The 70,345-nt window shown below is 47.8% G+C and overlaps 2 protein-coding genes and 1 pseudogene across 9 annotated transcripts; 1 reads left to right on the forward strand and 2 right to left on the reverse strand.

The window, feature by feature from the left end:
- Window positions 1-7,112: 7,112 nt before the first annotated feature.
- VRTN (vertebrae development associated) lies at window positions 7,113-17,471 on the reverse strand. The gene is made up of 2 exons (XM_025920016.2): window positions 16,801-17,471; window positions 7,113-10,127 (listed from the first exon to the last, which is right to left on the reverse strand). Exon 2 carries the CDS (start codon window positions 10,124-10,126, stop codon window positions 8,015-8,017), a length of 2,112 nt encoding a protein of 703 aa, XP_025775801.2. The 5' UTR covers window position 10,127; window positions 16,801-17,471; the 3' UTR covers window positions 7,113-8,014.
- Window positions 17,472-38,632: 21,161 nt separating this feature from the next.
- Window positions 38,633-38,881, reverse strand: LOC112856480 (NADH dehydrogenase [ubiquinone] 1 alpha subcomplex subunit 3 pseudogene; annotated as a pseudogene).
- Window positions 38,882-43,827: 4,946 nt separating this feature from the next.
- ABCD4 (ATP binding cassette subfamily D member 4) lies at window positions 43,828-60,242 on the forward strand. Of its 8 annotated transcripts, XM_086709277.1 has the most exons (19): window positions 43,829-44,027; window positions 47,900-48,018; window positions 48,160-48,287; window positions 49,438-49,577; window positions 51,010-51,126; window positions 51,529-51,654; window positions 52,275-52,325; window positions 53,734-53,828; window positions 54,087-54,208; window positions 54,312-54,403; window positions 54,577-54,666; window positions 56,369-56,577; window positions 56,749-56,840; window positions 57,233-57,269; window positions 57,656-57,705; window positions 58,138-58,190; window positions 58,468-58,544; window positions 59,437-59,552; window positions 59,724-60,242. In XM_086709277.1, exons 1-19 carry the CDS (start codon window positions 43,990-43,992, stop codon window positions 59,790-59,792), a joined length of 1,821 nt encoding a protein of 606 aa, XP_086565403.1. In that variant the 5' UTR covers window positions 43,829-43,989; the 3' UTR covers window positions 59,793-60,242. The 8 variants fall into 8 exon arrangements, 7 of the variants coding, with proteins under 7 accessions (XP_086565403.1, XP_086565405.1, XP_086565410.1 ...); XR_015252196.1 differs by lacking the exon at window positions 58,138-58,190 and having other exon boundaries at window positions 43,828-44,027; window positions 59,724-59,745; XM_086709284.1 differs by lacking the exons at window positions 47,900-48,018; window positions 48,160-48,287 and having other exon boundaries at window positions 43,897-44,027.
- The last annotated feature ends 10,103 nt before the right edge of the window (window positions 60,243-70,345 follow it).

Consider the following 70,345-nt stretch of genomic DNA (forward strand, 5'->3'; position numbering starts at 1 on the left):
GGGCACTAGTTGGGACGAGCACTGGGTGTTATATGGAAACCAATTTGACAATAAATTATGTTTACTATAAAAAGAAAGGAAGGAAGGAAGGAAGGAAGGAAGGAAGGAAGGAAGGAAGGAAGGAAAGAAAGAGAAAGAAAGAAAGAAAGAAAGAAAGAAAGAAAGAAAGAAAGAAAGAAAGAAAGAAAGAAAGAAAGAAAGAAAGAAAGAAAGAAAAGAAAAATAAACTGTTATTTGTTTAAACCCCAGAAAAAAAAAAAAAAAGAATTGGACGCTTAACCGATTGAGCCACCCAGGTGCCCATCAAGTGCTCATTTTTAAAAATTAAGTTCTCAGGGCACCTGGGTGGCTCAGTTGGTTAAGTGACTGACTTCAACTCAGATCATGATCTCCTGGTTTATGAGTTCGAGCCCTGCAGTGAGCTCCGTGCTGACAGCTCAGAGCCTGGAGCCTGCTTCGGATTCTGTGTGTGTCTCTCTCTCTGCCCCTCCCCCATTCATGTTCTGTCTCTCTCTCAAAAATAAATAAACATTAAAAAAAAATTTAATTAAGTTGTGTCTTTGTTGTTGAAAGTTTTTTAACATATATCTTGGATATTAAACTCTTATGAGATATATGATTTGAAAAGATGTTTCTCAGGAGTACCTGGGTGGCTCAGTCAGTTAAACATCCAACTCTTGATCTCAGGGTCCTGAGTTCAAGCCCTGAATTGGGGTCCCCACTAGCTTGAAGCCTACTTTAAAAAATAATAAATAAAATAATAAATTATATATACATATACACACACACATATACATATGTGTGTGTGTGTATTCCCATTCTGTACTTTTCTTTTCACTTTCTTGATAATGTCCTTTGATGCACAAGTTTTAAATTTTTACAAAGTCCAATGTTTCTTTTGTTGCTTGTTTCCAATGTTAAATTTAAGAATCCACTGCCGGGGTGCCTGGGTGGCTCAGTCGGTTAAGCGGCCGACTTCGGCTCAGGTCACAATCTCACACTCCGTGAGTTCGAGCCCCGCGTCAGGCTCTGTGCTGACTGCTCAGAGCCTGCAGCCTGTTTCAGATTCTGTGTCTCCCTCTCTCTCTGACCCTCCCCCGTTCATGCTCTGTCTCTCTCTGTCTCAAAAATAAATAAACGTTAAAAAAAAAATTAAAAAAAAAAAAAGAATCCACTGCCAAATCTGAAGTCATAAAGATTTGCCCATATGTTTTCTTCTAACAGTTTTATGGTTCTAGGTCATATATTTAGGTTATTGATCAATTATACGTTAATTTCTTACATGGAATAAAGACATCATTTGTTGAAGAGACCACTCTTTCCCCAATGAATGGTCTTAGCAGCCCTGTTGAAAGTCAACTGGCTATGGATATTTCAGATTTATTTCTGGAATATTAATTCTATTCCATTGGTCTATAGGTCTATCCTTATCCCAGTACCATATAAATCCAAAAATATAAGTCTTCCAACTTTGTTTTTCTTTCTCAATTATTTTTTTGGCTGTTCAGCTTCCCTTGAAATTCCATATGAGTGTAAGAATCAGCTTTTCCATTTCTGCATGGGAAAAAAAAAGCTTTTGGGGGTTTGATAGGCACTGAATTTGTAGATCACTTTGGGGAGTATTGCCATTTTAACAGTCCTAAGTTTTTTAATCCATGAATACAGGATATCTTTCCATTTATTTTGGTCTTCTTTAATTTCTTCCAGCAATATTTTATAGTTTCCAGTGTGCTAGCCTTTCACTCCGTGGTATTTTATTCTTTAAGATGCTACTGTAAATGGAATTGTTTTCTTAATTTCCTTTTCAGATTGTTTGTTGCTGGTACATAGAAACACGACTGATTTTTGTGCCCTGCAACTTCGCTGAGTTTGTCATGAGCTGGAGTCTGTTGGATTCTTTACCATTTTCTATATATAAAATGTCATCTGCAAATATAGTTTTATTTCTTCCTTTCTAATTTGGGTGGCTTTTATTTCACCCAACTTTCCCAAAGATTAACAACTCACACGAGTATGTACAATTATCCCAGCCAGGAAAATAACATGGGTACCATGCTACTTACTATAGTGCGTATTCGAATTCCACTCAGTTTCCCCTAAAATCCTTTTTCTGTTCCAGGCTCCAGCCCAGGGTCCACACTGCATGTTTACTGTGTCTCCTTAGTCTCCTCCAGCTTCTAACAGTCCCTTAGTTTTATTCTTCGTGACCTTCAGACTTTTGAAGAGCACTGCTCATTTATTACACAGAATGTACATAGCATGCCTCTCGATTTTAGCTTGTCAGATGTTTTCTCGGGATTGGATTGAGGTTATAAATTGCTGGCAAGAATTCCACAGAAGTTATACGCCTTGTTACTGGTATTGTTAAGCTCTATCTCTTGATTTCATTGTCAGGTTTCTCCACTGTAAAAAGTTACTATTTTGATCTTTTTCCTAAGAAGGGATGGCATTGAAGGATTTTAAGCAAGTGGCTCATTTGAATTTGTGTTTCAAAAAAATGCCCCTGTTGGTTGCAGCATGAATGTGGGGAAGATTGGTTCAGTGTATATTGCAGCCCAGTATGTGATGATGGAAGTGAGAAGTGGAGAGATTTGAGAGATTTAGAAGGTAAAATCATAGGGCAGGTGAATGAGATCATGCAGCGTTTCTGATTTAATTGGTCTGCAGTTGGGCTTGGGACAACCTAGTTTTAAAAGCACTCAGATGCTGGGGCGCCTGGGTGGCTCAGTTAAGCATTGGACTCTTGGTTTCAGCTCAAGTCATGATCTCACAGTTTGTGGGTTTGAATCCCACATTGGGCTCTGCACTGGCAGTAAGTGCTTCCTGCTTGGGATTCTCTCCCTCTCTCTCTGCCTGCTCTGTCTCTTTCAAATTAAATAAAAACTTAAAAAAAAAAAAAAAAAAGCATCCAGGTGATTGTAATGTTTAGCCACACTGAGGTGACCACACTGAGGTGACAACAGATAACTGCCTAAAGTCAGGGAGCCTAGAAGCTGAGCGTGGCTGGCAACATGCAAAAGTCACCAAACTGCACTGGCACCCCTTCTGAGCAAAGCTTCTCAGGTGCTCTCCCTCCAAATACCTCCCAACAGCCTGTACTTCTCGCCTCCCACCAGCCTGCACCGTGGGGGCCGAAGTCTGGAATAGGTGAGGCCCCGAGGAGGATCCGCCGCAGCCCATCTGCCCTCCACTGTCCCCTGGTCTCCTCAGGCAGGTGATATGTGAGCAGCTGCCTGCCCTCCTGTCAGGTCCGCCTGCCCCCTTCCAGCTCTTTCTGCTTGGCAGAGAAGAGCCGCTAGAGGTAAGCGGATTTCATGCTATTTTCAAAGTCATTTTCCATGGAAATTTTTTCATACTATTAAACCTACTTTCTGCTGCTCTTCTCATCTCCCTGAAAGCTTCCTCCTCCTCTTCCATGAGATAAACCAGTAATAGGAACGTTTCGGAACCTGCTAGTGATACTCCACAGGTGTCCTCGTGTATCACTAGCCAAGGTTGGGAAGGTGAAATCACACTGAAACCTCCCTGTTGGAAGTCAGGCCAGTGAGAAGGGCAGACAGCACCGAAGGCTGGAGCAGGTCCCCGCTGCACGCACTCCTGAGCTTGGCCTCTCAGCCTGCTATCTCCATCCTATTAACTTCCTTGTCAGGACACCTGTCCCTCATCCTCCCGTGACAGCCATCACACTGGGACAAGTGCTTTACAACCAAAGACTAAGGTCATCTGAGGAGCAATCCAGGCATTTCCCAGAGACCCCCCAGGCAGCTAGTATTTCTGAGAAAAGCTGGCTCTGGGAAGCTACAAGTTGGCGGCGGGGTGGGGGGGGGGGGGGATCAGGAGAAGCTACGAGATGCCAAAGCCAGGCATGTGCCTCCTTGTGAACCCACCGCACTTTGTTGTGCATTCCATATGGAAGCTTCTATCATATTGCTGCCAGTAAACGGAGGCCTTTGTGAGGACAAGAGTTGAGGCCAAATGGCTCTGTACCCTCAGCTCACAGCACAGGGCTCAGCCTGTCATGGGTTGCTGGACAGGAGCCTATCATATCTGCCAGACCCTGTGTGAGCAAGTCTATTCTAGCACCTCAGCCAGACAACTGGACCAGACTTGGGTGGTGAGTGGCCTCAGACGTGACCTGGCACGAGAGCTCTGCTCATTCCTACTAGGAACGGAGGAGGGCAGCCTGGACCAGTCCAATTCTCTTCCCTGGATAATCTAGCAGTGTGGAACCACGTGAAGCCTGCAATGTTCCGAGGGCCCTGCCAAGATGGATGTGGGAGAGAAAACTATAGGATTATGCCCAGCTTTCTGGCCAGTTCAACTGCTAACCCGATGCTGGCAGCAACCAGCATCTAAAAACTACTCAGAGAAGAGCAGGTTGGTGGGGAATGAGCCCAGACTGGCAGTTGGCGAGACCAAGGTGCTGGTGGAACATTCAGGAGGGGCAAGTGAGGTATGAGTTGGTTGCTCGGGGCCCAAGAGCCTCCCAAAGGTCTGGGTGCTGGCCTCCAGAAAAATACTTGAGGAGCAACCTCATGCATCAAGGTAGACAAGATAATCTCCACCAAAATATAGGACGCCTGCCCCCAGGGGATAAATACATAAATTTATTTTTACTTATTCACAGCTGATTGATTTTCAGGGTGAAGCTTTTATGTTCAAATTTTGCAGAACCAACCATTAGTCTACAATGGCACAGAATGTTGTAAGCTATAGAGCCAGCCTCACGTATTCTGTTTTCTTCCTTTATTCACATTGTTCATTTCACTGGAATTTCTTTCTACATCTGCATTTGAGGAAGCGGTGCAGAAACATACAAATAATTTCAACAAACGTCAACTTTGCAATCAGCATAAAGTATTCTTAGCAAACACAGTCACTGTTTAGGTATAATCTGCCTTTCTAAGCAATTACAAAGGAAATGGTTTTTCTACACCAGAATAATTTAACCATACTAATATTTTCCAAATCAATAAATACTGACATATCATTTTTTTTTTAATCTTATTTTTGTTCCCAACAGAAGCTAAAGTATCTCCCTGTGGGTTTGGGACTCAGAAGAGCTGGCCTTGAACAAAAGGACCTTTCGGTTTGGGGGATGGAGGATCTTTAATTTACAGGGCAATCCTGAGCAAGAATCTCCCTGGACATTAGCTTCCCAGGGGCTCTCAAACTGGGTATCATTGTTACTAACAGCAAATGCTCATCTGGTGCTTACTATGCAAACCCCATTTCACAGATGGAGAAAGTGAAGTACAAGGTTTAACTCACCCATGTGCATATGCTGCCTCTTCAATGTCTAAGACCATCATTGGATCTGGGTGGGGCCCTGGAATCCACATTCCTAATAAGCTCCCCCAGGTACTGAGATCCAGGTGGTTTTTAGACCCCTTTGAGATACTGCTGGGGACATCAGATCTGCTCTGGTTCTGAGAGCTCATGGAAAGGACAAACAGAATCTAGAGCCCCAACCAGGTCACTTCTCAGGAGGGAGGTTGGTACCACCCTCTGACAGCTAAGGCAGTAAGAGGAGTTAGGCTGAGGTTGGAAACAGCCAGACAGGGTTGTACCTACTAGGAACCCAGAGACTTGCCTCTTGCTGCACCAGATCGCCACCTGCTGGCTATAGGTGGCCATCGCAGGCCAGATTTAGCAAGATCATTCCCACATTGGTCAGGATGGAATGGGATAGTTTGAATGGAGGTAGTCAGCATCAGAGATGACAGCACCCACTGACCTAGATTATGGGGTTGCTGTAGGATGGAAAACAATGGCCAATGAGAGATACTTAGGAAGTAGGATTGATTACATTTGAGTACCAATCCCAAAGGACAACAGCAGGAAAAGCATAGTGTCCCCATTTCATTCATCCCCCCCACCATGTTTCTTTAAATTTGAGAGAGACAGAGAGAATCCCAAGCAGGCTCCACACTGTCAGTGCAGAGCCCAACGCAGAGCTCAATCTCACGAACCGTGAGATTAGTACCTGAGCCAAAACCAAGGGTCTGATGTTTAACCGACTGAACCACCCAGGCGCCCCTCATTGCGTCTTTAAACAGATTGTAGCACCTACTATGTGCCAAGAACTAATCTTCCTGCTGGGAATACAGTGTGTAAGCAAGTCAGGAAAAAGCCCTGCTTTACATGGAGCTTATACTCTAATGGCATGGGGGGTGGGGTACTCAAATAACCAAATAAACAAGAAATATCATCATAAGCAGCAGAGAATTTAAAAGAATAGTGCAACAGTGACTCAAACCTGAATAGTAAGGAGCCTGCCATGTAAAGATGTTCCAATGGAACAAATGGGAAGGCCCTTAAACCAAGTGTAGCTTGTTCAAGACCTGAGGCAGCCAGTGTGGCTGGAGGGTGGCGGGTGAGGGCGTGAGGGCAAGAGTGGGACAAGAGGCAGGGAGAGCTAGCCAGGGGCTGGATTACGAAGGCTTTTTGTCAGGCTGTGCAAGGAATTCTAAGAGTGAAGGGAAGCCGTGGATACATCTTAGGAAAGTGAAAGAATACAATTTCACTTTAAGCGCTCTCTGGCTGCTCTATGGGGCATGGATTGTATGGGGCAAGAGCAGAAGGGAGACGGAGAGGAGGGGGGATGTGGCAGCAGCATGAGGGGGAGGGTTCTGGGCACAGTTGGGAGTCAGTCAACAAGACCAGCTGATAGACTGGATGTGGGGGTGAAAAAAACAGAACCAAGAATGACTCCCCAAGACCATGAGGAAAGCAGCCACTGATGCCACATCCTAACAAGCTGAGGTCTGGCCTTCAAGCTCAGCCTGCTGCAGGGGGTTAGCAAAGTTAGCCACTCTGAGGCTCGAGGTGTCCTGACCCGAGCCTGGGTACATGACAAGCACTAAAGAGAATGCCTGACACAGACCTGACTTGACGCTTGTGCTGGCTGCCGGGGCACTTAGTGGGCCAGTTTTTCCCCCATGGGTAGGAGTATCTTTCCAGGCCCCACCCCCAGCTGAAGAGCACCCAAGGTCACCTCTAGATCCGATTCTAAACAGAATCCCCAGAGTAATCCCCTCCATCCGCCAACCAAAGGGAATGTGGGAATAAACAGTCACATCCTGGCAAAACAAATACCAGAGACCAAGGGCTATGGGCACCACATCACTTTATTTCTTTGGTTTTCCAACTCGACTCTTGGACAATGCAAATTCAGTTACTCGCCTGCCTGGCCACCGTATGGTCTCTCACTGATGGGGCACAGGCTCTGAGGAGGGACTCGACAGAAAGACAAGGGTCCCCAAGAGCCAACCAGGCTGGCAGAGGACTGAAGCGTCCACAGCAGACGGGCCAAGCACCAGCAGAGACTTGAAGCCATCTCCCCCAGCCCCTTACCACACTCCTTGCAAGGGACAGGCCAGCACCTCCGTGATCCAGTTCAGGGCCTTCCCCTAGAGGTTCTTCCTGTATGCCCTCACGTCTCATGCTGAGCCCGGCACCCTCTCCTTTGGGGGCACCAGAGAGAAGCCACTGACCTGCTCCACGTTTGATTTCTAATGTTCCTTTGGGAAACAGCTTTGAGTAAGGAGGGTGCCAACCCCCAAAAGAAACTGAAGACCTACATTCTGCTTAATGGGACAGATCGCCATGTTACAATACTTCTTCCGTCCCCAGGAAGAGCTGAAAGCAACTTTAGCTAACCAAACCCCCACCCCAAACATACAGTTTCCAACACCAGCCAGGGGGCCCAGCCAATCCACTTAAATCAAAACAAAAACAAACTAAAACCAAGACAACAATAAAAAGCAAGAATGGCAAACAACTGAAATGGAGAACGTTTCTGGTCTTGTAGCTCTCCACAGGAGACCAGAGGGCTGATTTCGGGCTCTGTCTGCCGGAGAGCCAAGAAACAACGCAAAGCTGCCCTTGGAGTCAAGGCAGACACTGTGGGAGCCAGAGCAAAGGGCATCCTGGCCAAGCCAGGCGTCAACTTAGGTCGCTGACCCTCTGCAAACGGGTCCCCTCTCCTCCCAGCCCCCTTCACACCTCCTTGTCAGCCATCAACCAGCGTGAGGCCATCATAGAGTGCCCGCTTCCACATATAGTAGGTAGAGCGGGCAGTGAGGGGAAAGAGGGCGCTGAACTCCTTGAAGGAGGGGAAACTCTTAGACTGGAAGCGTTTCTGCAAGAACAGCTTGGCCTGGGCCTTGAACTTTGTGGTGGCGAGCATGTCCATCACCAGCACTTGGCCGTCCCTGCCACCCACTGCCGCCTCGGTCACAGGGAGGCTGCTGTGGGGCCGGCCCTGGGCGGTGGCCCCCTCTCTGGAAGGCCCTCCCTGGGCTTTCCCCGGATCCTCTCCTGGAGAAGACCCCACCCGCGGGGGGTCTCCCACAGGAGGGGCCGTCACAGCGGTCACATCCCTGCAGGCTTCTTTCTCCTGCTTCTCCTCAGCTTCCATCCCTTCTTTGCCCAAGCTGGGGGCCTGCATCTGGAATTTGGACAGGCTTCTGGGCCAACTCCGGGCAAGACTCTTCCAGACCCAGAAGGTAGAGGGCGACAGGCTGGGGTAGCGGAGGCGGAAGCGACAGAAAGGGAGGTGCCCGCTCAGCACCTGCTTGCGGGCAGCCCTGCGCAGACGCCTCTGCCAACGGGACAGGGGCACCTTTGGGGGCAGGAGCTCACGGGGGGCCGGCGGTCCCCCCGCAGTCGCTTGGCCCGGCCCCTCTCCCACCTCACCCTTCCAGGGGAGCAGGACCTCCTCCGGAACAGACGCTGGCTGGGGAGCCCCGGCCGTGGAGAGGGCCGGCGCCGGCTTGAAGCCGGGGTTCCTTCGGAGGGCCTTCCGGCGCCAGTTGTAGTAGGTGGACCGCGAGATGCCGGGGAACCTGCGTTTGAAGCAGCGATAGGGTACCAGTGTGTTCAGGGAGATGCAGTGCTCCAGGTACAACTTGGCCCGCTGCATTAAGATCATGCCAGGGCTCGACACGGCCAGCGACGAGCATCCCAGCCCCTTGGCGATCTGCTCGTCCGGCAGCTTCTCCAGCTCCTCCAGCACCTGCACCTCCTTGGGGGCCAGGGCCTGGCAAGTGCCAGAGCCCAGGAGCTCTTGCTTCCAGGCGTAATAGGTGGAGCGGGAGATCTCGGGGAACCTCTGGAGGAACTGCTGCAGCGGCACGACGCCCCCACGGTGGAAGCTGTCCTGCAGGAAGTGCTTGGCGGAGAAGCGCGTGGCCACCTTCTGCCGGTGCTCCTGGGACTGCCGCCGCCAGCGGTAGAAGGTGCTCTTGGTGACGCTATAGCGCTCACAGAGGTGGGAGTAGCTGAGGCCGGGCTCCTGGTTGAGCAGCGCCAGGGTCTTGGCGGGTGGCGGCAGCGGGGCCAGGGCTGGAGGCGCTGGGGGCTGGCCGGGGTCACTTTCGGCCTCCACCTCCTCCAGCCCCACCACGGGGGCAAAGTACTGGTGGCGGAAGAGGTGGCTGGTGAGGGGCTGGCCGGCCCACATGATGTGCAGCGTGGCGGGCACGTGGTCGCAGCGGCGGGGCCGGATGACGCGGTTAAAGTAGGGCCGGATCTTGAGGTTTCGCATGGGGTAGATGGAGTAGATGTTGCGCCGCAGGACGGAGGCGAGGGCGTACAAGTGCCACACGTTGGAGAAGCTGTTGGGGAAGCAGGTGGCCTTGACATCCGCGTCGAAGATGGCCTCCAGCGTGGCGGATGGCAGGCTGGTCATCTCGGGGGATTCCTCAGAGCGCAGGGAGTAGCGCACGGCTTGCAGCATCACCTTGGAGTCGATCATGCCCTGGAGGTAGTAATGCCGGTGCAGCAGCATCTCCACCACCGTGCGGGCCCGCAGCTCCAGGCTGAAGCCGGCATCGCCCCACAGCAGCACGCTGGCGGCCTCGAACAGCAGGCTGCCCTCGCCTCTGCACACCAGCGGCAGCATGTTCCGGGGAGCGTCCTCCGGGTACAGGCTCAGGGCCACGGAATCCACCTCCAGCACCTGGGGGCCGGAACCCCCCTCTCGGCAGGTGGGGAGGGTGAAGGACGACAGGACTTGCTTGGCCTCCAGAGCAGCACCCACGAGCCCCTCCAGGCCCTCGGACTCCACGGCCTCCTGCAGCTCCTGAAGCACCTGCTGTACCAGCTGCTCCCGAGACGTCATCCTGCCAGGACAGAGGGCAGAGGGCAGGGTCAGGACAAGGTGCCCAGAGACCCAGCGATGGTGTCCTGCACCTTCTCCCTAAGGAGAGTGCCCACCCACTCCCATTCCCCCAGAGGGTGGGTGTAACAGCTAAGGGCCTCCGGGGGGTTAGTCACTCCCCAGCCAGCTTCTGTTCCGGAGGAGACCCTGCTCCCTGGGAAGGGTGAGGTGGGAGAGCGGCCAGGAAAAGCAACTCGTCTCTGCAGCCTGGCTTTTGATAGTAGCTTGAGCAAGTCACTTAAGCTCTCCATTATTCTGGTTCCTTTTCTGGTAAAACGGGATGATAAGAGTATCCACCTTATACAGTTAGTGTGGGCATAAAAGAGACAATGAAAGTAAGGAGATATGTAGGTACACACACACGCACACGCACACACGCACACACACGCACGCACACACACACGCACGCACACACACACACACGCACACACACACACTCATCTTTAGACAGTGCCCGGCACACAGGGAAGCACTACAGAAGCATTAGTTAACTCTTACACAGTACATATTTTACAGTACAGCCATAAAGGTTGTACCACCTCTGTACCTGTTCAAAGACTTACAGTCTCAAAGAGCTACAATTGGTCTGCCTTTCCCTAGATCAGTGCTTCTCAAAGTATGGTCCATGGACCCTTGGGGTTCCCGGAGACTTTTTCAGGGCGTCTGCAAGGTTTTGTTTTTTTTTTTTTTTCTAAGTTTATTTATTTTGAGAGAGAGAGAGTGCACCATCGTGGAAGGAGTAGAAAGAGGGAGAATCCCAAGCAGGTTCCGTGCCATGAGCACAGAGCGCAACGTGGGGCTCGAACTCACGGAACGGAGAGATCATAACCTGAGCCAAAATCAAGAGTGGGCCACTTAACCGACTGAGCCATCCAGGTGCCCCATGGGGTCTGCAAGCTAAATTATTTTCAGAACACTAAGATATATTAAGATAACCTAACACGAAGATATTATTTGCCTTTTTCATTGTGTTAATGTTGGAGTAAAACTGTGGTAACAGCATGAATCATGCTATGCTAGCAGTCATGTTCTTCACCACCGTGTACTCAGGGAGAAAAAAACCAAAAGGCTGGTGTCACTCAAGAATGTCCTTGATGGGGGCGCCTGGGTGGCTCAGTTGATTGACTTTGGCTCAGGGTATTATCTGATGGTTGAGGGCATGATCTGATGGCCCGTGGTTCGAGCCCTGCTTCAGGGTATGTGCTGACAGCTCAGAGCCTGGAGCCTGCTTCAGAATCGGTGTCTCCCTCGCTCTCGGCCCCTCCCCCCGCTCATTCTCGTTCTCATTCTCTGTCTCTCTCTCTCTCTGTGTCTCAAAAATAAACATTAAAAAAACATGTCCTCGACGAAGCAGTAAAGATTTTTATTTGTATTTAATCACAACCCTTAAATACATGACTTTTCGATTTGGGGAGTGGCAAAGTGGGGAATATTCATTTCTGCGGCACACTGAAGGTCTCACATGACAATTGTTTGGTTTATAGGATCAACCAGGAGCTTTTATCATGGAATATCACTCTTACTTGGAAGAAAAATTGAGACATTACTCATTTAGATTTGGGTATATTGGGCAGACATCTTCTCAAAAATGAATAAGGTGAGCCTGTCACTTCAAAGAAAACTGTTGACAATTTGCTGCCAGTGAAACTTGGGGCTTTCATTTGGAAACTAGAATGTTGGGAAAACCTGTATCCACTACAGTGAGCTTGACAGCTTCCCAATACCTAAAGACTTTACTGATGAAATCAGTAGTGACACTAACAAATGTAACTTTTCATCCTGTATAATGGAATTGTCAACATTTGAAGATCTACATCAATCAATGAACTGTATTTCCCCAAAAAACAGTGGGTGATGTTACAAAGTCACATACAAGTAAAAGATCCAGTCAAGGCATAAAAGAAAACAATGGACTTCAACGTACAAAAACTTCACGGATATTGTTTCAGTTTCTACATGACAACTCAGCTTTAAGGAACTGCTACTTGTCAAGTGTTGGTGTAGTTTTCAAAGAATATCCACTGAACAAGCTATCGAAATACTCTTCCCTTTTCCATCCACATATCTGGCCAAAGTTGGATTTTCTTCAAAAACTACCAAAACAATTTATCACAAGAGATCAAACGGAGATGGATAGGAGAATATCTTCGAAACTGGATAGTATGTGGGTGCCTGGGTGGCCCAGTCAGTTAAGCATCCGACCTCAGCTCAGGTCACGATCTCACCATTCATGGGTTCAAGCCCCGCGTCGGGCGCTGTGCTGACGGCCCAGACCCTGGAGCCGGCTTCGGATTTTGTGTCTCCCTCTCTCCCTCTGGCCCTCCCCTGCTCCCACTCTCTCTCTTTCAAAAATAAATAAACATTAAAAAAATTTTAATTAAAAAAAATAAACTAGATAATACAGAGATGTAAAAGCATGTCAAAGAATATGCACCCTTCTCACTACATCTTTTCTATTCTGGAAAAGTCATTTTTCACAAAAATGTGTTATCCGTTGCTGGGTCACGGGGTTGTTTCAGAAATATTTTCTAAATTCCCCAGTTTTAATTTGGAATACAATACACTTGGTAGATATAACCTATATACATAAAAGGTCTTCAGGGTCCTCAAGTTTTAAAGAGCACACATGGGTCCTGAGACCGAAAAACTTGCAAACTACTACCCTAGAGAAAAGAGCTTTCTCAAAGGGATGGAAGCCTACTCACTGTGCTAACACAGGTCTAATAATTAGGATCTATTTAGTATTTTCCAGGCACTGTCCTCAGCCTGACAGCCATGTTTTAGAGTAGGCACTACCCTCACCCCCAATTCAGAGGAGAGACACCTGAGAAAATCCAACTCAGGCTCATGTGCCATAGGTCATACAAATGGTGTGGCCACTACCAGGGCTTGAGCCCCAGATGCCTTAGGGTCTGTGATTCATCTCCATTTTAAACTACCAGCCACCTTTTCCACACAAACATCATCCTAATTACTGGTACATTTTCAGCATTGCCTTGCAAAGCAAAGTAATATTCCTTTTCCCACACTGCTTTTAAATTAAAAAGGAGACCATTGTCCGCTCTCAGATCTTTGCTCTCAGAGACTGATAAATTGCTTTAGGTTAGCCTTAGGTCTAAACACTGCCTTTGGGTCTATACATCTGTCAGCTCATCAAACTGCACACTCAAAGGGGGTGTGCTTGAGTGTAAATGATGGTTCAGTGAAGTTTTGAAAAGAAGTCTGTAAAGCACCAAAGGAGTGCCACCAGAATTTTACCGGACAATCATAAAAAAGCAAGCTTTTCAAAAATTAGTAATCAGGCACGCCTGGCTGGCTCTGTTGGGAGAGAATGTGACTCTTGATTTCGGGGTTGTGAGTTTGAGCCCCATGTTGGACTCTGTGCTGACAGCTCAGAGCCTGGAGCCTGTTTCAGATTCTGTGTCTCCCTCTCTCTGACCCTCCCCTGTTCATGCTCTGTCTCTCCTGGTCTCAAAAATAAATAAAAACGTTAAAAAAAAAATTTTAAAAAAAAAATTAAATAAATAATTTTTTTGGAAGTTAAAAATTAGAATCCCCTTTGGGTAAAATTTCTTGGCTGTAGATTTTTTTTTTTTTTTTAAACGTGTATGCTGTGACAGATCTGGTCTAACCTCTCACCAAATTTCAATTTTTACCATACCATTTGACCCCGGAGTTGTGCTTTTAATCCGTTCGTCTTGTGTGTACTTTATGTTTACCTTTCAGGGGCGCCTGGGTGGCTTCAGTCGGTTAAGTGTCCGACTCTCGATTTTGGCTCAAGTCATGATCTCGCATATCTTGAGATGAAGACCCCAGTCAGGCTCGGCTGACAGCGCAGAGCCTGCTTGGGACATTCTTGCTGTCCACCAACCCCACCCCCCCCAGCCCCCCCACCCCCTGCCCTGCCCGCTTGCTCTCTCTCTCTCTCTCTCTCTCTCAAAATAAATAAATCCTTAAAAAATAAAAAAAACCATTAGTTTTCATTCAACTCAGGAAATAATGTCATATCAATCCTTGGTAACATACGCGAGAAAAAGCTGAGCCCTGAAAAATAGTCTACACAGAAGAGCTTTTTCATTCTGGCAGACAACAAAGATGCTTGAGTTTTTTTTTCTTACAGGTCACGGGAAGAACGCGCTGTACAGCTGCCTAGACATGAGCACTCTGCTAGATGCTTCGCCAACAAAATCATGCAAACAGCCACTGCTTACTTACACTTACTATGTGCATCTAATTAGGTAATGCAACCAAAATCTCAGAAAAAATAAGGGGACAATTTAAACTGCGTGGGTGATTCTTCCTGCCCTTCCTCTCAAGTCTCTTTTCCTGAGCAACACCATGTTCCGTCTGGTGATTACAAGCTTCTGTGGGCTTCACGAGGGGTGAGCGTTTTTAGAAGTCATTTTGTTTCTGTGTGGGTCTCACCTTCCCCCCACGTGAACTACGATTCCACCACACCTGTACCATTGCTAGGATGGCTAGCCTTAGTTCACACCTGGGGAAATGGAGGCTTGGGGGTTAAATAACTTTCCCAAGACCACACAGCTATTAAAGCTATAAAACTTAAGCAATCTGACTCCAGAGCGCCCCTCCTAACCACTGTAATTTCGCCACCCAGGGGAATATATCACCCAAAATGCTTACGAGCCAAAGGATCCAGGAACCCATGGATTCTTGGAGCTCTGAGACAAATCTGGCCATTTTACAGATAAGGGAACTGAGGTCCAGAAAGGTGAAGACAACTGGCCTGCATTCAAGCAGCAGTATCCGGATCTCTCCCAACAAAATGTCCAGATATACCACACTTCCTTCTGCACAAACCCCACCCCTCCTCCTACACACTCTTCCCCGCCTCAGTCTCAGTCCCACCCAGCTCCACTCCGCCCAACCTCATTCGCCCAATCTCATCCGTTCCTCTTCCCCAAAGAGGTAAGAGGAGAGATGAGTAGGGACTACCCCACTTCTGTTTTCCTCAAAAGCTTACTGAGAAAAAGCAGCTCCCTGGAGAGGCTCTGCACCCCACATCCATTCAGGAAGGTCTGGACTACCAGGAGCGGACAGTGCGGAAAGGCCAGAGGCCCTACGGGAAAGCCAATCGTCCTTAAGTAGACAATTGGTTGATGGGGTTCAGGTGCAACAGTCTCTTCCACCGTGGCTCTCTGGGAGTGCAACGCAAGGCAGAGCTGGCAAACGCCAGGTGTGTTCGTGGAATGAGCTGCGCAGAGAGTGAGAGCTAATCTATGGGCTTGGCTCAACTGGCCTCCCTGACCCCACAACTCTGGGAAGGGATCAGTGAAGGTATGAAACCGAGGAGGCTTACAGGGGCTCCCCTGGCTTGAAGTTGGAAGGAGATAAAACAGGGTATCCAGAAAGCATCCCGCCGGCATCTTAGTGCTTAGGAAGGGCTCTGGAGCCAAGGAATAAATGAAGGGACACTGTCAACACTGCAAGAGACCTAAAGCCTCACCTGCACCAAAGGCAGCTTTCCTCCTCCCTCCATCTCCTTATTTCAAGCATACGGGGTCTCAGAGCCCAGGTCTGGCCTCTGTCCCTCCCATTTTAGGAGTCGGCCAGGGTTCTAGGCAGGGTAAGGGAACGAAGGGCCAGGAATCTGCGAACACAATACTGGCTTAAGTCTCCTCTGGCCTCTAGAGCAATCTCCTTCCCTGCCAGCCTCATCCTAGGCTGTGTTTGCTCACCAAGGACCCCGTGTTCTCCCCATCCCCTCTTTTCTCCCCATGCCTCATAAAGTTGGCTCTGCAGTCTCTACAGTCAACCAGGCCCAACAAGGAGCAGACACGGCCACGCAGGCCTCAACACTCAGCAAGACCGGATAAGACCATAGTAAACCAGCTGGCATCTCACCTGGCCTGGCTCCGCGCCTCTCTGGCCTGCCCTCCCAGCTGGCCAGGATATGTCCCTGGCTGGAGGGAGCGCCAGCCATCTTGGCTCCTTCCCTGGTGGTCAGAAGGCCCAGCAGGGCACGGGCGGCCACGGGGGCTGGCTGGGGTCAAGCAAGTCCATCAGCTGTGACTTCCCAAGGAACCTCCCACAACCAAGGGTAACGGGAGTGCCTTTGGGCACCGGGGTGGGCCTGAAGCCACCAAGCCAACCGAGTCTGGGGAGTTCGGGAGTTCCCAAATTTAGTAGCTCCAGTGGACCACGTGTCTGGAGAGGTAGAGGGGGAGTGTGGCCCACCAGGGGAAGCAGTGCAGGCCAATAGTCGCCCCTCAAGATGCCAGGAGGCAATGGGTGGCTGGGGAGCAAGCTGGCTGGCCCCGGGCTTCTGAAACAAGGGATCCGACCCGGGAAGCTCTGAGAGCCTGGGGAGGGGCCGAGGACGGAGGATAGTGTAGGGTGGGGAGGGGAGATAGGCCGGCGGGTGGGGGTGGGGATGGGGCTGGAGGTGGGGGTGGGGAGAAAGAACTTGAAACAATGCCTCACTTCCCCCCTCCACACACACACACGCGCGCGCACACACACACTCACACAAGCTTGCAGCATCTTCCCAGAGTCACTCTTTGACCCTTGGGTCCTTTTTTTGGCCCAAGGCCAGCCCTCACTCCCCTGGGGCCTCCAAGCCGCGCAGGGCACCCACTCTTCCTCATTTTGAGGAAACTTCCTAGTTTACTGACCTCGAGGGTGGCCCAGAGCCCTGGGGGCGTCCACTTCTTTCTCCAGCTTCCAGCTTGGGACATTTAAGTCACCCTGCGGCAGCGTCCCCAGCCGAGCGCTACTCTCACTCCAGAACTGGCTTCGTATCTGTAGTGGACCATTGAGCATGGACCGTCTACAGCCAACTGGCCGGTGGAGAAGAGGCTTAAGCCACTCCCCCCAGGAAATCGCCCACCCTCAAGTGCTCTGGTCCCAAGATGAAAGAAGTGCAAATTCGGGGGTCACTTCCAATGGTAAAGTGATAGCAGCTATTGTCTCCTCCGCTCTACCCAGCTGGGCGCGTTAAAGCGCCCAGACCTAGTTCTGAAACAGACCCCAATCTGCCCAGGGAAAACTTGAAAGAAAGTTGAAAGATTTCCAAAGAGTTTGGGGCGGGGGAGGGGCTGGGGAGGTTTAGATAGAAAGACCTAAGGAAGAAAGTCTATGGCCAGGCTTGAGGATAGGGGTAGGGGAGCATAGCGGGAGCCCAGAAACTGGCCTTGGATGAGTGCGTAGACTTTGGGGCTTTCTGAACCTGCAAGATGTTTCTCTTCCTGAGGCAGTCCCCCCATCCCTGGCGGTGCTGGATGGGGAGGTTGGAGAGCTCACTGCCCCCACCTTGGTGCAGGCCCCACTTTCTGCACGGGCTCTGTTCCCACCTTTCTCCGAGCATCCCCCAGGCGTGGGGCTCAACACCTCTCACTCCCAAAGCGTGCCTGGGTCAGAATCGCTTCTGTCAGGGGCCACAGCGCTGATCCCCAACGACACCTAGTTTCCTGAGCCCCACAGGAAGGCGGGGGCGTGCGGTACCTGGGCTTCCGTCCCTCCCGGCGGCTCATCTCGGCCCAGGGGCCTCAGATAATCCCAGAGGAACCAGTCCAATCCGCCCGTCTAGTCCCCGCTGGTGGGGGAGGTGAAGGCCGCCGGATTGCAGCCTTTGGTGGTAGCTCCCCCCAGGGGCTTTCCTGCCCGGCTTTAACCCTTTGGAGTGCCGGGGCTAGCCGCTCTCCGCCCGGACTTCATTCCACCCACCTCCTCTCTATTGCCTGACCCCTGGCTACCGGTGTAAAATGCCTCCCCAGGGTCGGTTATGCCCCAGCTCCACAATGATCATTTGCTCTTCTGCCAATCATGAGCCCTACACTTACCACCTAGATCAAAAATCCTTTATCGAACGCTCGTGCCCAGGAGCACGGGAGAAGGGGACCACCAGATGTGAGCTCAAGTCCAGTCCCTGGATCATAATCACATCAGCCCCACCCACCATGATGGCAGCCGCCCGAGGCAAGCTGCTTAGACGGGTCCTGGACTTGGATTTGAATGCCAGCCCTGCCCCTCACTAGAGTGTGGCCTTAGGCGAATTGTTCAACCCTTGGAGCCCTGACTTCAAGGTTACCGGGGCACAAGCTTTCCCGCAGAGTTGCGGCATAGATTCTACAAGATGATCGATTTAAAAGCCTTCAGAACCGTGCTTGGCACCAATCAAGCCTGTTCCAGTCCTCAGCCTCTCCAGTTAATTTGAATTTTAAAAGTTTCAGAGAATAGTGGTTATCTTGTAGAAGAAAGAGTTGAATACTTTTCCTTTCCAAATTATCCTTCTGTGTTGACATTTTATAAGGAGTCTACGTTACTTGCTATCATTTTAAAAAGCGATGAAGATCATTTTAAATTATTTAAAAGGCTAATGGAATCTTTAAAAAGTATTTTTTAAAAAGAAACCAAAGGTTTGTTGATGCTTCCACCACCAAAGTAAGAGTCTTTTTTGTAGACTAATTGGGAAAATTTAGAATAATTGGAAACTTTTTTAAAGTAGAAAGAAGAAAAAGTTACCTATAATTTCATTATTTAAAGACTGCGATTGTGAACATCTTGGTATATTTCTTTCTAATCTGGATTTTTTTTTCCTCTTAGACTTACACAAATTAAGCATTCTCTTTCCAAAAGATCCAAATGGTACAGAGTAAAAAATAGAGTAAATTGAGCAAGTCTTCTCTTTCAGTCCCTAACACATTCTCTTCACTATGCTTATCTGCCAGTTCTATTTCTGTGCATTTACAACACGTATAAATTTCTGGTCTTTCTCTGCATATTTTTGTTCTAACAACATTTTTTAAAGTACTTTTGATTATATTATATGCATAAAAAATAATGTATTATTCAAAACGCATGAAAATTTTGGTTCAGAAATTTTCGAAAGGATTCAGGATTCAAATTTCAGCCCCTTCTACAGTTTCTCTCTCCAGAAGCAGCCAATGTTGTTTCTAGGGTTTCATTCCAGAAAACAAGCAAGTCTCTGAGAGAGTGCTTTTTTTTCTTTCTTTGAAGCACAAATGGTAGTACGCTAAACACTCCTATGCACCTTGCTTTTCTCACTTTATTTTTTTATCCAGTCACTGTCGTCCAACGAAATGTAATGAGAGCCACACGTACCTTTCCATTTTCTAGTAGCCACAATAAAAATATTTAGAAGACCAAAAAAAAAAAAAAAAAAGACTTTAATTGAATGGACAGAGGGGTGATTGAATAGGACAGGTGAAATTAATATTTTGTAAGTAGGTTCCACGCCCAATGTGGGCTTGAACTCACGACCCTGAGATCAAAAGTCAGCTGGGTGCCTCAATGGGTTAAATGTCCAACTCTTGGTTTTGGCTCAGGTCGTGATCTCATGGTTCTAAGATTGAGCACCATGTCGGACTCCACACTGGATTCTCTCTCCCTCTCCCTCTCCTCCATGCATGTGCGCTCTTTCTCTCTCTCTCTCTCTCTCTCTCTGTCTCTCTCTCCCTCTATCAAATAAATAAATAAATAAATAAATAAATAAATAAATAAATAAATAAATAAAATAAAGAGTAGGATGCTCTACCAACTGAGCCACCCAGGAGCCCCAATTGATATAGTTTATTTAAACCAATATATCTGCAATATTATCATTTTAACAAGAAATCAATATAAAAATTATTAATGAGAGGAGTGCCTGGGTGGCTCAGTTGGTTAAGCATCCAACGTCAGCTCAGGTCACGATCTCATGGTTCATGAGTTCACTGCTGTCAGCACAGAGCCCACTTGGGATCCTTTGTTTCTCTCTCTCTCTCTGCTCCTCCCCCCGTCACGCACACACTGTCTCTCAAAAATAAACATTAAAAAAGAAGAAAAAAATTTACTGAGATATTTTACATTTTTTTTTGTACCAAGTCTTCAAAATTCAATGTATATTTTCCACTTAAAGCAAATCTCATGTAGAACCAGCCACATTTCAAATGTTCTGCAGTCACAAGGGGCTGGTAGCAAACGTATTAGCACACATCTAGATGCAGCAGGAGCCCCATTTTCTGAATTAACATAAAGTACTATCCGGACCTCTATTGATGAACATTAAGGTCCTTTCCATCTTTTGCTCTTAAACCAAGCTACAACGGATGACCTTGCACATATGTAGGAATAGCTATACTTCCAAAGTGTGTTTCAGGAGTAATTTGTATGGATTTTGCAAATTTCCCTCCCTTGAAGTTGTACTGATTTATTTCCCCAAAAACAAAGTAGGAGAGTGCAGTCTCCCGCCCCCTAGTAATGTGTTACCATGTTTTTTTCTCTTTGCAAATCTAGTAGGTGAAAAATTAGTCCCTCAGGATGGTTTTAATTTACATTTTATTAATTATAAGTAAGGGAGAGCATTTTTCATATATCTTTGAACCGTTTATGTTTTATTTCCTGTGCATATTCTTTGCCCATTTTGCTATTGATTATACACGTTTTTCATGTTGTTTAATGAGAGTTTTGTATAAAGATAGCCCTTGGGGGTGCGTGGGTGGCTCAGTCAGTTAAGCGTCTGACTCTTGATATCAACCTAGGTCATGATCTCACAGTCATAAGATCGAGCCCGACATCAGGCTCCACACTGAGTGTGGAGTATGCTTGGGACTCTCTCTTTCCCTCTCTCTCTGCCCCTCCCCTGCTTGCATGCACACCATCTCTCCCTCTCTCAAAATAAGTTAATTAATTTAAAAAAAAAAGAGGGGCGCCTGGGTGGCGCAGTCGGTTAAGCGTCCGACTTCAGCCAGGTCACGATCTCGCGGTCCGTGAGTTCGAGCCCCGCGTGGGGCTCTGGGCTGATGGCTCAGAGCCTGGAGCCTGTTTCCGATTCTGTGTCTCCCTCTCTCTCTGCCCCTCCCCCGTTCATGCTCTGTCTCTCTCTGTCCCAAAAATAAATAAACGTTGAAAAAAAAAAATTAAAAAAAAAAAAAAAAAAAAAAGATAGCCCTTGGTCTATAATAGGAATTAGAAATGATTTTTTTTTTTCTGATTTTGTGGTTTATAAGTGGACTTTGCTTATGGAAGTTTTTATCCTGAAGAAATGTTTTTATTTTTACATTTATCGACCATATCTGCTTTTCTTTAATGGATTCCAGATTTGGTAAATTTTAATTTAGCTTTATTTACACTGTTAAGATTAAGTGTTACAAAATCAAGGTCTTGGCCATCAGGTGTCCAAACACCAAAATCCCAGATTCCCAGCAATAACTAAATCAAATCCTACAAGGAGACATCTTTAGTTAATATGTACCTTGCTTTGAACAAAATTCAGATTTAGGAAGCAGATGAGTTGGAGGTAATCCTTCACTTCTAAAGGGACATACAATAGAAAAGCTTCCTTTAAATAATGAGCTGAGCTAAGTAATTAACTGGGTTTAAATTTATAACTTTCCAGGGCTTGCATAAGTTGGGGGGGGGGGGTCACCTGTATTTGCATCACCTACAAAAAACAGCTTCTGAATTGAGTGACGCATCTACTGAGCACTGACTGGGTAGTGACAAGTCTGAGAGCCCTAGCTGTGGAGTGTGATGGCAGGGCCGAAATTTCCAGCTCTGCCCTTGCGTGCCGCTGAACAAGTTTTCTCATGTCTCCAGACCTAATTCCTCACCTAAAAAATGATGAGAATAATACTGGAGAGGTTGCTATGAGGATTAAATGAAAAGGGCTTATGAAATTCTCGGCACAGGCCTAATGATAAAGGCTCAGCAAATGACGCTTCTATTCGATTTAGCTGTGCAACTCATTCTCTATGGAGATTTTGAAGAACTCATCCCTCTGTCCATTAAATCAACTTATCCACTCAGTGCCTTATTAAATAACTTCTATATTAGTCCATCATTTCCTATTCAGTTATTCATTTACTCATACCACTCATACATTCGCTCATGCACTGGTAGATATATATGAGCTCCTACTATATGCCAGGTCCTGAGCTAGCCCTGAGGACACAATGATATCTACAGACCTGATTCCAGATTCTAGAGTCTGAAGGTTAAGGCGCAAAAGGCTTCTCATTCATTCCACACATAATACCACAAACACCTATTGTGTTTACTGTACCCAAAGGCCCTAAATCCAATGGCTGACAGTTACCCCATGACGTCATAAGCTCCTGGTTTCCTTTCTTTATTCTTTGTTCCTTTTCTTCTCCCTCCATCACCTCCTCCCCACCACACTTTCCTGCTACCCTCTCTCTGCCTCTGCCCAGGCCTCTTCTACCTTTGCCAGAGTCCCTTGGCGATTCCCAAAAAACAGATAACAATTCGGACTCTGGAGTCTGACCAGCCTGATTTGACTCTCGGCTCTTCTACTTCCCAGTTAAGGGAACTGAAACAAATCTGACCCCCAGTTTCCTCATCTGTAAAATGGGGATGATATCCCCTTTTTCAAATGATTAAATTAAATGGTGATGTCACTCTTTGGCTGTGAAGAAAATATTTAAAATACCAGGGAGATAGGGGCACCTGGGTGGCTCAGTCAGTTAAAGAGCCCAACTTCAGCTCAGGTCATGATCTCATGGTTCGTGGGTTCATGGGTTCTTGGGTTCAAGGCCCGTATCTGGCTCTGCACCGCCCTCTGTGTGTGTGCCTCTCTCTCTGACTCTCCTCCTTGTGCTCAAAATAAACACTAAAAAATAATAATAAACATCAAAAATAAACATTAAAAAATAATAATAAAATACCAGGGAGATATGATTATCAATTCAAATCACACTGGGTAGAGCATCTACCCTATGTAGCCATTATTCTCAGTGCTGTGGAAGACACATGAAGAGCTGTGTCGTCTCTTCCAATTAGAAGCCATAGCCCAGGGGGAAGGAGGGAGTGCTCCAGAAGGGCTACCATTACTAGCTGTTGCCAAGGGAAGGAACAAGCTATTTTTTGAGCCCCTCACTCCTGGACACTGGCCTTTCTCAGAGACCCGTGCTGAGCGGGCTGTCAGGCTGTTGCTGGCTTCTCTGGTTTCATTTGCAACTCCAATCTGGAATTATCTATAGCTTTAAAGACATTTAATTCGGTGGTAAGTTTGAATATAGACTGTGTCTTAGCATATACTAAGGATTAATGTTAATTTGTTAGAAGTGATAATAGTAAAATATGTCCTACATTTTCAGATATATGTGTAAGAACTTAGGCATGAAATGATAGGACCTCGGGTATTGGCTTTTTTTTTTTTTTAAGTTTATTTATTTTGAGAGAGACAGAGACAGTGTGAGTGGGGGGAGAGGCAGAGAGAATCCCAAGCAGGCTCTGCACTGTGAGGACAGAGCCCAACGCAGGGTTCCATCTCACAGAAATCGTGAGCTCGTGACCTGCGCAGAAACCAAGGGTCAGACGCTTAACCAACCGAGGCACCCAGGCACCCCGGTATTCACTTTTTAAAACCAGAGGAGAAGAAAAGAGTAAGCTATACATATCAAAGTGTTGATAATTATTATTCTAATCAGGGACTCATTTTGCCATTCATTCAGGGCGATTCATTATGTTATTCCCCACATTTTGGTGTATTTCATAAGTTTAATAATAGAAAGGTTAAATATTTATTTTTGAGGAGTGGGAGCATCACTTTATGGAAGCAAGGGAAAAGGAAACTTGCCCACAGGCAGCATTCCCGCCTAGGTGGAGGTGCACAGGTGCCTGGTGGGCAAAGTCATTGGACACAGGGATTGACACTTTTTCCTGAAGGCCTTTGCTAGGCGCCCTTTGAGCTACAGGCTTCATTCACACAGCAGTTGTCCTTAGGGAATTTACCTGGCGCGGGATGAAGGCTTGTGGATAACTAGCTCCTCCCCTGGCCCCTAGGCAACAATCACAGGTACACAACCAGAACAGCCAGACCTCAAACAAGGTTTCCAGGGCTACTAGTCCTCTCCCCATAATGGTCCTTGCATTTCTTCTTTCACCTCTGTTTCAACCATAAAGAGGAGGCACCACCAGAGGAGGCCACACCCAAGTTCACCCAATCATTCTGGTCTTAACCTCAGGCCCGGTGCCCTTGATCTTGGTTAACTAATTCCCAATTTCCTCTACTCACACCACCACACTCAGGTAACCACCTTAGCTACCTTCCAGAGTTTCTTTTTATAAGTATAAGCAAATACAAATATACATCCTCCGAGTATGTTTTAAATAGGCTTAAAACTAACAACAAAGCAAACTGAAAACAGGGAAAATTGCCAAGTGTTCCAGGTTAAGAGCGAAGTCTGGGAGTCGTTGGCCTGTAGATAAGATCTAAAGCCAAGGGGGTAGAAGTGATAACAGATATTGGAGGAAGACAGAGGGAACAAGAGGAAAGAAAAAAAAAAAAAAAGGGACCAACCCCTAGAATCTGAGCCGAAGGAAAAAAAACAAAAAACAAAGAAACGAAAAATCAGAGGAGAATATTCGAAGAAGAATGGAGTAAGTCATCAATTGTGTTACTTGCTTCTAATGGGTAAGTAGATCTGCACAAACCCGCCTGGAAAGATGGCCAACTTAAGAGGGAGTTCGAGTAAAATGTATTTTCCGATCCAGTTTTTGCAAAAATGCATCTAATCAATATGTATCTACACATGTTCAGTGAGAAGAAAGAAGTCTGCAAAACATTAAAGAGAGCAAACGACCAGGGGAAAATCCTGGTGAGCGTTATTTGTAGGAAGAGGTGGCTTTTTTACTTTGCACACTTCAATTTGGTTAGTACAATTTTTTACCATAAGAACACATTCTTTTTGTAAATAAAACAGATTTGGAAAAGAGAGGAGGCTACTGGTTACAGCCATCTATATTCAGAATATTTTTAAAAATATTTTATTTATCTTAAGTAAGCTCTACGTCCACTGTGGGGCTCAGAAGTCAAGACCTAAGGTCAAGCGTCTCATGCTCTACAGACTCCGCCAGATACCCAGTATTCCAAATTTATGAGCTGTAGAGATTAAGATTAAAAGCCCTGGCTTCAGAACCTAATAAACAAGAGTTTAAACCCAGCTCTACCCCACAAACAAATTAACCTCTCTAAAGATCAGTTTCCTCATCTATAAAACGGTAATTATAATGATAATTACCTCATAGATTGTGATAAAGATTAAATGAGGAAATGTAGATAAAGCACTTAGTACAGTGACTCACACAGAAAAGGCTCAGTTAAGAGTAGCTAGCTTTTAGGAGTTCTTGGCTGGCTTAGTCGGTAGGGGGTGTGTGTGACTCTTGATCTCGGGGTTGTGGGTTCAAGACCCACTTTGGGTGTAGAGATTGCTTAAAAATAGAATCTTAAAGGGGCGCCTGGGTGGCGCAGTCGGTTGAGCGTCCGACTTCAGCCAGGTCACGATCTCGCGGTCCGTGAGTTCGAGCCCCGCGTCAGGCTCTGGGCTGATGACTCAGAGCCTGGAGCCTGTTTCCGACTCTGTGTCTGCCTCTCTCTCTGCCCCTCCCCCGTTCATGCTCTGTCTCTCTCTGTCCGAAAAATTAATAAATGTTGAAAAAAAAATTAAAAAAAAATAGAATCTTAAAAAGGTTTATTAAAAAATATTAGTTGGCATTTACAATAGTTATTACCAGATCTCGGGGTTCCTGGGTGACTCAGTCAGTTAAGCATCTGACTTTGGCTCAGGTCCTGATCTCTCAGTTCATGGGTTCAAGCCCCACATCAAGCTCTGTGCTGACAGCTCAGAGCCTGGAGCCTGCTTCACATTATATGTCTCCCTCTCTCTCTGACCCTCCCCTGCTTGCACTCTGTCTCTCTCTCTCTCAAAAATAAACAAACATAAAAAAATTTTGTAATAGTTATTACTAGATCAAACCAGCCAATCAGAGAGGTACAAACTTGGACCACATTATTTTGGTCCCTCTAGAATTGCTGTCACTGCAATGCTTATTCTGTGTCATGCTTTGGACCTTCACAGGTCATGCCAGGGAACTCAGGAGGGACCCTGTGTCCACTGGAGGGAATGTGCAAGACAATCCTCAGAATTTCCTTGTCTATCTACATTTTCTCTCATTCTTTTTACTTTTTATTTTTGTGTTTTATAATGCACATAATATTGCATTAGTTCATCGGTGCATATGTATAGTTTATAAGCAAATACACCTATACTGGGGAGTTTAACAATTTTTAGCCATGGGATGTTACCCTATAAAGTTTAGAAAGCAATGTCTTCTTTAGGAGTTCTCTCAGACTCAAGGTCACAAAAAGCTTCTTTTCTCCCAAGCAATTGGTTTATTATCTCTAATGAATAAGATCACTCCTATCATTGAATGCCTTGCTTTTGGCTTCGGCTGCTAGGCACCTCAGAGCCAAGTTCATAACCCAGCCCTGTGTACAGAATGCCTGTGGTTGGCATCCTGAGATTTGTAGTTACGAGTACAGATTCTGGAACCACACTCCCTGTGTGCAAATCCTACTAGTGTGAATTTAGGCAAGTTGCTTAATCTCTCTGTGCCTCTATTTCCTTAAAATGTGAAATGATAATTATAGTAGTAATTACCTCATAGGATTATTACAAAGATTATTACAAAGAGATGATGCATATAAAGCAATTAGCACGGGGCACCTGGCTGGGTCAGTCAGTAGAGCATGCAACTGTTAATCTCAGGGTCATGAGTTTGAGCCCCATGTTGGGGGAAGAGTTTACTTAAAAATTTGTTTTCTAATATTAAAACAATAATACAGCAATCAGAACAGTACTCAGCATATACTAAGCACTCAAATATTATTCATATTGTTATTCTTGGCTCTCATTCTGTGATTTCCTACTCTTGCTTTCCTTCAGCCCCATTTCTGCTACTCTTTATGTATTTTAGTAAGGTATTTCCAACCTTCTTTTGGAAAGAGCATAAGCAAGCACCTATATAAATACATTTTTAATACGCCAGTCATTGTGTCCAGTGCTTGAAGAATACAAAGATAAACAAAGATCGTTTCTGTCTTCAAGGAAATGCTCGGTCTAGTCGGGGAGACATATCCACAAATAGTTATAACCAAGTACAGAATGTGGTAAGACATGCAGTTAAGGTGCCCATGAGGACACAGAGCAGCCGAGATATGTGAAGGGTTCCTTGGGAGGGTGGCATGGGAGCCACGCTGCCCAGGAGACAAGGATGATGGAACAGGGATTCCAATGAAGGGAACAATGGATGATCCAAGACAGACTCTCCAGAACTGATGTGCTATCCATGCTGGGTATGGTGGGAGTGCTCCATAAAGCCTTGTTTTTTGACTATTCGATTCAAGTGGTGGGGAAAGGGGTAGGAAGAGACAACAGGACAATGCCCAAGGGCACCTTCCTTTTTCAAGACAGTGAAAAAAATAAGATTGGAACCAAATCCTCTGAGGTGGGAAGATCAACTTGGCTGCCAAGAAACAGGTGTGGACACCAAAGTAAGCAATTGCTTTGAGGGAGGAGGAAATGGAAGGCTTGGGGGTAAGAAATAGGAGGGGTCCTCTGCCCAGATCCATCTGCCATGCAGAACCAATGCCCAAAGCCCCTAACATTTCCCCTTGGACTCAGAGATAGAAGTCTCCTTTTTTTTCATGGTGCCTTCAACTTTAGGTCTTCCAGAACCACATTTTGGCCCAATCTCTTAAAGTGTTCTATCACTTCTAAGCAGGGTGACCCCAGATGATTTTGGTCACACACTCCCTTTCTCTGGAGGTATATGGAGAGTGCATCTGAAAATGAGGGGTCCAATCACAGTTATTTTTCAGCCCCAAATGTCCCTAAGAAGTGACAACATGAGGGCGTTTGACTGGCTCAGTCAGTACAGCATTTGACTCTTGATCTTGGGATCATGAGTTTGAGCCCCACGTTGGGGGTAGAGATTACTTACAAAAATTTTTTTTAATGTTTTTATTTATTTTTGAGACAGAGAAAGACAGAGCATGAGCAGGGGAGGGGCGGAGAGAGAGGGAGACACAGAATCTGAAGCAGGCTCCAGGCTCCAAACTGTCAGCACAGAGCCCGACGTGGGGCTCGAACTCACGAACTGTGAGATCGTGACCTGAGCCAAAGTCGGATGCTTAACCGACTGAGCCACCCAGGCGCCCCTAGAAATTACTTTTAAAATAATAATGGTAAATAAATAAAATCTTTAAAAGAAGTGACAGAGTGTGGTAAGCAAAGTATAAAATTTGGAGTTGGGCAGAGCTGGTTTAATTCTAGCTTCTGACAAGGTGCTAACCCAGCTGAGCCATAAATTCTGCACCTGTAAAATGGAGATCTCAAGGGACACCTGGCTGGCTCAGTTGGTGGAGTGGCCTACTCTTGATCTCCAGATCTTGAGTTCGAGCCACCCGTCAGGTGGAGAGGTTACTTAAAGAAAGAAATGGAGATGTCAATGTTTGCCTCAAGGGCTTGTCTAGGAGGATTATGCAATACAGTATACAAGTGCCTGGTACTCAGAGATCTCTGAGCTCCCTCCATTCCTGAAAAGGAATAAGCTACTGCCTACTGAGCACCTCTACTGTGTCAGGCACTGTCATCTGTGTTCCCAGTTTGCCAATGAGCTGGTGGCACAGGTCTTTCAGAATGCAGTGAACTCTTTCCTTTATTTCTGCCTTGAAGACTTGATGTCTTAAAATCAAGTGATCAACTTCTAGAATACCTCAGGTGTCATCAGTAAGTTTGGTACTACTAAGGGCTATGCTTACATAAGTCTAGAGATAATTCGAGGTGACCCCAGGCCCTTTCTTTTCCCAGAAGGAAAAGAGCAGGTAATATCTGTTTACATTTCATGTAAAGATGGGGTGCCTGGGTGGCTCAGTCAGTTGAGCGTCTGACTCTTGATATCGGCTCAGGTCATGATTTCATGATTCGTGAGTTCAAGCCCCACACCGGGCTCTGCGCTGACAGTGCAGAACCTGCCTGGGATTCTCTCTCACCCTCTCTCTCTCTGCTCCTCCCCCATGCACACGCACTCTCTCAGAAATAAATTTTTAAAAATTAAATTTAAAAAATTTTTCATGAGAAGCGTTTACAACTTCTTTTTCCTTTCTTCTGTTTCTTTAAGTTGCTATTTCCCAAGTTGGCCGCTCAGAGGAATCACCTGAAAAGGTTAAAAAAGAGGTGCCTCCTTCCCGCCCCAAGAAATTGTGATGTAATTGTCTGGTGTGCAACCTGCGCCTCTGGATTTTTTTAAACTCCCAGGTGTTCTAAAGATTTTTTTTTAAAGTTTTTATTCATATATTTATTCTTTTAATGCCCCTGACCCCTTTAGCCCCTCCCCCACCCAACACCCTACCAGCAACCCTCAGTTTGTTCTCTGTATTTAAGAGTCTCCCTCTCTGTTTTTATATTATTTTTGCTTCCCTTCCCTTATGTTTAGGCACCCCTAGATTTTTTTTAATGTTTATTTATTTTTGAGAGAGAGAGAGAGAGCAGGTGCCTGTGGGGAAGGGAAAGAGAAAGAGGGAGAGGATCCCAAGCGTAGAGTCCAATGCAGGCCTTGAACTCACAAACCATGAGATCATGACCTGAGCAGAAAGCCACCTTTTAACCGACAGAGCTGCCCAGGCACCCCACTTTGTGTTGTCTTTTGCTCAGTACATACATGGAATTACTGTGATTGAAGTGGCCTCTGAGGATGGGATCTTTGGCCCTTTGAGGTTGAGGGCTGGCAGGGCTGCTGACCATGACCACATCCGTAGTTATATTGCAGCTTTTCTCTCCAAGGCAAGAGGTGGCCAGGGTGCAGAGTTTTCCTTCCTCTCCCTGCAGGGTGCCTTTTGGTGTGTTGGCCCATAGCCTAGGAAGTTGGAGGCACTTTGGGAGGCTATCAGGAGAAGTGGCCCATGTCACTGTGAATCAGCCACACTCATTTTGACTGAAGCTAGGTCCTGTCCACAGGGGCAGGGCCTGCAAGAAATGGAGGACGGTCAGGGAGCAGCAAATCCCAGCCATGCTCGAATGTGGACAGGGCTTCTCACAGAGCAGGGCAAAAGAACTGTCCCTTTTCCTAGCCTGTCCTGCCAAACTGGTATTTGAAACAAAATGTGGGCTCTTCCGGAGGCCATCTAGGAGGGCAAGGGGAACTCAGGTGGGGCCAGCCCAAGACCCTGGAAGGGTCAGGATGATGGCCTGTCTGATTTTGGAGCCAGTTGGTAAACACGCAAACAGCAGAGACTGAGGACTTGTGCAAGAGAATTTGAGGAAGGGGTTACCCAACGGTCCTCAGATTCACACTCAAGTTTGGGGGTGGCGGGGCAGGTGGGGGGAGACCAGGGCTCACACCCTGAAGTGTTGTTGACAGCTGATTGCCAGCTGACTGTGTAGAGGCCTGGGGCCAGCCTCTCCTCTCTGGGCCTCTTTCCTTGTCTGAAAAATGGGGTCCATAGTCATTTCACCTTGGGTTGCTGTGAGAATTAAGCGAGGGAACAGATGTAAAGGCATATAGCACTGTCCCCAGCACACAGGAGTAGCTGGGCTGGGAAGCCATGCAAAGACAAGGACCAATATCCTACAGGGCAGCCCCCATGGGGGGCCTGGAATCAGGACCACAAGGACCAGGGAAGCCACTTCCGCGTGCTGTCACTGGGTGGGATGTCTTGTCCTGGACAAAAGGCTCGAGCCTTCAGCCCAGGATTCTAGCATGGGGACCTGAGCACAGAACCCCTGTCAGTATTTCTGCTGCCCTGGCTATGCTCCACGGGCAACTACCTTCCACCTCCAGGGAACTATGAGGAGCGTCTCAGGGTCTAGTGGCCCCGTGGCCCAGGCTGTGGCCAGGAGGGAGAGAGGGAGTGGTGGCGGTGGTGGGGAAGCTGTAAAAAAATGTAAATAGTGCAGTGTGGAGCATGGCTCCAGCTGTCTGGCACTCACCGGAGCTGGCAAGAGCCCGAGGAAGGAGCCCCAGACCCCGGGCGCCTTTTGTCCCTGGGTCTTGGCTATGTAAAAGGTGGGGGAAGGGACAAGAATTCTTGGAACTTGTCCATTCATTGGAGCCCCCCTGCTGCCAGCAGGTGCGAGAATGGGGGAGGGAGATGCGGACTCTGGCCTGGAAGGTTTAGAAATAAGAATTGCAACTCAGCATGCAGTGAACTGACAAACAGATTCCTCAGGTTCCAGCCTCCTAGGCTGTGAACCTTCAGGCCAGCCAGACTCCATCCTGCTTTGAATGCGGCCATGAACCGGTTCCCCGCGCTCCAACCGGCTTTCCCAACTCCCCTCTCGCCAGTTCCCGAATCCCAGCTTTGTGTACCCTACCAAAGAACGCTGCTTCGCCGGGCCTACTCCCAGGGTTGTTTGATTTTCTGAGGTTTTGGTTTGTTTTCATTTTGCAGCTCCTCTGTGGCTGCCAGGGCCTTCTCCAAAGCATCACATTCAAGCATTAGACATTACTTGGACTGAGGTCTTAGAAAAAGCAGTGTGGGGAGAGGAAGGACTTGTAACCACGCAAACCTGAATCCCAACCCTGCTCTGCCCTTCCCAGTTGAGCGCAAGTTGCTAACCTAAAGCCGTGGTTTTCTGTAGGTACATGGGAATTTCTTTTGTTCCTACTTCTCAAGGTTTTTGTGCAAGTTAAATGCTGAGTTTAAGGTTTAGAAAGCTCTTAGCACAATACGTGGCACAGAATACTTGCTCAGTGACTATGAAATTATTCCCCTTAATAATCATAGGAAAATAAGGCAGAACCTCCCTACAGTCTTGTTTCAATTTGTATTTGTATTTCCCTCTTGCCAGAGAGAGTAATCTTTTTTTTCTTTTTTTCTCGTGTTTACTGGCCCTTTGTGTTTCTTATGTGAATCGTCTGTTTCCATCATCGGTTCTTTTAGGGGTTTATTTTTCATTTATTTTATTTTTTGTCTTTGGTTTAATGATGGGTAGGACATCTTGGTACATTCTGAAATTCTTTGTTAATATAATTTGCAGAATTTTTTCTTTTGATCTGTCACTTGCTTTTCGGCTTTTTGACGTCTTCCAACATACAAAGCCTGTTTTTCTTTCTACACAGTGTATGCCCAAATCTGCCCATAAGAGCTGGTCCTCTATAGACTGATTTACTTGGCAGTTTGCGGGCCTCAGGGACTCTCCCCTTGACCAGCGCACTGCCCAGGGCTCTCTTAGACCTTCCATTGTTCTCTAAATGAACGTGAAAACCTGCTATAGTGCTGTTTGACCTATCCTGCAGTATTCTAGTTCTGTCCCCAAATGCACACACTCCCACCTACTGGTTTCTGGAAGGATCACAGCCTTCTTTTACTGGTTGGCTGATTTGGGGAAACTCCAAGATGTGACTGAGAAATTAGCAGCTGAATGAGAATTTGGATGTCCTCCATTAACCCTCTCTTTGGGGCCCAGGACTGACTAGATAGATCTCTCTATGCCTCAACAGCCCAGCCAGCTGCCCAGACTCACATTGACTGACCATTTACCTGATGCATTTCTGAGAAGCTGTGTGTAAATCTAATTTGATGGATTATATTTTAATGCTCTAGGAGAGAAGGAAATTAAAATAAATGTTATAAATTCTACTAGCTCATTTATTGGGCACTTATCATGTGCCATCTGCTGATGAAGCACTCTACCTAAAGACCTTATTTAATCCTCACGACAATAAAGAAATTCAAATTTCTCCATTTTATAGATAAGGAGCCTGAAGCTCAAAGGGATGGTTATGCAGCTCGGCCAAGGTCACCTAGCTGGGAGGTTGCCAGATAGGGCAAATAAACATGGCCCAAATTTGAATTTCATATAAATAACAAGTATTTTTTTTTTTTTACTATAGCATATCTCAAGTACGCATGCAATATTTTATCCGGCAACTGTGGGAAATGTGAACCGGAGTCTAAGTCTTCTGATTCCCTGGCCTTCCAGGGGTGAGACCATGGAATTCTTTTGCGGGAAATTCTTTGAAAAGGGAAGAACACGCTTGTACTCACTTTTGGGCTCCACCTCAGACACGCAGAATAAAACTTCTGGTGGTGACATGTCCTAACAAGCACCCCGACTTCAAAGCCCTACTCCTTGGGGAGCCCTCTGCACTCTGGATTTTGAGAGCACTTTTGTGTGTATCCAGCTCCTGCTCACTGCAGAGACTGATAGGTAGACAGACACATTATGGGGTGTGCTGGGGGCTCGATGCTGGGTTGGGCAGCAGCATAGTAGAGACCATGATAGAAGGGGTAGGCGTGGGAGCAGTCAGAAATTTCAGGACATTTAAAAAAAAAAAGGGGGGGTGCCTGGGTGGCTCAGTCAGTTAAGCGTCCGACTTCAGCTCAGGTCACGATCTCGCGGTTCGTGAGTTCGAGCCCCGCGTCGGGCTCTGGGCTGATGGCTCAGAGCCTGGAGCCTGCTTCCGATTCTGTGTCTCCCTCTCTCTCTGCCCCTCCCCCGTTCATGCTCTGTCTCTCTCTGTCCCAAAAATAAATAAACATTAAAAAAAAAATTTAAAAAAAAAAAAAGAAATTTCAGGAGATACGCTTCAGCCAAGTCTCCAAGAGTCCATAGTTTTGTTTTTCTCCGAAGGGTCATAACGCAGGATAATGGATATAACTTTTAGCCAGTAGTTATGTTTTGCAATAAGAGATAAATTCAGATGAAGAAGAAAGTGAACACATGGGCTCCAGAGCTAGACATCTTGGTCACATCCACCTTCCACCACTTACTGAATATATGATCATGGCCATGGGACCAGTCGACCTTCTCCATGCTTCAATTTGTCTTCCGTGAAATGGACATAACAATATTATCTACCTCATTGGTTTGGCTTACAATTAACTAATCCTTATAAAATGCCTACCACAGCTCCTGAAAGGTACTAGGCATGCATGGAGGTTCACATTGACGATTTCCCTTCTCTAGTAGATTTTTGCTTCAGCCTGCAGATGGGTTGTACTATCTCCATCCTTGACCTCGTGTCCTCCTCTAACTACTGGGTCATTATCTGTTCCTTTCCTGTGGCACAACTCAGAGAGAATTGCATATTCCTAATTGCCTATTTCCGCTTCCTCACCTCCTTCTCTCTCCTGAACCCACTCCATGGAATCTGCTCTTGGCAAGGTTGCTGATAAGCTTCACAGTGCAACACCAGCAGGCAATTCTGTTTCTGTCTTTGTAACCCCATAGCAGCATTCAACACGGTTGATCTGGCCATGCCTCTTGAAGTTTTGCTCCCTTGGCCCCCAGAACACCACATTCACCTGGTTTCCTCCTCCTCCCTCCCTGCTGTTTCTTCTCCGTCTCCTTTACTGGCTCCTCCTCCTTCTGTCCTGGTCCTACTGCTAGATGTGAGAGTCCTGCAGGGCTCAGGCCTCTGACCTCTTCTCCTCTCTGTCTACATACATACTACCTACCTTCCTACATACCTACCTACCTACTCCTTAGGTGATCTCTTGTAATCTACAGATTTAAAATCCCACCTTTCTTCTGATGATTCCCACATTTATAGCACCAGCTCAGATATGTCTCCTGAACTCAAGACTAATAGCCAGTTGCCTATGGAATATCGCCACTGGGTGTCCAGTAGGCAACTTAGATTCAACCTGCCCATAAACAAACTCATGACTTACCAACTGCCCCCACCTAGAATCTGTTCTTCCTTCAGAGTTTCCCATGTCAGTACTATGGTACTATGGTACTATCATTCACTGTTGTTGAGGCCAAAGCCTTTGAATTCCCCTTTGATTCCTCTTGCTCTCATTCCCCACATGCAAACTCAAATCCTGTTGGCGCTAGTTTCAAAATACATCCCAAATCCAATACTTCTCACTTCCTCTGAAGCAAGATTTCTTAGCTTTGGTGCTTTGGACATTCTGGACTAGGTCATTCTTTGTTGTGAGTCCTATGCATTATTATACGATGCTCAGCAGCATCCCTGGCCTCTACCCACTAGATGCTAGTGGCATCTTCCTGGTTGTGACAACCAAAAATGTCTCCAGATATTGCCAAATGTCCCTAGCCTCGGTAATAGGGGATGGACAGGGTGGGGCAAAATCATCTTGGTTGAGAACCACATCTCCACAGCCACCATTCCATAATCTCAACCATTGTTATCTCTTACCAAATAGCTTCCTAACTGGTTTCCCTATCTCCATTCTACCTCTCCTTTCTCCACAGAGCAGCAACCAGAGAAATCCTTTTTTTTTTTTCCTTCAATTTATTTATTTAAAGTAGGCTCCACACCCAATGTGGGGCTTGAACTCTTGACTCTGAGATCAAGAGTCACATGCTCTACCAACTGAGCCAGCCAGACGCTCCTAGAGTAGTCTTTATAAATCGTAAGGCAACTCTTGTCACTCTTCTGTTTTCAACCCTCTAATGGTTTCCTGTCACAATAACCGTAAAACCCAGTGTCCTTATGATGGTGTGCAACACCCTACATGGTCTGGCCCTTGCTCCTTTCCCAACACTCTCCCCTTGCTAACTGCACTCCAGCAATGACTTCAAAGAAGCTGACTTCTTTGCTGCACCTTGAACACATCAAGAATATTCTTCCCTCAGGACATTTGTATCTGCTGCTCCCTTTATTCAGGATGCTATCTCTCAAAATCTGCCCCTTCCATCACTTTATTCAGGTTTGCTACTTAAACCTCCTCAGAGAGGGTTTCCCTGATCACTCTATCTCGAGGAGCACTGGGATTGCCATCCCTGTCTCCCCACATCCTGCATGATGGACACGAAGGTGTGCGGCCAGATCCCCTTCCTTGAGGAGGGACTTGTTGCCCAGCTGTTGGAGTGTAGTCAGCAGACAGCTTTCAGCTCTCAGTCCCTTCAAGGATTGCCTCAGAGCAGAGTTGTCCAAGGTCGTGACCTTCCCTAGGTAGCCCACATCCAAGGACTGATTGGGGCCAAGTAGAAAGGAGGAAACTCAGAAGGACCATTTTAGATCTGGAGTTCCCCATGGAGTTGACTGAGGCTATCATTAGACCTGCCTCTCAGCTTGATTTCTCCCTCTTGCCCCATCTTGCTTCCTTCCCATCACTTGCACAGATGTGATCTGAGAGCATTCAGGGTGCTAAACATTCAGGATGTGTGTCCCAGGGGACTGTACCTATGACGCCCTCTATAGTGTTCTTGGACTTATATTTAATATCATTTTATTTGTTTATTGTATTATTTGCTTAAGGGCTGTGAAGGCAAGGACTTCGTTTTGAACCTGCTGTATCTCTGACACCTAGAACAATGCTGGGCACATACAGAATATGTGCTCAGTGAACACTTACTTGAATGTTGAGTGAATTATTCTTTAACATTTAAAAAAAAATTTTTAATGTTTATTTATTTATTTATTTTTTTATAAATTTTTTTTCAACGTTTATTTATTTTTGGGACAGAGAGAGACAGAGCATGAACGGGGGAGGGGCAGAGAGAGAGGGAGACACAGAATCGGAAACAGGCTCCAGGCTCTGAGCTGTCAGCACAGAGCCCGACGCGGGGCTCGAACTCACGGACCGCGAGATCGTGACCTGGCTGAAGTCGGACGCTTAACCGACTGCGCCACCCAGGCGCCCCAATGTTTATTTATTTTTGAGAGAGAGAGCGAATGAGCAGGGAAGGGGCAGAGAGAGAGGGAGACACAGAATCCAAAGCAGGCTCCAGGCTCTGAGCTGTCAGCACAGAACCTAATGCGGGGCTCAAACCTGCAAACTGCGAGATCATGACCTGAACTGAAGTCGGATGTTTAACCGACTGAGCCACCCAGGCGCCCCTAACATTTTTTTTTAGGTAAACTCTGTACCCAAAGAATTCATGACCTGAAGATCAAGAGTTTCATGCTCTAGGGGTGCCTGGGTGGTTCTGTAGGTTAAACATCTGCTTCTTGATCTCAGCTCAGGTCTTGATCTCAGGGTAGGATGCTTATAACAGCATCAAATGCCCCATCGCACCCAGTGTTGGGCCCCGCATTGGGCATAGAGCCTACTTAAAAAAAGAAAAAAAAAAAAAAAGGAGTCTCATGCTCTACCTACTAAGCCAGCCAGGTGCCCCTGAATGAATTATTCTTGTCCCCAGTCTCAGCTCCTCATTACTCTAAGATTACTCTGGAATCCTTGAGTGACTTCTAATATGAAGGCTCCAACTTTTTAACAGACAGGCAGCTCAGGGGGCATAATCTTTCCAAAATGATTTACTTCTGGAGCGGGAACAGGCCCACGTGGTTTCAAATCTAGAAGTCTGGACAGCAGGGCTCTGCTCAGCTAACAACTTTGTTCCTCCTGCTGTGTCCCCCTTTTGTCTGGAAACAAATTTAGCATTCTAGTCTCATACTGGAAAGCTGCCTTGGGCCTTTGAACCAGCTATACTGCAGGTAGTTTGACCTTGTCATCCTGTAGGATAAGTTTCAGATTAAGTGATTATTCTTGAGTGTTTTTACACACTGTTTCATCTTTTTCAAGAACATTCACATCACTCAGTAATGTCTCATGATGGCTGTGAGCTGCAGATTCATTTTATCATCCTAATTTTATGTACAGGAAGACTGGGGGTTAGGGGGCTAGCTTCATCATTCCAAAAGTGTTTGCTGAACACTTTTGTTTTAATGTTTATTTATTTTTTGAGAGAGAGAGAGAGAGAGAGAGACAGAGCACGAGCAGGGGAAGGGAGGGAAGGGGCAGAGAGACAGTGAGACAGAATCCGAAGCAGGCTCCAGGCTCTGAGCTGTCAGCACAGAGCCCGACGCGGGGCTTGAACCCACAAATGGCGAGATCATGACCTGAGCTGAAGTCGGACGCTTAACTGACTGAGCCACCCAGGCGCCCCTTGCTTAACACTTCTGTGTGCCAGGCACTGGGCTGGATGTTGCAGAATATAAGGATCACTAGGCAAGACAGGGGAGATAGGCAGAAACAACTTTGTCTATAACAGGTGTAAATCAAGAGCTGGGGAGCCAGAAGGTCACTGAATTGTTTCTATACTGGGAGACAACTTTTGAGAAGGTTGCATTGTGTGGGTAACATTTTTTTTTAACCCACTTTAGAGGCGCCTGGGTGGCTCAGTCGGTTAGGCGTCCCACTTTAGCTCAGGTCCTGATCTCATGATTTGTGGGTTCCAGCCCCGCGTCAAGCCCTGTGCTGACAGCTCAGAGCCTGGAGACTACTTCAGATTCGGTGTCTCGCTCTCTCTCTGCCCCTCTCCCTCTCATGTTCTGTCTCTCTCTCTCTCTCTCTCTCTCAAAAATAAATAATAAAAACATTTTTTAAAATTTTTAAATAAAAAAACAACCACTTTATTTTTTATTTATTTTTTTAATTTTTTTTTCAACGTTTATTTATTTTTGGGACAGAGAGAGACAGAGCATGAACGGGGGAGGGGCAGAGAGAGAGGGAGACACAGAATCGGAAACAGGCTCCAGGCTCTGAGCCATCAGCCCAGAGCCCGACGCGGGGTTCGAACTCACGGACCGTGAGATCGTGACCTGGCTGAAGTCGGACGCTTAACCGACTGCGCCACCCAGGCGCCCCAAAAACAACCACTTTAGAGGTGTCTGCGTGGCTCAGTTGGTTGAGTGTCCAACTCTTCTTTTTTTTTTTTTTCTCTCTCACTTTTTGCATTCTATTGGCCACAGGGGAGGAGGCCTCCTCCAAGTTACCGGAGGTGCTCATAGTTTCTTTAGCCACTCCGGGCGTGGAACCTTGGGGTCCTGGGACTGGCTGGGCACATCGGGCATGTTCCCATCATCTTGGAGGGGCACTGGATAGTTGTTGGGCGTGGCCTGGTTGATCATGGTGGCATATTTGGTGAAGGGCCTAACAGTGGGCAGAATTATACCGAGGCCCCCAGTGGTGAAGGATGCGACCAGCACCTTGACCCAGGCATCCTTAAGGAAGGCTGCGAGTCTCCTGGCCATCCATCTTGGTCCTTCAGTGTCCAACTCTTGATTTTTTGGCTCAAGTCATGATCTCATTGTACGTGGGTTCGAGCCCTACATCGGGCTCCATTCCAAGAGTATGGAGCCTGCTTAGGATTCTATCTCTCTCCTTCTCTCTCTGCCCCTCCCCAACTTGTGTGTGTGCACACACACTCTCTCTAAATAAATAAATAAATAAACCTAAAAAAAGCACCACTTTAAATATACAAACTGTTTTGTTCAAACTGTCCTCTTTTTTAAACTTTATTTTTATTTATTCAAATTTTTAAAAATTTCTTTATTTTTAAGAGAAAGAGCAAGCAGGGGGGCAGAGAGAGAGGGAGAGAGAATCCCAAGCAGGGTTCGAACTCACGAACTGTGAGATCATGACCTGAGCTGAAACTAAGAGTAGGATGTTCAACTGACTAAGCCACCCAGGCACCCCTTATTTTTTTATTTGAGACAGAGAAAGAGAGAGAGACCCCACGAGTGGAGGGAGAGGGGCAGAGGAAGAGAGAGACAGAATCTTAAGCAGGCTCCACACCCAGTGTAGAGCCCAACTTGGGGCTCGATCCCATGACCCTGGGATCATGACCTAGGCCAAAACCAAGAGTCAGACTCTCAACCAACTGAGCCACCCAGGTGTCCTCAAACTGTCCTCTTTCTATTCTTTTCATTCCTAATTCTTACAGACTCCTATCATTTCCAATGGGTGCATACTCACACACCCACAAACATTGCATTGTAAAAGCAAAATATGGAGTATGGCTTCTTTTAAACATAACCATATTTTGGCTATATCCAAGGATATTCACTGCAGTATTCTATGTATTAGCAACATCCATCAGTAAGGAAGTGGATAAATAACGGTTCTTTTTTGGGTGATGTATTTTATAGCAGAAAAAAATGAGGTAGGTATATATGGTATGGAACAATCGCTCCAAGATATACTATAAAGCATAAAAAGCAAGTTGCAAGGTGGAGTGTTTAAAAGGAAAAGATGGGGGGCCTGGGTGGCTCAGTCGGTTAAGCGGTCAACTTCAGCTCAGGTCATGATCTCGTGGTTTGTGAGTTCGAGCCCCGCGTCGGGCTCTGTGCTGACAGCTCAGAGCCTGGAGCCTGCTTCAGATTCTGTGTCTCCCTCTCTCTGACCCTCCCCCGTTCATGCTCAGTCTCTCTCTGTCCCAAAAATAAATAAACGTTAAAAAAAAATTTTAAAAAATAATAATAAATAAATAAATAAATAAATAAATAAATAAATGGAAAAGATGGGTGTGTGAGTGTGTGTATATGTGTGTGTGTGTGTGTGTGAGAGAGAGAGAGAGAGAGAGAGAAGAATCACACACAGAAATCTGCATATACATAAAATATTTCTGGAAAGATTCCTAAGAAACCATGAATGGTAGGGGTCTCTGGGATATGAGACAGACTTGTTTTTCATTATATGCCTTATTATCCGTGTGAATTTTTTTTACCATGCGTTTTTAACTCTTTCTTTCTTTCTTTCTTTCTTTCTTTCTTTCTTTTTCTTACCTTCTTTCTTTCTTTCCTTCTTTCTTTCTTTCTTAGTACTCTCTACCCCCAACGTGGGGTTCGAACTCATGACCCTGAGATCAAGAGCCACATGCTCCACTGACTAAGCCAGCCAGATGCCTGCATTTTTAAATTTCTCCATTAAAATCAGTTAACTGGTACTAAAAGAATAATAAACTTAAGAAATAGTTAACTAAAACCAAACTAAACAGTATAGCACGGACATTTTTTCCATGTTACTATATAATACATTTAGCTCTCCTCATTGCCAGGCTGTTCAGGTATTTCACATGTATTAACTTACTATTTCCCACAACAGCCCTCAGTTATTATTCTCTTTCACAGATAAGGAAACTGAGGTACCTTGCCCAAGATCACACAGGAATTTGAACCCATGTAACCTGACTCTGAAGTCCATGCCCTTAACCATCTTGGTGATGAGACTGTTCTCTTGTTAAGGGCTGCAAAGCACGTTCTACAAAGTGATTGTGTCGCACTTTATCTAACTGCTCCTCCTTTGATATGCATTCTGGTTGCTTCTAGGATTTTGCTATTATCTACCATGCTGCAGAAACAGCCCTGTGATTAACTCTTTGTGCTCTCGGGTCAATACATTCATAAGAGTGCAGTGAAACCACTGCATCATCTGAAATTTGATAGTTATTGCCGCATCACTTCCCTTTGTTTTCCTTAACCGATTTGGTCTTTGCTCTGCTCGTCTGTGTATAAGAATGAGGAAGTAGCCCAGAGGTCCAGTAGCTAGAAAAAGGGGACGCTCAGTCCTAGTGGAAAAAAGTATGAACAGAGACACTGACCTGTGTGTTTTGTGAGGTTAGGGGTTGTCTAACTGATCTTTGTTCAACAAGTATTTCTTGTGCTTGTACTGAGTGCTTTTACACAAAGGAAGCAGAGTCAGGGCGGACACAACAGGCCCGTGGTCCGTGCCTTCATGGAGCTGACAGCCTGTGGAGAGAGAGGCATTAATGAAGCAAACACACAGAGTGAAAAAAACAACAACAATGCGCAACAAGTGCTATAAGGAGAAAAAATGGGGTACTGGGGGAGGGAATAATGGAGTCTTTCTTTAGAGGGGGCAGTTAGGAGAGGAACTTCCGGGGAAGAGACATTACACTGGGGACAGAAGGAAGAGTAGAAATTAACAGAAGAGTTAAGGGGAACAGGGTTGTTTCCTGGCCCCTAAAGAAGTTGGAGTGGTAGGTGGGGCCAAGGCCCTAGAGCCCTTTGAAGCACTGAGGTCTGAGTGAGGTGTTGATGTAAAGGAGTTTACATTTTTGCAGATTCCCTTTGCTGCTGTGTAGGAACTGGATTAGGGCAGCAACAAGAATTTAAGCAGAGAAACCAGTTAGACGGTTGGCCTAAGGTGGTGGAAGAGGAATCTATAAGTTAAAAAGAGTTTCAAAAGATGCATCTATCAACTGCTATGTGTGGGCCTTATTTGCATCCTGATTATTCTTTAACTATAAAAAAAAAAAAAATCACAGCTATAAGACAATTAGACAAGTGATCATAGTATATTTGATAGTAAGGAAATATTTTTAAAATTTTTAGGTGTTCTGTCAGATTTCCCACTGTCCCCACTTCAGGATTTAAGAGTTGGAAATTATCTAGTAGATAATTTAGAAATGTAACCTAATATATTAATTTTTAAAGTTTTTATTTTTTATTTTTGAGAGAGAGAGACAAAGTGTGAGTGGAGAAGGGGCAGAGACACAGGGAGACACAGAATCTGAAGCAGGATCCAGGATCTGAGCTGTCATCACAGAACCCAACATGGGGCTTGAATCCACAGACTGCAAGATCATGACCTGAGCTGAAGTCAGACGCTTAACCGACCGAGCCACCCAGATGCCCCTAAACTAATATATTATTAAATCCAGTTGATACTGGAACAATCGATCCCACAACCCTGGGATCATGACCTGAGATGAAATCAAGAGTCAGATGCTCAACCAACTGAGCCACCCAGGCACCCTCCCTTGTTATGAGGCCTAAAAAGTCAATACTGTCCTGTTTGAGAAACCTTGCTGCTGTAGGTCTTTGTCACCACGCTTCATGAAGACACTGTAATTGTCAACAGGTGGGCCTTCCAGGTTGACCACCAGCTCAGTGAAGACAGGGGATGCATGTGTCTTGCTGAGTTATTGGCATATAGTTTACACTTAATAAGGATTGAAGGAAGACGAGGAGGTTCATCCAGATTCAAACTTAGGGCCCTGTGAGATCAAGCTGCTAGGTTTATTTTTTTTTTTCTTTCTCTCTCTCTCTCTCTCTTTTTTTTTTTTTTTTTTTACAGTGTTATAGTTCCAGGTGTACAATGTAGTGATTCAACAATTTCACACATCACCTACTGCTCTTCAGGACAAGTGTACTGTTTAATCCCTATCATCTATTTAACCCAACCTCCCATCCCCCCTCCCCTGTTAACCATCAGTTTGTACTCTACTGTTAAGGGCCTGTTTCTTGGTTTGCCTCTTTCTTCCCCCGCCCCCCTCGCTCTTTTGTTTTGTTTCTTAAATTCCACATCGAGTGAAATCATACCGTGTTTGTCTTTCTCTGCACGCTGCTTGTTTTCTTGATATATTTCCCACCTCCCTTTGGGCACAGTAGTAATAAGACGACAAGCATTTGGTTCTCCAACATTTCACAAATATTTATTAAGTACTTACTAAGTATTGGCAGCGTTCCAGATACTAGGTATACGGAAAGGAGCAAGGCAGAGTCCCTGATCAAATAAAGTTTATTCTTATAGGTGAAGACAAACAATAAGCAAGGAAACAAGATGGCTTCAGTGATAATTATAATGAAGAAAATAAAAGTGGGGCGCCTGGCTGGCTTAGTCGGTAGAAGATTCCACTCTTGATCTTGGGATTATGAGTTCAAGTTCCAGACTGGGCGTAAAGATTACTTTAAAATCAGTGAATGAATGAATGAATGAATGAATACGTGTAATGGCAATAGGGAATGATGGAGCAGGAAGACATATTCTGGGTAGGGTGAGAAGGTGACATTTGAACTAATTTTGAGAGCGAGCCATCCATGGAAAAGCTCGGGGCCAGGGCAATTGCACTTGGAAAGACGGTGAGATGGAAACAGTGGCCACTCCATGAAGTCTTAAGGGAAATGCCCGATCACTTACACCACCGCAACGTTGGATTTCGTTACAACTGCAATCCGGAATCCTGATTTACTGTTAAAATACCACCGCGGTTTCTTTGGGAGAATGTACGACACATCTATATTCTGAGTCTAAAATACTTGTCACAAAACAGTCACACTTCTTGGCTACTTCTTGTCAAAAGGGAAATCTTCCGGATCCAGCAGGGGGCGCTGTAAAGCGCCTGCTCCACAGAATGTACCTCTCAGCACTCTTTGGTTCTTTTCGAGGAGCGGGTCGCTTCCGGGAGCGGCCGCAGCGCCCGGCTCCTTCCTCTCTATCCGTCCGTCTCCGTGGTAGTCATGGCCCCTCCCCTCTTCGGCTAGCCGCGTGCTCTTTGCACTCTTCCCGAAGCCCACTCCGGGGCCGCGGGGCTCCGGCGGAGGGCGGAATCCGGCTTATGGCGGTCCCGGGGCCGGCGGCCGGGGCTGGCGCCAGGTGAGCAGGGCGGCCCGGGAGGAGGGCCGGGCCTCAGGGTGCCCTCCCCGGGGGTAGGTGAGGAAGGGGCCCCGCTGCCTTCCGCCCTCGGCCCGGTCCAGGCAAAAGAGGAGCTTGCGAGGGGGCGCCCACCCTCCCCGCGATCCGAGGCCTCCTCCAGCACTCTGGGATCCTCTCCCTCGGAACTGGCTCCCCCTCCCGCCCCCCTAAGAACTTGAAGTGCACAGAATTGAATTAATCGTCATTCTCAGTTCTTAGCACACTGTGGTCCAGTGTAAGCCCCTCTTGTGTTCTGCTTTTGTATCTTCCTTCGTTCCTTATTCTCAGTCGCATGTTCACCCCCCTTCTCAGACGCCCCACTCTGGTGTATTAAAAGAGTGTTTGTACAGCCCAGTGTATACAAGTTTGCGTATTTGTTACCTTGAAAGATATATAGTGGTTTTGAATTCCATAAATTATAATATGCCGTGATTTGTTTTTAAACTTTTTGACTCAACGTAATGCTTTTGAGATCCTATGTTCAGTAGTAATCTAGTTTTCATTTCCCGGGGCTGCATGAAATGCTACTCTACATACTTTAGACCGCATTTTACTTACATATTCCCCTAATGACGGACACTTACATTGCTTCCAGTTTTTAACCACCGCAAACATACTGGCGTTTGTCTCCTTGTGGATATGGGTGATATTTTTCTGGATTATCCACCCCCCCGGGTAGGATGCTAGGTCATACCTACATCTGCAAAATTATTCTCTGGAATGGTCACATCAGTTTATACTTCCCAGCAGCATTGCACAAAGGTTCTGACTTCTTCATATCCCCCCAACGTTTGGTATTTTTTTATTTTCTAATGTTAATCCATCTGATGGGTTGTAAGGTGGCATCCCCTTGTGTTAATTTTCATGTATTAAGCATTTGGGTTTCCCCTTTTCTGAATTGCCTGTTTGTATCCTTTTCTCACTTTTTCTTTTTTTTTTAAATGTTTATTTTTGAGACAGAGAGAGTGCGAGCATGAGCTGGGGAGGGGCAGAGAGAGTGGGAGATACAGAATCTCAAGCAGGCTCCAGGCTCTGAGCTGTCAGCACAGAGCCCGCCCAATGCGAGGCCCGAACTCAGGAACCTTGAGATCATGACCTGAGCCAAAGTCGATGCTTAACCGACTGAGCCACCCAGGCGTCCCCTTTTCTCACTTTTCTATGGATTTCCTGTTGTCCTGACTTGTAGGAATTCATTGTATGCTCTAGATTTTGATTCCTTGTTGGTTTTACACTCCGCACACACCTTCTCCAAGTCTTTTAATTTAACCCATGGCACGGTGTTGAGCAAAAATAAGTCCGTGGGGTGCCTGAGTGGCTCAGTTGGTTAAGCATCCAACTTCAGCCCAGGTTCAAACCCCGTTTCAGGTGAGCTCAAGCCCCGATTCGGGACTCTCGCTCTACCTCTGTCTCTGCCCCTCGTGGAATTCTCTCTTCCTCTCACTCTCTGCTCCTCTCTCTCTCTCTCTCTCACACACACACACACACACACACACACACACACACACACAAGTAATAAGTGCATTCGTTTTCCCCTTTATAAAAATTTGTGGGTCTGGGGTCTTATTTGAGGAGTATCTTCCCACTGTATCTTCATTAAGATCTTCTGCAGTTCCTTCTTTTTTTTTTTTTTTCAACGTTTATTTATTTTTGGGACAGAGAGAGACAGAGCATGAATGGGGGAGGGGCAGAGAGAGAGGGAGACACAGAATCGGAAACAGGCTCCAGGCTCTGAGCCATCAGCCCAGAGCCTGACGCGGGGCTCGAACTCACGGACCGCGAGATCGTGACCTGGCTGAAGTCGGACGCTTAACCGACTGCGCCACCCAGGCGCCCCCTGCAGTTCCTTCTATTAACTAAATAGAATTGCTTTTCACCTTTAGACTTTCAATCCACTTGGAGTTTTTAAATTTTATCTTTCTTTTTTTTTTTAATTTTTATTTTTTTAACGTTTATTTATTTTTGAGACAGAGAGAGACAGAGCATGAACGGGGGAGGGTCAGAGAGAGGGAGACACAGAATCTGAAGCAGGCTCCAGACTCTGAGCTGTCAGCACAGAGCCCGACGCGGGGCTCGAACTCACAAACCGTGAGATCATGACCTGAGCCGAAGTCGACCACTTAACTGACTGAGCCACCCAGGCGCCCCTAAATTTTATCTTTCTAAATGATATGAGGTAATGACCTAAATTTTCCTCTGCCTTTTTCAATTATAGCTAATGAATTAATAATTAGAAGTTAGAGAGCCTTTGGAGCATAGTTAAGAGCTCACTTTCTTGGACCTAGGTGGCCTGTATCCAAACCCTAAGGCTGCCACTTACCAGGTGGGTGACAGGGCAAGTTACTTACCCTCTTTGGCTTTAGTTCCTCATCCATAAAATAGGATGTAGTTTCCATCTCTTAGGGTTGTGGCAACCAAATGAATTAATACTTGTAAAATACATGGAGAACAGTACTGGGCATATAGTGTTGCTTACTAAGTGTAAGCAGGTGTTAGTATCAATATGTCATTTCTTGTGACACAGCCTCTATTATGTGCCCATGTAAACAAAGGTCTGTTTTTTCTTTTTGGTCTCTGTCCCATTGGTCTTTTTGTTCCTGTATTAAAACCACAGCTCTGCAATATGATTTGTTTTAATAACTGATGGTTTGAGTCTCTTCCTCCTCCTTTTCTGTTCTTCACAATTGCCCTCAGCTATTCACGGGCCTTTATATTTCCTTATAAAGTTCCTCAGAGAAGTTCTGCTTGTGATTGGTATTATACAGAATTAATAGGCTACTTCTGTTAGAAATTAGGTCTTTATAGGGGCACCCGGGTGGCTCAGTGGTTAAGCGTCCCACTTCGGCTCCGGTCATGATCTCATGGTTTGTGAGTTTCAGCCCCCGCATCAGGCTCTGTGCTGACAGCTTGGAGTCTGGAGCCTGGTTCAGATTCTGTGTCATTCTCTCTCTACCCCTCCCCTGCTCACGCTCTGTCTCTCTGTCTTTCAAAAATAAATAAACGTTAAAAAAAAAAAAAAGAAATGAGGTCTTTATATAATTAAAAAAAAATTTTTTTTTAACGTTTATTTTTGAGAGAGAGAGCACGAGCAGGGGAGGGGCAGAGAGATAGGGAGACACAGAATCTGAAGCTGGCTCCAGGCTCTGAGCTATCAGCACAGAGCCTGACACGGGGCTTGAACTCACAAACCACAAGATCGTGACCTGAGCTGAAGTCAGACGCTTAACTGAGCCACCCAGGCGCCCCTCTTCCAAAATGTCTTATACACTCCTTTTAAAAGTTAATTTCTGGATATTTTGTAGTTGTTTTTAAGGCTTTTCTTTTGTAAATGACATCTTATTTTCTTTATATTTTCCAGTTGGTAATTGTTGGTATAGAACACTATTGAGATTTGTATGTTAACCCTATATCTAGCTGAACTCCTTTTATTTCCATCATTTGCCTATTGATTTGCTGTTTGTTGGGTAATTGATCGCATTATCTGCAAATAAAGACCATTTAATCTCTCCCCTTTTAATTCTTTTACCTCATTTATTTTTCTTGCTTTATTGATCTAACCAGAACCTTAAAATCCTTGACGGGCTTTCTTGTCATGTTTGGGACCATATAGAGGATGTGGCTAAAGTTTCTTCATTAACTGTTTTTTAGCTGTAGATTTTTGGTAAATAACCGTTTATAGCATTTACCAGCTTACGGAAATTCCTTTCTCTCCCATCTATTCCTCACATTCTTGCTGCCTGGCCTGGACCCCTCCATAGAACAATGTAGAGAAATTTGGTAACTGCTCTCTAAGGCTTAATGGCTGTCTTAGGTTTCTCTCTGCTTCTCTTCTTCAGGCCCAAATTAGATCTGCAATTTCTCCAGCGGTTCCTGCAGATACAGAAGGTTTTGTTTCCCTCTTGGTCATCACAGAATGCTTTGATGTTCCTGACCCTTTTGTGTGTGGCCCTACTGGGTGAGTGAGTGAGCCCAGGTTGGAGGGGGCTTTGGGGTTCCTTCTCTCTGGAGAGTTGATGAGGCAGGTGTTCAAGGGGAAGCCTCCCTTCTCGTTTTCTCATCCTTCATCATTGATTTCTGACTCCTTTCCCCACCCCAGAACAACTGGTGATCTACCAGGTTGGCTTGATCCCAAGTCAGTACTATGGGGTCCTGGGAAACAAAGACTTGGATGGGTTCAAGACCCTGACATTCCTGGCTGTCGTGCTCATCATTCTCAACTCCATGGTAAGGTGTTCTCCGTGTGTTTCTCTTCTTCTCCAGCCTAGTGTAAGCAGAATGCCCAGTGGGACTTAGCCACCAGGAAGCAGGAATCAGGCTGTGAGAGGCGTGTTCCCTCCCTTTTCTGGGAACTGGAGTTCAGAGCCCTGTTCAGGGCATTGATCTTGCTGTTTGGCCTAATTCCTCAGGTGTTTCAAGCTTCCAGAACCAGGAGGTTCTGGTTAAATCGGTATTTAGCAGAAATGATCTTGTCCCTTCCATTCCCAGGACTCTTGCTTCAGGGAGCTCAGAGCACTTGAAATTGGGGATCAGCAGCTAGGGGGCTGCTGCTTCTCTGTGGGGCTGAGGCCATGGTTCAGCCTGGCACCATGTCACCTCCCAGCCCTTGCACCTGTGGCTTTCCTGCAGGATGGCCTCCTTCCCTACCCTTGTTCCCTCGGTTAATGCCTGCTCACTTTTCAAGGTTCTGCTGTTGTCACCTCCTTCAAGTCCTCCTTAGCATTCTCCTTCATGTTTTGTCCACCAAACCCTGCCCTCTTCTCTGCTTAACTAATACTTTGAGTTAACGTCTGCTGTAATACTCCTCACACCCTTGTCATTGTTTTCTTGCTAGACTGAGCTCATTGTCATTGCCTCAGGCTTAGCGTGTAAGTGCTCCATCGGTGGTGAACAGGGAGAGTCAGGCCTCCGCTAGGACTCAAGCCTGATGCTCTGTCTGCCTGTACTACCTGCTTTCTTGGGGAAGTCACTTCTCATCACACTTGGGGCACTTTTGATGGGTCTTCTGGAAGGAAACACCTGTGTGTACATAACCCTGTTCTAAGCTTTGGGGGACAGAAAAGTAAGAACATAAATGGCATAGAAATACCCTCCCAGTCTCCAGAAGCTCACCTGCTCTCAGCAGAAGACAGAACAATTACTGTCTTGGCTTTGATAAGCCCTTTAGTGCCTCGTGAAGGAATGCGCACGGGAGGGAGGGAAGAATCTCCTGACTTGACACTTGAAACAAGCGGAAGTACTGAGTGGACAGAGAATAATCAGAGTGGGCTGGGACTGGTCAGCAGAGGCCTTCTGCCGGCCCTGAGCTTCTGGCTGAGGCTTGCAGTAAGCCATCTCTCCCTCTCGCTCCCTTCCTCTTGCTTCCCCCGCTGCACAGCTGAAGAGCTTTGACCAGTTCACCTGCAACCTGCTGTATGTGAGCTGGAGAAAGGACCTCACCGAGCACCTTCACCGCTTCTACTTCCAGGGCCGTGTGTACTACACCCTCAACGTGCTGCGGGATGACGTCGATAACCCGTAGGCGCCCGCTCTCGGTCCTCCCTACCGTCTGCAGGGTCCTGTCGGGCTGGCTCAGCCCTGGAGAGTCCCTGCTGCACGCCCCTGAGAGCTCATCCACAGTTAGGTGCAAGTGTTGATAAGCACCCTACGGGAAGGAGACCCTGGAGGCTCCCTGGAGGGGCTGCAGGGCTGAGAATAGGGAGCTGAAAGATAGGAGCAGCTCCCTTTTGTCCGTTTTTTTTTTTAAATTTTTTTTTCAACGTTTTTTATTTATTTTTAGGACAGAGAGAGACAGAGCATGAACGGGGGAGGGGCAGAGAGAGAGGGAGACACAGAATCGGAAACAGGCTCCAGGCTCTGAGCCATCAGCCCAGAGCCTGACGCGGGGCTCGAACTCACGGACCGCGAGATCGTGACCTGGCTGAAGTCGGACGCTTAACCGACTGCGCCACCCAGGCGCCCCTCCCTTTTGTCCGTTTTATATCCTGCATTTCCAAACCAGGCACCATCCGAAGAAAGTGTCCTCGGGAGCAGAACAGCTCTTGGATTTTCAGCAGTAGAAAATTACTGCTGCCTAGGATTCCGTGTGAGATTTTGATCTTCATTCTGTCCCCTCCCAGTTTATAGGCCTTAGTTCACTGAGCCCCAGGTCCCCTTTCTGGGAAATGAGGATGACAGTTCCTATCTGAAGAATATCTCAGATGATTTTCATGGAGTGCACATATGCGGTACCTGGCACATGACCAGGGTTCCAGTGTGAGTTCGCTCTTGTTATTTTATAGGTGAGGAAACTGAGGCCCAGAGAATGCAAGTGACTTGCCCAGGGTCGTGTCTCTCATTGGAAATAGGAGTCAGTGTGGCCCCCGGCGGTGCAGTGGGACCTGAGGAGTCCCTCCTCATACTCATTCCCTCTCCACCCACCACCCTCAGGCACTTTCTTGCTTTCCTCAGCCTAAGCTGAGCTTTGTAGCAAAGATTCTTCGGATGCCTGTTGCCTCTTTCTCTTCTAGGCTTCTCCATGGCTCACCCCATATGAAGCTTCTGCAGCCAGATAGTTAAAATGGGGGAGGCTCGGGCTTGCAGAAGAGATTGGGAGGAGCTAGATAGACGGGATAGCTTTTCTGCTCATCCAGAAACTCGGCTTATCTACCCTCGTGTCTTTCTCTGGTGCTGCTCAGGACCCTTGGGTACTGGACCTTTCAGTTGCCACTTTTCCTGAGGGGTAAACTGAGGTACCCTAAGAAGCCACTCTTCAGAACCCCATTTAAAGGTCCTGAGGGTCTCGGTGCCTCTAGGAAAACCAGTGCTTATCTGGGTCCATCTTTCCCTGGGATCGTAGCTGACAGTGCTGAAAGGCAAGGTCAGGATGAGAGGTAACCGGAATCAGTCTCCACTGTCTCCACCCTCTGCCCTGCTCCCTGGTCCAGTTGCTCTGTGTTGTTGGTTCCAGGGACCAGCGCATCAGCCAGGACGTGGAACGGTTCTGCCGGCAGCTCAGCAGCATGGCTAGCAAACTAATCATCTCGCCCTTCACCCTCCTCTACTACACCTACCAGTGCTTCCAAAGGTGACACCTCTCCTCCCCCCCCCAGCCAGGTGTTTCCCCCGAGGTCCCTCACTCACACAAACTCTCCCAAGTCAGGGCCTTCCTTCCCTCCTACCTGTAGCCCAGGAAGCCTTCCTCTGTCCTGTTCTCGCCCCCCGTCCTCCCTTGAGACATGTGGCATTTCAGTGTCACGGGGATCCTGGTACTCTGACCTCCTAGATCAGGTAGCAAATGCCCCCCCACACAGGAGCAGAGGTCCCACAGGACTGCTGGCTGAAACTGGACAACTGGTGCCTGAAAGTGAGCAAGAATCAGGGCTGAGCCCTGCAGACATATGTGTCTCTCTCACACACACACACACACACACACACACACACACACACACACACTCCCCACCCCCACCCCCACCCCTCTGCTTTTCAGCACAGGCTGGCTTGGGCCTATGAGCATCTTCGGGTATTTCATTCTGGGAACCGTGGTGAACAAAATGTTGATGGGGCCCATCGTGGCAAAGCTGGTGCAGCAGGAGAAGCTGGAGGGGGATTTCAGGTATGTCTCTTGCTTGAGGTTCCTGGGCTGAGCACAGTGGCTAAAGAATGAGACCTAGAGTAAGACACCCTCATTCAAATCCCAGCCTGTGCTAGTTACTAGCCACGTGCTCTTGGGTGAGGTCTTGAACCTCCCTAAACTTCAGTGATCCCATCTCTGAAAGGGGTGATACCGTTGCCTGCAGAGAGGGTGGTGAGGAAGATTACTGAGATTATACATGAGAAGCACTGAGAACAGTGTCCGATTGGCCATCATCATCCCTTGGCCTTCTCATGTGCTTCTGTTCCAACCTCCCTGGTTTGGCTCAGCCGATGGATCCAGCCCCTGTTCTTGCTTCTCGGGCCCCCCTCCTTCAAGTTGGGCCCTGGGAGGCGGTGGTGTGGGCAGGAATGCACCTGTCCTCTGGGGAGCTGAGGAGCTGCCCTGTCTGCAGGGCGTCTGTCACCCCACACAGGTCCTGGGATTCCCGCCTTATGACAGCTCAGGGAAGGGCTACGCCAAGACGGCCACAGTTTTGAGGTGGAGCTGGGTTCCTCTTGGGAGGTCTTAGTCCAGGCCTCCGAAAGGAGAGGGGCCAGTACTGGCCACTGTCAGCACACGTTTCCCTTTGGTCTGTGCAGGTTCAAGCACATGCAGATCCGGGTCAATGCTGAGCCTGCTGCTTTCTTCAGGTGAGTCGGGTGGGGATAGTTCCCTTCTGCCTCATCAGAGCTGATAGAAGAGATGGCAGAGAAGGGAAGACGAATTGTACAGCCCTCCTACCATCACTGAGCCTAGGGGCCGAGTATTTCCATTTGGCTATGACCCTATCCCCGTATCTCTCACTGACCTTGTCGGCCTCATCCTTATGTCCAGGGATTTTTGCTTCTGAAGCTGGTCCCTTCTAGTGGCCTAATGTGGGGCCTAAATTTGTTCTAAGAATGAAATGAGTGAATGCTTCACATCTTGGTGAGGATTGTAAGGCATTGCCTCTGCCTTTGTCTTACCCTCTTTAAAATGGCTTTCTGCCACTGCCTGATGGCTGATCAAAGAGTCAAAGGCCAATCCTTTGTCTCTGTAGCATAAAGAAGGAAAGGGAGCCTCAGGAGATCAGGAGACCTGGTTCTTCAACTGTTCAAGTGGAACAAAGAGTCACCTGGTCTCCTGACAGCAGCATTGTGAAATTTCATTCCTTCCCTCAGAGTCAGGGCAAGTCCCTGGGCCTTGCCTCCTGGAGGCCTGTGGAATCGTTGTTTGGACTAATAGCTCAGGGTCCAGAGGTGTTCGTGGAAGCTGCCATTGAATTATCTGGATCTCATTGCCCAGGGACTTTTGCACTTGTCCAGCTCTGCTGAAGTTTGTAGCAGCCACCACTTGGGGGCGCCAAGGATACTAGGAATCTGCAAGGTGGGGTTGGGTTGTGTGGTGGGTAGGGCTGGGCCTGTGCTAAGTTGTTTTTGGATTCTGCAGCCTCTCAAGAGGAAAGCAGGTTGGTTGTTGGAGCTCTGGGTGGCTTCCAATGGCTTCTCTGTTCCTCTGACACTTTCCACGTGCCAGGTGGAGAATGCAGTGTCTGCCTGTCCCCCCTGAACTGGGAGCTCAAGGACAGGGACTATTTTATCCACTTCTTTATCTCACTGGCTAAGTAGCACAGGGCCTGCCACATAGCGACTACGTGTATATTTGTTTAGCAATAACAGCTGTTATTTATTGAGGGCCCCTCTTATGCCTGGCGCTTTATGTTTAGAAATTCTCACTTTGACTTGTTATGTAGGTGCTATTAGCTCCATTTTATAGAAGAAGAAACTGAGATTCTGAGGCTTAAGTAACTTATCAGCGTCACCCAGCTAGTAATTGGCCAGAGCCAAGATTTGAACCAGCTCTGCCCAATCTAGAGTTCATGTTCTTTCTGCAGACAACACTGTGTTGAGAAAACAAGGCAATGAATGGGTGCTAGTAGCAGGAAGGGTCTGAGGTGAAGACTATTTGAACGGGCTTGGTCCCTAAAGGAGCATGTGATATGTGATGAGGGATGGAGGGGTCCCCTGGCCTGGAATAAGGCTCTCCAGGCCCCATGGACACCCCAGCCTTTCTCGCCAGAGCTGGGCACGTGGAGCACATGAGGACAGACCGCAGGCTGCAGAGACTCCTTCAGACCCAGAGGGAGCTGATGTCCAAGGAGCTGTGGCTGTACAGTAGGTGGAGGGAGCCCCTGGAGGCAGGAGCCACAGGATTGGGATAGTCCCCTTCCCTTCCCACACCTCCCTGCTTTCTCTGCACGAATCACTTTGCTCTGATGAAGGAATTAACCACAAGGAGCCACTCCCTTTGCCATGAGTACCTTCGGGAGAATGAGGATCCAGGGAATAGCTTGGCCCTGCTTGGCTCTTCCTCCCTCAGAGCGCATGAATGGTTCCTGCGTCTCTCATCCTGGGTGTTTCTGTCTTCTACAGTCGGCATCAACACATTTGACTATCTGGGCAGCATCCTGAGTTACATTGTGATCGCAATCCCTATTTTCAGTGGTGTCTATGGAGACCTGAGCCCCACAGAGCTCAGCACCGTGGTCAGCAAGGTGAGAATCCCCCCCCCTGCTGACCCCTCATGCCATCCCCTTCGGCCAAGTGCCCAGGACCTCAGAGTCCAGGCCTTTGATCAGTGCTCCCTGTCCTGTGCAGAATGCCTTTGTGTGCATTTACCTCATCAGCTGCTTCACCCGGCTCATCGACCTCTCCAGCACCCTCTCAGACGTGGCTGGTTACACGCACAGGTGAGGCCGCGTCAGGCCCCTCCCCACGTCCTGAGCAGAGCTTGTGCCACTTGGAGAAGTAGCTGCATGAAAAAAAGGAACAGAAAAACCATATGCTAGTGGGTGTGAGAGAGGGAGACTAACACCTTCACCTGGGCCTTCAGACCCTCCTCAGATTTTCATTTCTTGCCCAGGATCGGGGAACTTGAGGAGACCCTTCTGGACATGTCCCCGAAGTCGCGCGGTGGTGAGATCCTGGATGAGAGCGAGTGGGACATGGACAGGTGGGTGCCGGCCTGGCAGGGTGGCACAGTGGTTGAGGAGGCAGCTCTGGGGGTGCCCAGTTCGGGTTCGCCCTGGAGCCTTGCTCTTGCCCAGCCGTGCAGCAGAACTGTGCGGAGCAAATGAAGGAGATCGCTGCCTCATGCCCGACACGTTACACATGTTCACAGTTAGTGTTGCTCTTCTGGCATCTGTTGTGTTCATTCACAACTTCCTCAGCTGCCGGAAGCAAATGCGCACACCCGCTTGGGCCTGTGAGAACAAGACGGATCTGAGTGGTACCCCTCCCACTGAGCCCCGCCACCTACCCCTTTCCTCAGGATGTGCTTGTGCCCCTTGCCTCGCTCACACCCACACGTCTTTATTCGTATCTCCTTGTATGCTCGGTGATGTTTCTGACCTTTCTGTGCAACTGAGGATTTGTTTCATGTCCTCGCTTTTCCTGATCTAATTACTTAACTGTTCTTCTGTGTCTCAGTTTCTTCCATCTCTGTAAGGGGAACAGTAACTGAACCTTCCTCTCAGGGTGCTTGCGAGGATTAGAATCACAGTTCACAGAAAGTACTTGAACAGTGGCCACAGAGAAAGCTTTCAGAAATGGAAACAGCCTGAATTCCAGGGACTACACACAACTCTCTCCTTAGGGACTAAAGCCTGAACTGTTGCCCTGTTCAGAATTCAGGCTTCGTGCACCTCTGGGCCTCGGGCTGGGGAGATGGGCAGTGACCACAGGAGACCAGAGGTGCTGTTGTCCGGGGGAGATGGGTGTCTGCGCAGACCCAGCAGCTCCAGATCCCTTTATGACCACCATGCCCGTCCTGTCATAGCTCCTGGTTACACGCGCTGTGATAACCTGCTTGTCTTCTAGTTAGACAGCTTCAGCCCTGTGACCCCGAGGGAGTTACTTAGCCACCTGACTTGGTTTCCTCATCTACCAAGTGGGGTAAGGAGTCACACGTGGGGCTTTGTGAAGCCTGGAATAAAGGAGGTGCCCCCAGCCCTACCTCTGTTAGTCTGCTAGGGCTGCCCTAACGATACCATAGACCAGGTGACTTATCCAGCATTTATTTCCTCACAGTTCTGGAGACTGGAAGTCCCAGATCAGGTTATTGCCTGGGTTGGTTTCTTCTGAGGCTTCTCTCCTTGGCTTGCAGATCTGTCTTCTCCCTGTGCCCTTTCCTGGCCTCTTCCCTGTGTGTGAGCCTCTCCCTTTTCTTTTCTTTTTGTTTTTTGTTTTAAATGTTTATTTTTGAGAGAGAGCGAGCGAGCACGCAGGAGAAGGGCAAAAAGAGAGGGGGACAGAGGATCCAAAGCAGGCCGCGAGCTGTCTGCACAGAGCCCAATGTGGGGCTCGAACTCACAAACCATGAGTTCCTGACCTGAGCCAAAGTTGGACGCTTAACCGACTGAGCCACCCGGGTGACCCTCTCCTTCTTGAAATGACCTCAGCTGTATTAGATCAGAGCCCTATCCTAATGGCCTCATTTTAATGCAGTCATTTCTTTAAATACCTTATCTTCAAGTGCAGTTACACTCTGAGGCACTAGGGGTTGAGACTTCAGCATGTTATTTTGAGGACGTAGTTTAGCCCATAACCACCCCTCTATTCAGAGGTAAGACCCCCCTCCCCACCAAGGACAAGACCCTCCCCGCTGGCAAAACACACTACTTATCTTCCCCACACTCCCCTCCTCTTAATCACAGGGCCCCAGACTGGCCAGCTGCAGAACCAACGGACACAGCTTTTCTCCTCGAGCGGGTCTCCATCTCTGCCCCCTTCTCTAACAAACCCTTGATCAAGGATCTGAGCCTGAAGATCTCTGAAGGTCAGAGTCTGCTCATCACGGGCAACACGGGCACCGGCAAGACCTCCTTGCTCCGGGTTCTAGGAGGCCTCTGGACAAGCACACGGGGTGAGAACCAGCCCTCCCTGCCTCTGAGCCAGTTGGTGGGATGTGTGCGTGTGCGTGTGTGTGTGTGTGTGTGTGTGTGTGTGTAAAAATCCAGGTGTTTTTGTCAGGAAAGGAAGGGAGAGGCAGTTACTCTGGGAGATCTCAAAATGGAGGTTTCTGTGGGCTCTGAAGGCTCAGTGCAGATGCTGACGGACTTTGGACCCCATGGGGTGCTGTTCTTGCCACAAAAGCCATTCTTCACTGATGGGACCCTTCGGGAGCAGGTCAGTGTGGAGCCCACTCCTACCCCTGCCCTCACTGAGGCTTCTGGCAGTGTGACGGGTCTCAGCACTAGAGAGTTCTGGGGCAGCAGGTGGGGTAATAAAATGGCCCCTGCCTAGCAGCGCCCTGGCCCTAAGAACTTTCTATTCACATCCATGGATTGGGCCATTAGAGTGGCTCCTGGGGGCAGGTTGGATTCTGGGGGCCCTGCCCCACCATCTGCCGGCTCAACCTCTCCCTCTGGACTCTTGGCCCGGGTGTTCCTTGCCGTCCTCAGGTGGAGAGGAGCCTGGCCTTGGCGGTTCCTGGGGCTGTTTCTGAGGGAGGATGGGCTGTGTGCCGCCCCACCTCTCTTTGGCCCTCATCTCAGGCCTGTGTGGTTTTGTTTTGTCAGGTGATATATCCCCTAAAGGAGATCTACCCCGACTCAGGTGAGCTGGGCCTCGCTGAGACACATCCTCCCATGTCAGTTGTCCCCACTCTGCCTGGCTGTGGCCTCACCAGTGCCTTTCAGCAGAGGCTCCAGCAAGGCTGCTGGTTTCGGGTTGGTTTTCTTCTTCAACGGCTTATGATTTTGCAAACTCCTCTTGCCCTGTCTTCCTCTCCTTGAGGAGACACGCCCACTGGAGGAAGGGAAGAGATTACTTCCTTCACCTGGCCCTTCCCTTCTGTATTAAGTGCCATAACCTGTCCCTGTAGAGCCTTAGCCCAGATTCTGATGCCCCCCCCCAACTCTGCCCCCTTCCATGATGTACCCCATCTCTTCTGGCCACCCAGAAGGAGCTGACTTCTGGAGGAAAGCTTCTCTGTGTTGCAGGCTCTACCGATGATGAGAGGATTGTGAGGTTCTTGGAGTTGGCAGGCCTGGTGAGTGCGGGCAGGGACCCTGAGGTCCAGGCCCACCTGGTAGCACCGACCGCAAGTGCTGGTCCCGCAGAGCCAGCCGACTGGCCTGGGCCTGGGACTGGAAGTCGGAGCCTGGATGAGGGGAGTGGAGTATAAAGTGGCGACAGGAGCTGTGGGCATGTACAGGCAATAAGGGGGTGCGCTCTCTGGAGCGAATTTTAAAATGATAACAAAACACCAAGTAAGTCTGCTTTTTCTTGTTATCATGCTCCAGCAAATCTAAACCGTGCAGTTAACGAGGTATTCCTCTGTGCCTGCGGCAGATTGCTCTCACGGCGTCCTGCCATGGTGCACCGCAAGGATGGAGCTCTGTCTCAGAGACGGGTGGGGTGGGGTGACAGGAAGCAGGGATGGGCCCTTTCACGGACAGCGTTCCCTCTGGGTGTGTTACAGTCCAGTTTGGTGGCGAGGACAGAGGGTCTGGACCAGCAGGTCGATTGGAACTGGTAAGAAGGGAGTTGGGGTGCTCCAGAGCCAGCTCCCCCAAAGACTGGGCTCCAGGTACTTGCTGGCCCATCAAGGGCATGTTCATGGCCTCGGGAGCAGAGTTGGGACCTCAGCTCGTGGGCAGCAGGGCTGCTGTGTGGTTGAAGGGAGGAGGGTGCTGTCCATCTGTCTCGGCTCTGGCTCCTGCCATGGGAACCTCTTCTTGCCTTGACCTTCTGTGCAACAGCCAGGCTATATCCTCCTTCCTCTAGTGGTGCTCTCGTTCCCACTCCTCAGGTACGACGTTCTGTCCCCAGGAGAGATGCAGAGGCTCTCCTTTGCCCGGCTCTTCTACCTGCAGCCAAAGTACGCAGGTGAGGCCTGCCCCACAGGTGTGCGTGCCAGGTGCCGTGTGCTCACAGAGGTGTCTGTGCGTGTGTGTTCGTGTGTAATTGAGGAGGCGTTCACGTGGGTAGGAGAGCACCCCTGTGCGTGACTGGGCATCTCTGTCCCTGCAGGACAGGATGGCCGGGCTCTGCCCATGAGGCAGCAGGGTGCTCTTGGAATCCTCAGGGCGGCTCTGGATGTGCCACCAGTTCCTAAGCATTCTGCCATTGCAGCAGCCAGAGCCAGCCTTGAAAGAGTGTGTGATTTTATGCCCCCGGGCTCTGCGGTCCATAAGGGGGCCACACTCCTCCCCCCAGCTCTTCCTGGAGAGGGACGGCAGGTGTGAACTTCTTTTTAAAAAAATTTTTTTTTCAACGTTTATTTATTTTTGGGACAGAGAGAGACAGAGCGTGAACGGGGGAGGGGCAGAGAGAGAGGGAGACACAGAATCGGAAACAGGCTCCAGGCTCTGAGCCATCAGCCCAGAGCCCGACGCGGGGCTCGAACTCCCGGACCGCGAGATCGTGACCTGGCTGAAGTCGGACGCTTAACCGACTGCGCCACCCAGGCGCCCCTGTGTGAACTTCTTCAGGGACTGACATCCTGGGGGGAACTAAGAATCCCTGCTTTGAGCAGTTCTAGGCGGAGCTGGTGCTTATTACAGGAAGAGGGGGGATTTTGTCCTGCCGCTGGTAGAAGGCTTCCCAGGTAGAGCCTCGCCCTCTGCTCTTTTGGCCATGCTCTCCCTATGGCAGGGCTCCTGTAAGCCAGAGCAGCCGTTAGCCTTCCCCTGGTCCCAGCCAGAGGTAAGTGCGGTTTGGAGAAGCAGAGGTGGGCAGGGGCAGGACCCTATCTCTTCCCTCTGGCTTCTGCCCTCAGTGCTTGATGAAGCCACCAGCGCCCTGACTGAGGAGGTAGAGAGTGAGCTCTACCGCATTGGCCAGCAGCTGGGCATGACGTTCATCAGTGTGGGACATCGGCGCAGCCTTGAGAAGGTACCTAAGCTCACAGAGATGGCTTAAGGAGGAGGAAGAGCCCAAAGGCTGGGCCTGGCCAGGGGCCCTTCAAAATGGGGAGTGGGGGCAGCAGAGAGGGCAGGGAATGGATGGCCTCCTCTTGTTGTGGCCGGGCCAGCCTGATCCATGCGTGGTGGTGGTCTCTTGCAGTTTCACTCCTTGGTTCTGAAACTCTGTGGAGAAGGAAGATGGGAACTGACCAGAATCAAAGTGGAATGAAGCCAAGGGTGTGGCTGGCCACTGGAGGAAGTGCCAAGCTCAGGGCAGATCGGCATCCCCTTGGAGAGACCAGGAGGCCTGCAGGGCAAGGGAGACCCCTGGCCCGCCTCACAGGTCCTGTGCAGGGAGCGCTGGCAGCGAGGGTGTGGCTCCCAATGGGGCACCCAGTCCTGCCAGGCCCCCCAGCTGCCTCAGCCAGAGCTCCCTGAACTCCCAAGTGCTGATCGCTTACAAATGACCTCAGATTGTGTTCTCTAAAGAAAAACCTGAAAGTGTGAGATCTATGAGAAACGTAGGATCAATGGTGGAGAGAATATTGGGCTTAAAGTCCAGAGATCCGGAAATCTTTTAAATCCATTAAATTTTGTGGCAATAGATTTTTAACTTCAATCAACCACTTGAATTTTATAACTTTTTTAAAAAGAAAAGATAAACATTTCTTAAAAATTGGAGCTTTCTCCCTTCTCTTTCCTCTCCATTGTAAGATGACCTTTAAATTGAATCCACAGCCTTGTATTTGGGAGCTGGGTGGGAAGGAAGTAGCACTCTCCACAGTACTGGAACCTTCTGTGCCTGGTTTTTCACTTCACCCCGTATCTCCACTTTCCCTTTGCTGGTTGTACCTATAACCTCTAGGGCCCTTCTGTTCTTGTCTTAACCCAAGTACAACTAAATCTCTTGCCCCTCAGTCAGCTAAAATAAGGTGGAGATTTTTCAAAAATAGTCTTTGGTAGGAAACAGCAACAGCCAGGGAGAACAGACAAAACCCAGAGAGCGCAAAATTTTGATATGGAAAATGATTGAGCCCAAAGTCCTTATTCTAGAACAATGTTCCCCAGTGTTGAGTTGTCAGGGCAGCACATTCATAATTTTTGCCAGATCTCTCTATTTCTTGTAGTGTTCATCACTTAATTTTTTTTAATGTTTATTTATTTTGAGAGGCAGACAGAGAGAGAGAATCCCAGGCAGGCTCTGCTAACAGTGCAGAGGGCTCCATCTCACAAACTGAGATCATGACCTTGAGCTGAAACCAAGAGCCGATGCTTAACTGACTGAGCCACCCAGGCACTGCAGACGCTTAATATTGTCTGAAATAAGTCACTTTTTGTTTTTGTTCTTTGGGGTTTTTTGTTTTTTTGTTTTTGCATGTATAAGTTTATTCATTTATTTGAGAGAGAGAGAGAGAGAATCCCAAGCAGGCTCTACACCAGCAGTGTGGAGACCCACGCGGGGCTCAGGCTCACAAACTATGAGATCATGACCTGAGCAGAAACCAAGAGTTGAACACTTAACCTACTGAGCCAACCAGGCACCCCAGAATTAACTCCCTTTTTAAACCTAATTGCGTTTTTTAAAGTTTACACTTGGGGGCGCCTGGGTGGCTCAGTCGGTTAAGCGTCCGACTTCGGCTCAGGTCATGATCTCATGGTCCGTGAGTTCGAGCCCCATGTCGGGCTCTGTGCTTATGGCTCAGAGCCTGGAGCCTGTTTCAGATTCTGTGTCTCCCTCTCTCTGACCCTCCCCCATTCATGCTTTGTCTCTGTCTCAAAAACAAATAAACATTAAAAAAAATTTTTTTATAAATAAAGTTTACATTTGATATAAATAGAAATAACTGGGGCGCATGGGTGGCTCAGTCAGTTAAACGGCTGGCTCTTGGTTTCTGTTTAGGTCACAATCTCATGGTCTGTGAGTTCGAACTCTGAGTCAGGCTCCTGGATGACAGTGCAGAGCCTGCTTGGAATTCTCTCTCTCTTGGTCCCTCTCGCCCCTCCCCTGCTCACACTCCCTTTCAAAATAAATGAAAAGAATTTTAAAAAGGTAACTAAAAACGAATGTAAACAATGTTACAAGATTGCAGTTTGATACTGTGCCTTCAAAGGCTCTGAGGCTTGCTCTCTTTGTACAAAGGGAGGTTAGGAGATTGTTGCAAGGGAGTTAGACGTACTGGCATCCAAGTGAGAATTTTCGCCTTAATAAAGTTAAAAACCTGGAATGGGAACTGCAAGGGAAATGACTTTCTCACTGTAAGACTTGAGGTTATTTACTGCCTTGTTGCTTATCACGGAAGGTGATCCCAGATGTGGGGCAGGAAATGGTAGAAATGGAAATTGGGAAAGCGCTGCCTGGGTAGCCGAAGTCTCCCCAACCCGGCCTGGCTAGAACCTTTTCTTAGCTCCAGCTCCACCCTTTGCACCCAGGTGCTGGGCCGAGAGAGCGCAGGTGGCTACCTGGCCAGGTCTGATGGAAGTTCTGGTCCCCGGTGAAGCCTTCTTAGGGACCTGTAGGATACCAGCACTGCCAAGGCCAGTGGCAGGCCTTCGGCCAGTGTCAAACTCTCGCGGGGCTCAGAGGGACCATCAAGGTGGGCATCTGCTTCGGAAGCCTTCCCATACTTGAATCTCCTAACTATATCCTGCCAAGTGGTCTTCTGGCCTCTGTTCAAACACACTTAGCATTGGGGACCACCCATCCTTGGGCCCCTCTAATTGAACAAAGCTCTTCCTTAGGTTGAGGGGAAAACTCTCCCTAAGGATTAAGGATTGCCCTGACTCTCACCCCTTGGGCATGTGTCTGTTAAGCTCTGGGGGCCAGGAATAGAAAGACCCTCTCGATATAATTTCTGTACTTTTTTAATGTAGCTGAAACTTCCCCCAGCCTGTTTGGTGACCTTTCCTTACTGACTTGCTTCCTCCTTACTGGATCCTTCAGCTCCCAAGCCTTCGTACAGGTGTTGCTCTAGCAGATTACTCGAGAGACCAATTTGGTGCCTGACTCAGGGTCTTGGCATTTGCCGTTTCCTCCGCCTCAGACATGTTCTCAGTGCTGTTTGTGTTTTTAAAGCCCAGTGTTCTCCCTTGCAGAAACTCTGCCAGGAGAAAGCTGTTCTTAGGGGCAGACTCCACCTTTACCCATCATTCATCTCTGATGGAGGGTACTGAGTTTGGGATGAATCGTTACACACCAGCACGATGAAGTCAGCTTATATGTCCTTAGTGCAGAACAAAGACAAAATGTTTGTTTTAAATGTTTTCAAATCAGCCAGGCAAATAATTTCCCCAACTTCATTCTACCACTCAGGGAATTCCACAGACCCAGTGGATGATACATAGAAACATGACTCTGTTCCTCTCCTAGGGCTGTGGGCCATGGCAGAAAAGCAGTCTTTTTGTCGTCCCTATCATGCGCCTGCCTACCCTAGCGATACTTCGTAATGTGATCTACAGACTAAATGCAATCCCTATGTTAAAATCCCAAAGGCCTGTTTTTGCAGAAATGGAAAAGCTGATCCTAAAATTCATATGGTATTGCAAATGATCACAAATAGGCAAGACAATCTTGAAAAAGAACAAAGTTGGAGTACTCAGGTTTCGAGATTTCAAAAATTACTTCAAAGCTACGGTAATCGAAACATCATAGTACTAGGATGGAGAGAGGTCATTCACTGGGATAGAATTCAAAATCCAGGAATAAACCCTTACATCTACGGTCAAGTGACTTTTGTCAAGAGTGCCAAGACTATTCAGTGGGGAAGAGCAGTCTCTTCAACAGATGGGGCTAGAAAACTAAATATCCACATGCCAATGAATGAAAGTGAACCCTTTTACACCAGATGCAAAAGTTAACTCAAAATGAATGAAAATTAAATTTAGGAGCTAAGACTGAACAACTCTTAGAGGTGTGGGGAAATCTTCATGACCTTGGATCTGACAATGGTTTCTTAAACATGCCCAAAGCACAGGCAACAAAAGAAAAACACACGGGACTTTTTAAAAATTAAAGCTTTGGTGCATCAGAGGACACCATCAAGAGAGAGCAAAATAGTTGAGTAGGCAGCTCCAAACATCCATCCCTCCAAAGAAACGAAAAACAAGCTGAAACGGTCAGAACCAGAAAACAGTCCAAGGTTTACAGCAACCCAGCAAACACCGAATCGTGAAAAAGATAACCTAGAAGCGGTAGGCAAGTTTTGCAGTGTTTTTCCTCGCCCTTCCCTCATCTCCCGGGTTTGATGGCAGTTTTGAAGAGGGTAGCCTGTGTTCCCTGTGTGAGACCCTCGTCCTTGGTTCCAGAGAAAGCAGAGCAGACCTTATTCCCAAATTCTAACCTGTCTGGGGCTAGAAAGACTGGCACAAGGTGCTGGTCTCTTTTGCCTGACCCAGAACTCACTGGGCAGAAAAGTAGCATTGCTCCAAAACTTTTGTAAGATGCACAAAGCCTGCAGCCAGCTGAAGCAAAAGGTTATGGTTAAGACATACAACAGGTCACCTAAAGCCTGCAGAGAATGCTGGGGAGAGAAATTAGGGTGTTCAAAAACGACATTGTGTAGGAGGGAATTTAGAAAGCCACATTCCTGGCCAGGACAGGATGCGTGCTCAGAAAAGACTGGAAGAGACTCTGAGCTTTCACCTCTGGCTGGTCTCTGGGCTCAGTCCAAGCAGGAAGTAAAGACTAAGGCAGAGTTAAAGGAGCTAAATTGGCCCAGTGTTGAAGAGTGCCCCAGCACAGAGCTGGTCTGTAAAGACTGGGAGACATGTAGGTTTTGTTTGGGCTCCTGGTATTCAAGGACATCTCTGTCAAATGCTAGCAGAACAGAGACTTCAAGTGACCACACGTGACAAGGATGACAGTCTTTGCGAAACTAGCTTGAGAAGGTCCCCAAAAAGATGGCTGCGGCCTTTAGTTATCAAAAACAGCAAACTCTAGGGAAAGGAACTGGTTTCCAGTTACCATATTACAACATTGAAATACCCAATTTCCAACAGAAACAGGTTCTCCAAAGAAACAGAACTATGGCCCATTCAAAATGGGGAGAATGACAGAAACCATGCGTGAGGAAGCCCAGGTATTGGTCTTCCTACACAAAGGCTTTAACCCATCTGTCTTAAATATGCCCAAATGGCCAAAGGAAACCCTAGAGCTGGTTCCAGCTCTGGCTCTGATGTCAGAGCCACTAGCTCTGGACCTAGCACTCACTCCAGCACCAGGTTTGGTGCCGCAGCACCTTCTAGCTCAAGGGGGCACTGGCTCCGGGTTTGTAAGTGGCGGTGGAGTCGGAGCTCCAGCCGGGTACGGTCCTGCGGCTGATGCTAGAGCTGGTCCAGCGACTGGCTCCACCTCTGAAGCTGGCTCCAGCCCTACAGCGGGCCCCTGCTCTGGCTCTGTTTGGTAGAGCGGGAGCTGGTGCCAGCTCCGTCTAGTCAATGGCTCGCCTGCTGGAGCTGGCTCTAGGTCGAGACTGGTTGTGGCCATGGTGCTGAAGCTTTACTCTAGCTCTGAAGCTGACACTCAGTGTGGCTGTCGCTTGAAAGTAGGTTCTGGAGCTGGTGCCGGTTTTAGCTATAGCTCTAGAGCTGGTGTTGGAGTAGGGGGCAGAGCTGTTTTTAGCTCTGGAACCAGGCCTGGTGCCGGTGCTAGGACTGGTGCTGGCAACGGAGCTGGCGTAGGGTCTAGCCTTGGAACCGACACTAGTTTGGCAGATGGCACTGGATCTGGACCCGACCAACCCTAGCGCTGGCACTGAGGCGGAATGTAGCTCTGGAGCTGGTGGTAGAACTACCGCTGGATCTGGCCTTGAAGCCAGGGCTAGCTGCGGAGCTGGTACTGGAGTTCGTTCTAGCTCTAGAGTTGGCTCTGACTGTTGCTCCCCAGCGGGACATGGTGCCGAAGCCATCTCTCGCTCTGGATCTGGCATTACAGCCGGCACTGGAGCCGGTTCTGGAAAATTCCTACACGGCACTCCAGGTCCAAGCCAGGCAGGTTGAGATGCAGAAAGGCCACCAGCTGCTTCTGTCAGGGAAAGTCTGGAGGCTGTACCCACCCAGCAGCCAGGCAGGACGGAGGAGGCCAGAGGGGTAGGAGGGCAGGCGGTGGAGGCTGAAGCCTGGCCTTTCCTTCCACGCTGCCTCCTAAAGCACCTGTGCAGAGGGCTTGGCCCCCCCTACGCCTGGCCTTGCCCATCCAGACGCCAGCCCCAAACCACCCCTAACCCCACCCTGGCTGTCCTGGCAGAAGCAGGCCTGGTCACCAAGAAGGGAGCTGACAAAGAGCCTCGGTCGTGGGATGCTCTCCGTAAAGGTCTAACCAACTGAGCCCCCTTCTTCAGGGAAGCCTGACCTACTTCTCTGTCTTTCCTGTTCCCCGCCCACTGGAATATAAAGTCCACAAGGGCCGGGAGGGGCTGTGTCCGCTCTGTTCGTTAACAGCACTGGCACATGGTAAATGTATGTGCTCCATAAAAATAAATAACTGTTCCACAGAGGTCTACCGGATAAGGGAACAGTCCATCCTGCCAAGCCTTCCCAGGGCCCTCGTGGCACCTCAACCTGTAGCTTGTGCCCCGAGGCGCTGCCTTACTCTGCGTACTGTGCGTGGTCACATCTGAAGGGCAGGACGCCAGGCCCCTGTACAGACGAGCATGCGTGACTGAGGTTCAGGGCGGACTTGTAAGCAGGCTGCTCACCACCCCGCCCGTTCTGGGCCCCCAGGTGGAGGTTGGCGGGACAAGCCGAGCTGGGAAGGGGCTGTGGTGAATCTGCGACTGATAATTCCTTGTGATTAGATTCAGGTTGTGCAACCTAATTGTGAGGAAATACGAGACAAACTCAAACTGAGGGTCTGCCATAAAGAAACTCGCCTGAAATCTTCAAAAATGTCAAGGTCAGAGAAATCAAGGAAACACTGAGAACTGTTCCCGACGGAAGGAAACTACAGGCTTGGCAACTAAATCCAATGTGTGGTCCTGGACACAATCCACCACTTATAAAGGGCATTCATTATTGGAAAATCAGCATTCTGTGAATTAGATGAAGTATTGAGTCATTGTCAATTTCTTGATTTTATTGGTTGTGTAGTGGTTAGGTGGGAGGGTATCTTCACTTTAAGGAAACATAATGGTGCATCACATCCTCGATTTGCTCTCGAATGGTTTAGGAAAAAATTGCAAAAATATGTATATAGAGAATAAGGGGCACCTGGGTGGGTCAGTCGGTTAAGTGTCTGACTTTGGCTCAGGTCACGATCTCATGGTTCGCGAGTTCAAGCCCCGCATGGGGTTCTGCTCTGCCAGTATGGAGCCTGACTGGGATTCTCTCTCTCCCTCTCTCTCTGCCCCTCCCTCACTCGCTCTCAAAATGAATAAATAAACTTAAAAAAAAAGACTAATAAGGCAGTGTAGTAAACTGTCCATTTTAAAATTTAGAAATCTGGGGTGCCTGGGTGGCTGTCACCCAGTTTGGTGGCCAACTTCCATTCAGGTCATGATCTCCTGGTTCATGGGTTTGAACCCCGTGTCAGGCTCTGTGCTGACAGCTCAGAGCCTGGAGCCTGCTTCGGATTCTGTGTCTTCCTCTCCCGCTGCCCCTCTCCTGCTCCCACTCTGTCTCTCTGTCTCTCTTTCTCAAAAATAAATACACATGAAAAAAAATGTTAACAAAAATGAAAAAATATTTTAAGTAAATAATTTTTTTATTTTTAATTTTTTTACATTTTTATTTATTTTTGAGAGACAGAGCACAAGTGGGGGAGGGGCAGAGAGAGAATGAGACAGAATCCGAAGAAGGCTCCAGGCTCTGAACTGTCAGCACAGAGCCCGATGCGGGGCTCGAACTCACAAACTGTGAGATCATGACCTGAGGCGAAGTCGGACGCTTAACTGACTGAGCCACCCAGGTGCCCCTTAAATAAATAAAATTTAAGAATCACAATTAGCATTTCAAAATTCAGTGAAAAACAACTACTAAAAGAGGAAGTCCTCCCTCACTGCTACCCAACTACCTATCATACCAGATATACGGCCTGTGTGCCCTTAGGAAAATAAGCCTGTTTCCACCATAACTGCAAACAGTCAGAACTGAAGCCAGAATATGAAGACCATTTCATGGTCTCATGGTTGCTCTGCCTAAGCAAACACCACATATCACTTGCTCCTCCAATGCTTACTTGACGTTTCTGAATAAAGACAGAGATGGAGAGAAAGATGTCAGTGGTAGGCGGAGGCTGACAAGAACTGAGTGAAACAAACCCAAGCAGGTAGCTCAGTGTTGGGATTGGGGAAAGTATCCCACCGGAGACCTGGGTGGAGCAGTGACCACCAGCAGTGGGGAAGGATATGCACAAAAGCCACAGGCTTCAGAGGTAACCACATTATTCACATTGTACTTCCCTTGACAGTTTACGAAGGAAAATGGTGGACTAGACTGGTGGGGAAATGTCTGATTAGGAACACCTAGACATGACTATATTCATCAAAAACAAGTCTGATGCACGAATGAAGTGGGAAGCCAGAAAGGGAAATCCCAGGTGTGAGAGCCAGAACAGCGATGGGGGTGTGGGGTCAGCAGGTGACAGGAGAGAGCAACTTGCATTTTAAATATGCAGGGACAGGAGACCAGACCCAAGGTGAGGGCTGGAAAGACAGAAAGAACACTTAAACAATCCAAGTATTCTCACAGAAAAAGAGAGAAAAGCTGTCACATTAACTTACAGAATGCACAAGCAAAATACCGTGAGTCAGCAAATGCAACAAACAGAATTGCAAGGAGAAACTGGCAAAGCCATAGAATGGAAGGTTTTTAATGCCTTTCTCTCCATAATCAAAACAGAAAACAAATCGCGATATATAATATTTGAACAGCTCAACTAACAGTTATACCAAACACTGCACTTCGAAGTTGGAGAAAACATTGTTCAATCACACATGGAGTATTTACAAAAATTAGCCACATATTAACCTAAACCTAGTCTCAACATATGCCAAAATATCCAGAGGATGAAAATAATGATCTCTGATCACAATATAATAAAATTAGAAGTCAATAACAGGGATAATGTCTTCCCCCAGAAAAATCCCATATGCTTGGAAAATTTTTAAACATTTAAAATATCCAGAAGTGAAAAAAAATCAATTTGGTAAATACGTAAAACTGAAAATAATGAAAGCTCTACAGTCTTTTGGGGTGCAACTACAATAAAACTTGGAAATGTATGATTTCAAATGTCTATTAATAAAGAAGGTTAAAAATGAATAGGTGTTCAACTCAAGAAGCTAGTGAAAGTCCCCCACACCCAAAAAAGTGTAGCAGGTGGGAAAATTTTTTTTAACGTTTATTTTTGAGAGAGAGACAGAGCATGAGTGGGGGAGGGGCAGAGAGAGAGGGCGACACAGAATCGGAAGCAGGCTCCAGGCTCTGAGCTGTCAGCACAGAGCCCAATGTGGGGCTCGAACTCACAAACTGCGAGGTCATGACCTGAGACGAAGTCGGACGCTTTACCAACTGAGGCACCCAGGTGCCCTGGGAAAAAATTTTTTTAAATAGAAACTCAATAAGAGAAGAAATAAGAGTTTAGTGCACACCATTTTGAAACCAGTAACTAACAGGTAAATGGGACTACCCCCCCAACTGCAACTTTTTACCCAGACCTTTCTCATTTGCCTGTAAATTTCCCTGATGTTCCTCCTTTGGAGGAGGGGCCTGCCTTGGAAATGGATACTTTGCTTGCTGCACGTTCCAGGCTGGGGGATGGTCTCAGCTGCGCATCAGACAGAGGAACTTGGGTTGTGTTACAATCTCACCACCTCCTTGGCCCTTCACACCATCCCGGCGGCGAGGTCCTGATCTGACTGCAGGTTTGTAGACGAGCGTGCTAGTGTTGAAGAAGTTAAGAGAATAGCAGAGGCTGCACTTCAACTCGGGTGTCCTGGATCCACCTTGGTGTTCTTCCTGTCTTTAGCTGGCACTCTGCTCCAGGGGCTGTCTCCCTGGGCGGTGGGCCTGGCAGACAGACAGGAGTGATCCCCGCGAGGAGGAGGGCTGTCGGCCCGGCTCCAGCAAGAGTCACTTCCTGCCTTTTGTGCTACTCTGCTCCTCTCTTCCTGGGCTCTTGCTCCTGGAATCCTCAGCTGGACGGCTCACAGGACATCACGGAAGACAGAAGCGTGTGAGGAGGAGAAAGTGGCACTCTTGTCAGAGGGCGTGCTTGTCCTCGAACATTCTTCTGTACCTGTTGCCGTTCAGCTCAGCACTTGTCTTAACATCTTGTTCATAAACGTGCGCATCGATCAGATTCCTGGGTCGTCATCTCACCGGCGAAATTCTGTTGGCGGAGCCCAGATTTGGCTTTTAACCCTTTGTTTCTACTCCCGGGCAGGTAAGCGCCACTCTGGTTCTGCTTCATGGGAGCTGTGAGGAGGAAATAGGTGAACTTCTCCTCTTCTTGCCTCTCCCATCTGAGTTCACCCTGGTCAACCCTTTTTTTCTCTGGCCTCCTGAGCACCAAGCGAGGCTGCAAGGTGAATATCAACCTGTGTGGGCACACAGGACACTTTGTGCCATTCTGCAGCTCAACAGGAGGCCACCTCATCACTCCCCGTCCCCTTCCCGGGTCAAACTCCCTGAGATCCAAATTGGGAGCGGAGCCTTGCAGGTAAAGCGGAGGGGGCCGTGCCTCAGAGGCTGGGCGTAGGCCAGGGAGGAGGAGGCTGAGGCCCACTGAGAAGAGTCAGCCTTGGAAGGGATTGATCTGAGTGAGAAGTGAGCAGATCACTGCTGGGC

This window comes from Puma concolor, chromosome B3 (assembly GCF_028749965.1).
Source record: "Puma concolor isolate L17-30 chromosome B3, mPumCon1.1.hap2, whole genome shotgun sequence".
Taxonomy (NCBI): domain Eukaryota; kingdom Metazoa; phylum Chordata; class Mammalia; order Carnivora; family Felidae; genus Puma; species Puma concolor.

Excerpts from the sequence above, each read along its gene's own strand:
- VRTN (XM_025920016.2), bottom strand. The coding sequence starts at position 10,126 with ATGACGTCTCGGGAGCAGCTGGTACAGCAGGTGCTTCAGGAGCTGCAG.
- ABCD4 (XM_086709277.1), top strand. The coding sequence starts at position 43,990 with ATGGCGGTCCCGGGGCCGGCGGCCGGGGCTGGCGCCAG. Across the intron at positions 51,655-52,274 it reads AAGCTGGAGGGGGATTTCAG|GTTCAAGCACATGCAGATCC; the intron begins GTATGTCTCTTG and ends TGGTCTGTGCAG. Across the intron at positions 58,545-59,436 it reads CCTGCAGCCAAAGTACGCAG|TGCTTGATGAAGCCACCAGC; the intron begins GTGAGGCCTGCC and ends TTCTGCCCTCAG.